This window comes from Ostrea edulis, chromosome 2, assembly GCF_947568905.1.
Source record: "Ostrea edulis chromosome 2, xbOstEdul1.1, whole genome shotgun sequence".
NCBI lineage: Eukaryota > Metazoa > Mollusca > Bivalvia > Ostreida > Ostreidae > Ostrea > Ostrea edulis.
Window position 1 is genome coordinate 86122148 of NC_079165.1, and position 67106 is coordinate 86189253.

The 67106-nt window shown below is 35.8% G+C and overlaps 6 protein-coding genes and 1 pseudogene across 6 annotated transcripts; 3 read left to right on the forward strand and 4 right to left on the reverse strand.

Moving 5' to 3' along the window:
- Positions 1–3493: 3493 nt before the first annotated feature.
- Positions 3494–5087, reverse strand: LOC125678289 (acetylcholine receptor subunit alpha-like). The gene has a single exon (XM_048916614.2). The coding sequence runs from the start codon at positions 4920–4922 to the stop codon at positions 3693–3695; it is 1230 nt and encodes a 409-aa protein (XP_048772571.2). The 5' UTR covers positions 4923–5087; the 3' UTR covers positions 3494–3692.
- A 6158-nt stretch (positions 5088–11245) lies between these two features.
- Positions 11246–12764, reverse strand: LOC125681723 (acetylcholine receptor subunit alpha-like). Its single transcript, XM_048921927.2, has one exon. The coding sequence runs from the start codon at positions 12731–12733 to the stop codon at positions 11504–11506; it is 1230 nt and encodes a 409-aa protein (XP_048777884.2). The 5' UTR covers positions 12734–12764; the 3' UTR covers positions 11246–11503.
- Positions 12765–21966: 9202 nt separating this feature from the next.
- On the forward strand, positions 21967–24659 carry LOC130051942 (uncharacterized). Its single transcript, XM_056155281.1, has 2 exons — positions 21967–22401; positions 22735–24659. Exons 1-2 carry the CDS (start codon positions 21977–21979, stop codon positions 23633–23635), a joined length of 1326 nt encoding a protein of 441 aa, XP_056011256.1. The 5' UTR covers positions 21967–21976; the 3' UTR covers positions 23636–24659.
- Positions 24660–34992: 10333 nt separating this feature from the next.
- Positions 34993–37432, forward strand: LOC130051943 (uncharacterized). Its single transcript, XM_056155282.1, has 2 exons — positions 34993–36590; positions 37151–37432. Exon 1 carries the CDS (start codon positions 35240–35242, stop codon positions 36059–36061), a length of 822 nt encoding a protein of 273 aa, XP_056011257.1. The 5' UTR covers positions 34993–35239; the 3' UTR covers positions 36062–36590; positions 37151–37432.
- A 2555-nt stretch (positions 37433–39987) lies between these two features.
- Positions 39988–41434, forward strand: LOC125681729 (acetylcholine receptor subunit alpha-type acr-16-like; annotated as a pseudogene).
- An 8210-nt stretch (positions 41435–49644) lies between these two features.
- On the reverse strand, positions 49645–51215 carry LOC125681724 (acetylcholine receptor subunit alpha-like). Its single transcript, XM_048921928.2, has one exon. The coding sequence runs from the start codon at positions 51082–51084 to the stop codon at positions 49855–49857; it is 1230 nt and encodes a 409-aa protein (XP_048777885.2). The 5' UTR covers positions 51085–51215; the 3' UTR covers positions 49645–49854.
- A 2557-nt stretch (positions 51216–53772) lies between these two features.
- Positions 53773–55380, reverse strand: LOC125681725 (acetylcholine receptor subunit alpha-like). Its single transcript, XM_048921929.2, has one exon. The coding sequence runs from the start codon at positions 55257–55259 to the stop codon at positions 54030–54032; it is 1230 nt and encodes a 409-aa protein (XP_048777886.2). The 5' UTR covers positions 55260–55380; the 3' UTR covers positions 53773–54029.
- Positions 55381–67106: the final 11726 nt, after the last annotated feature.

A 67106-nucleotide genomic window follows, 5' to 3' on the forward strand; every position in this document is an offset into this window, starting at 1 on the left:
AGTGTTTAGGGAGAGTAAACATACCCTATCGACCGGTCACACTTGCCATGGGCCTCATATTTTGATCAGGTAAACGGAATATGTAATTAAATGTTTGTAAAGAACGGCCTGTCAATTGGTATGGAATACATCAGACAGCATTCGCCATATTGGCATGCTGTAATTGCAAATATACGAAAGCCCAGAAGGCTCTTTCGACATTCAGATTTTGAATGTCGAATGAGCCTTCTGGGATTTCATGCAAATTAGATCGTTATAATAACGACCATAGAATTTAAGAAATGCTGACTTTGAACGAGGCTGTTGATGCCTTACGAACTTATTTGTTAGTTGCCTATCTCGATTATTAAATGCATAACAAGCTCTCGCGCATCCAACCAACTGTGAGACATACCGGTAAATACCATATGAACTTGATTAATGGAATATTGATAAAACATTGGAAGTTAACAATACAAAGCTGTTTGTTTAAAATTTGAGTTGTTAGTGTTCCGTTAATGTCTATGTTCAATAATCCTCCAAATGGACCTCGCATGAAAATATATTGATCTTTCATTTCATGCTAGGACTATATTCACTTAAGAAATAAGATATCATTTTTGAATATTGTTGGGATATGACATGAATTTGGTCACGTGATCAAATCCTATAACGTCCAAAGGGCGTTATAGTAAATTTGATCACGTACCAACTTCATGTCATATTCCAATAACAGTCAAAAATGATATTTTATTTCTTATATTTATATTTTCTATTTTGATTTGTGTTCTTACCGAGCTTCCATGATTATGTAGCAGATGACCAAAATAACGATCGTAGAACACAAAATATAGTTCGTCAGAGTTTTATCGAATAAAAAATTAGGAACAATATCAAAGAGAATATGATATAGATATTTAATTGAAAATGTTAACAAAAGACGAAACATGTGTAAAATAAAGGTAATTTAGAGCCTAAAGTTAACTGAGATGACGACAAGAAGAGTGGAGTAAACTACATCCGTGATGTGATTTGGTCGCGATCAGCGATGGAGAAACTGGTGTCGGTCTAGCTTACTGAGTTGAAAACGCAATTGTTGATCACAGATTTCGACAGAAATTCAAAGGATCCGAGAGAATTTATGGTGGATATGATGGGTCAAGTTAACGTTAAGCTCTTAGTCAGGTTTTTGGAAAGAAACAACGGTATGTTCATCGTTAGGACTCGCGGTTGTAGCCATGCAGGAGACGATTCAAGGCAGTAGGACAGATTTAGACAAAATTCAGGTAGGTTGCGTCTTTTATTTACCTTCAGTGTGTGTAAAAGAAAATAAGAACGATCTGACAGACTTTTTGTTCACTTGAGAGATTTCTGTTGTAGGATTTTAATGAAGACTCGCACCGGTACCCTGACATGAACATGTAAATTTTTCGAGCCTCGAAACCAGCCTCGCTTATGATCATGCCGAGTCATAGCCGTGATGGAAGTTGCCAGGAAACAACAGGTTAACTTATCATCATAAAGTAAATAGGCTTATAACTCTGCCTACATGTTTTCGCTTCCAATATCATAGAACTTTTTTAATTCGCCATGCAGAAGTTGCAGACGGTATTTAAAACTGTATAGAATGAAACAAGATAATGCTATGTTTAATGTTTCTGTTTTATAAATTGATGAAATTCTTGTTTGTTTACAAAATAAAATCTGTATAAATATCCTGCTGTGTTTGTTTCTGTTATGTCATTGCAGTGGCGGATCGAACTGACTTTTGAAGCGGTGATTGTATTCATACGCAAGAACAAACTGATCACGTGACCAAGTTCATGTCACACGAAATTGAACATCGATTTCATTAGTACTGTCATATAAGGAAGTGCATTGGCAAATGTAAATATTAGGAATTGACATCCTCAAAAGGCCATATACATGTATGTGTATTGTCTTCGTTCTTGCACAATACAATTCCAGTTAGAATATCATGAACTCATATCCTAAATTGGATCAAACTAATTGCATGTGCAGATGTTTTAGTCTGAATAGTTTTTTTAAAAAAATGGATCCAAGTTTAAGTTTTATGAATTATATTCAAATCTAAATTGTGGAATGTGAAACCATTATTTCACTACCACAAATATACTCACAAAACTAAATCCTACATGAACAAGAGATAGGTGTCTATAATCCTAATCGAACAAGAGATAGGTGCTTATAATCCTACACGAACAAGAAATAGGTCATAAAATCCTTCACGGACAAGAAATAGGTGCATAGAATCCTACACGAACAGGAAATAAATGCATAAAATCCTACAAGACCAAGATAGTTGCATAAAATCCTACAAGACCAAGATAGGTGCATAAAATCCTACAAGACCAAGATAGGTGCATACAATCCTACAAGAACAAGAGATAGGTGCATAAAATCCAACACGAACAAGAGATAGGTGCATTAACTTCCTGGTCCTACTTAAATCTAGGAAGTGATTGTTCCTTCGCCAAGCGCTAAGCATTTACAAGTGAGAATCACAGTTATCTCTGATATAGGAGTTCAGAGATTGATCACTGTTTGTTATCTTCACTTTTCATGACCTAAACAACAAAAACACAAATAAAAACAAGAGGCCCACAGGCCTTATCGGTCACCTGAATACTAGTGAAAAAGTATCACTATTTCCATGGGCTATGAAATCTAGAAAAACTTTCCTATTCTGAACATCCAAGCTAAATTCTAATGTTCAGCAACAGTATAAAACAAGATGTGTTCTTAAAACTTCACTGCCCTCAAAAGTGCATACACTGCTGAAAGGCTTTAAATAATAGGTGTATTTACGTTAAAACATCAAAATGTGTGAATAATTTGAACTCACCTAAAGTCATAATGCTGGGGTGTGAAATTCACCATTTTTTTGTACATTCTTTTCTGCTATTCCTAAGTATGCATTTAAATTTTATACAGTATCAGCAAACTTACATATAAATACTATATACTAAGTTTGGCTCCACCCTGGGATCAAACCCTTACTCTGGGGGAAATCAAATTTACAATTTTGGTAAAAGACTACCTGCTCTATACATTTAGTTTCAATTTAGTATCAAGAGCACTAAAGAAGATGCTATTTAAGTGTTTTACATATAAACACTATACAACAAGTTTGGCCCCGCCCTGCGGTCAGAACCCCTACTCCGAGGATCATGAAATTTATAATTTTGGTAGTGGCCTTCCTGCTCTTCATCACTATGCATTTAGGTTTTCTTACATGTGTGTGGTTCTTGAGAAGATTTTTTGAAAAGTGGTCAATTTTGGGCAGTTTTTGCCCCGCCTCTAGAGCCCCAGGGGTGCAGGAGTCCTGAAATTTACAATTGATGTTCCCCTTGTCCAAATGATGCTTCATACCAAATTGAAAAGAATTGGACTGGTAGTTATTAAGAAGTTAAAAATGTTCAATTGTTAAAGCACAACGCACGACGGACGACGACGGACGAAAACCAATTGCAATAGGTGACCTGAGTTTACTTGCATATATTATCATATCATATCATGTAAAGCATTGATCACAATTTTCGAGATGAGGAAAGATTTAAGGATACAACAAAAGTGTCTCTGTTGGACAAATCACTTCATATAGAAAAGCAACTTTTAAAAATGATATGTCGAAGTTCCACTCAAATTTTCATGAACCGATTACTGTTATCATCACAAGATATAGTAAATTATCATGAACCGATGACTGCCATCATCACAAGATATAGTAAATTATTAGAAACCAATAAAACAACGAAAAGAATTAAAAACAGTCTGTCGAAAGCTAATCCAACATCGTTCCAAGTGACGGTCCATGCGACGTCACTGCCCGCGTCATCGTTTACACATTCTACTGCAGATTTCTCCGTATCCCCATACTTTTGTATTGACGCTGTAGATATTTTACGTTCACGACACATTATCACGCCGCGGGTGAAACTCTTCAGTCTGGCGGAAATCTCCTTGTCGTCTGCTTTATGGTAGAAATTCATCCCAAATACCACGGCTATCATCATAGCACAACCAAGCAACATGTCGACCAAAAGTTTGTAAGTTAAATACGATACATTCGGTTCTGATGCCTCGGGTAGCTTGTCTTGTATTATTGTGAGGAACACAGCGACAGCCAGTAAAACGGTGATAGAAAATCCCATCCTCTCTCCGGACTCCACGGGCAAAACGAACACTAAAATCTGAAGAAAATTCATGAAACAGATAGGTAGAATTAACCCGGCGATGTAATACTCGGTTCTTCGCTTCATGTTGATTTCCAGTCGAAGTTCCTCAAAATTATACACGTTGACGTGATAATATAGACGAGTGCTTGTGAGAGACCACAATCCATTCTCCTCGTACAACAGCATGTCAAATGTAGAAGATCTTGGCCTAAGAATAATATCTGACGGGCTTAGAGCGGGAACATAAAATTTCAAGGTGCACGTCTGCGAATCAAACGGGTAATAAGTGACGTCAGCATCACAAGTGGCTTCATAAAGGTCAGGAGGTGAACATGAAACTTCTCCTTTAGAGGATACTTTGCAAGACATTCCGTCTAATAGTACCTTTCTAAATTTATCGTATGGATTCATCAAAACCAGAAAAGGTACCCAAATATCAGATATAAAGAGTGTTGTATCGTACAGGTCTCCACCATAGTTGGTAGGGTTCCATGCGAGTCGGGAATCTGTCCATTGAAGACTAAGTGATCCCACAATACCAATTTTACTTAGTCCTTCCGAAAAGTCTTTCAAACTGGTCAGGAAGAATTTGATATCAATTTGCAGGGGGGTCGTTCTGTCGATTCCTGGCCTTACCCTTCGATCGTATCCCGGGGTAAGGTTTGTGTGAAGTTGTGTCTGATCTTGGATGGTATATCCGTCCACACAGCAGAAATAACATAAAACTATCAGCAAGCCTCTCATGTTTGTATTGTGGTATCTTCCAGTTGCTGTGGATATCACAGAAACATCGTGTTTTTTTAAAATAGATTTGTTTATCGTGTATATTTAGATACATCCGACTGGAAGGGAGCTTTAAAGCTTGGCAAAAGTTTCGTTTGACTCGCCTCGGCCAATTTAGAATTTCAACGTATTTTACATTAACATATGATGTCTCTTAAGTAAATGCCCTATATCTTGTTATTGATAGAGGACGTTTTCCACTGTAAATACTGTGTAAATAAGTATTTTAGTAAAATAGTATTTGTCATCCATGGAAATATAAACGAAATGAAAACTGCCTGTCCCTTTCAATTTTCTATCAATATTAAATCTTTTACATGTACAGTATACTTTTGGATACAGTCCGACTCTACAAAGGTTTAGTGACTGGCTCACGTGCGATAATATTTAGATTTATTTAAAAAGAAATCCATTTTCAAACACATCGACTAGATTTAGCGAGCTTTCACTGTTCCGAAGTAGGAAATTCGCTGTCTATTGCCAGTCATGTGAGGGAATCACGGCTTCGCTCTATCCAATATGAATCAAAAGTGACACGCAAAACACAACAAAGGTTAAAGAACCCAGTGTTGAAATGTAACGAGATTTTAATAAGGTTGTCAATAGACATCAGAATGCATAACTGAAATCCAGTGAACGTGAAATATCTGCAATGTGGTCCTGTATAACACCACCTTGTATGATAGGTACTTCAATACTGTATCATAACCGACACCTCTATTTATGATGTAGAATTGGCTGGTATTGGAAATCAATTTACAGAATCAAAAGGTGATTCGACAGAGCCTGATGTTGAGCTATCTAGGACGACATTTAGTTACAGGTAGCTTTAAAGGTACCGATAGATAAGATTTATTTGCTATCAAACTAACATGGTTAATGTATCTATAGCGGCGGTGTACAACTAATTAAGTAATGTAAACTAAATGTAATTTCACTCTACACTAAAGCCTATATACCGAAATTAAATGTCATTCTTGGTTAAAACACTTGGCTATTTTCGGTCAACCTTATTTGTAGAATGTATGTATTGCACGCGCCTACTCTCCACGAGGTCAGAAAGAAAATAATGACGTCGGTAAGTTTTAACATTAAGTACATGAAAAGTAAACATAACAAACAGTGATCAATTTCACAAATCCTATAAAGAATACAAAATATTGAGAGTAGGACAGTCAAGAACCTCTGGACACATCAGAAGTGGGATCAAGTGCCTAGGAGGATTACCGGGTAAGCATCCTCTGTTGACCAGTCACACCCGCCTAGATGCCCCTATCTTGTCAGATCAGGTAAACGGGGTAATATGTAGTAAAAAATCAGTATGTAATGTTTGGCCCAATAATTGGTATGAAGCACGTCAGAAAGCATTCAGCCTAACGACAGTTTGTATTTGTATATCTACAAATTCTATATATTTCACATGTATAGGAATCATGACAAACAGGATGATTTCAGCTTCTCCATCGTCAACTTCCCATATTTATGTAGAATATTCCATTATATCCTGCATATCGTGTTTATATATCTCAACTGATTCGATATGCAAGAGCTTGTTCTGCGTATAGTCAGTTTTTAAATCGACGTAAGCTACTGACAAACAAGTTGATGGTACAAGGGTTTCAGCAGTCTCGATTGAAGTCAGCATTTCGCTAATTCTATGGTCGTTATAACGATCTAGTTCGTCAATACCACCTATCATTGGGTCAATTGCTGTCTGGCGTGTTTCATACCGATTGGTAAGCCGTTTTTGGCACACTGATTTTGACTGCGGTAACTCCGTTTACCTGAACAGTATATAAGGCTCACCGCGGGTGTGACCGGTCGACAGGGGATGCTTATTCCTCCATAACATACTGGTAGTATTGATATCTGTATCAAAATTTAATGTAAACAATTAAACATGTATACATCTTTAATGTAAAAATTCGAACCAAAATTCGAGGGAAAAAAAAACAAAAACTCGAAATCAAAAATACCACGGAATCGTCCACTTCTGCTTCATACTTAGATATTTTTATTGAGAATAGATATCAACGGTAAACTAACAACTCAACTTTATGATAAACGGAATTTCAACTTCTCCATTGTCAACATCCGATATTTATGTACCATGTAATATCCCATTATCACCTGCATATACATTCTCTACCCAGAGTTCCGTGCGCTCCTCGCACTACACCTCTGTCAACGGCTTTTTACAGAAATCTTGTAAAAGTTTCTATTATCTAACATTTATGTTTTGGACTATTATGATATGTTTTTGGTCCAGTTAAATTGATGCTTACTGTAAATTGTTTAAAATCACCGTTTTCTGATCATAAATTTGGAACTACTTCGTAATATGCGTATGAATGTAGGACATACACGTGGTGGCGATTTAAATGGAAACATGGAATCAAAAGTAAGAAAGGCTGTAAAAATACGATAAAACTTGTAAAATATGAGACAAACAGCTAAATGTAAATATGCACTTATTAAAGTGTCAGTGGGTTATGAAAAGAGTCTGGTGTATCACCTGTTGCCAGGATTTTTAAAGGGAAAGGAAACCGAAAATGATTGTTTATATCATGTGATTATATTGTCACGTGATTTCAAGTGTTGACAGAGGTGTATGTGAAGCTTGCGTAACACGCCCTCTGGTGAGAGAATGCTGCATATGGTGTTTATACGAATACCTCTTAACTGATTCGATACACAAAAAATTGCGCTCAAAATCACACGGCCTCTCACCTCTGTCGGCGCGAATCCCGCTCGCGCCGGTAAGTGAGAAAGTTTCCCAGTTTTCTTTCGGAAGGTCGGTTGTCTCTTCCCAGGTACATTGTATCGGCGCTCTCTTTTCCACCAATAAAAACTGGGCGCCACCAGATAACTGAAAAATTGTTGAGTGTGGCGGGAAAACACAAATCAATCAATCAATCGATACACAAAAGCTTGTTCTGTGTATGATCAGTTTTTAAATCGAGGTATTAAGATATATCAACAACGTTTTATCTATTAATAATAATTTTAATTCATATGTCGCTTCGATATATACCTGTGAACTCGATATTAAAGACACCACAGACTCGGCCACGTCTGTTTCATACTAGGAAAGGACAAGGTACGTTTGGGGCCAAATGGCCCCGTGTCCAAATTAAATGATATTCCTCAAAATTCTTTCATATGGTGTATACTTCCATAAAATGTTGATGATGTCTTCGTAAAAAGCTTTACTTATGTATAATACATATGTAGATACAGTATAGTTTACGATAACGTTGTGCCATTTTGACGTTACTTTATGCGACGTCATGAACAAGAAAGCTATGTCATGAACTCAATATGAAAATAATCCATTTTATGTCGCCATATGCTCAAAGTTTTATTAAACAAATGTGCACTATGATTTTTATTTGAAAAGTTTAATTGATTTTTTCCGAAAGTTTTAACCAATTGTAAATGATTCGATGCGGCGGGTGCTGTAATTTGAAGGACGATTAGTGTAATTGTATCTAAGAATTGTAGAGCAACCCATATATATTCATTCAAATTTAACATTGTATTTACATTTGCATCCACTTTGCATTGTTTTAATCTAAATTAAATGAATATTATATATGTACGAAGCGCGTGGTTATTCTTGTGTGTATATGTACACTTTGTTCTTTTTTTCAAGCGCACTAAATGTTTTCAGCGAAGGAACACGCACTAACCAATGCTACATTGGATTGTACATGTATTAAAAAGAACATGAAATTCATTAAGAATATATGTGAAAAGAAATATTATAAAACAAACTTGAGAAGTTGTTTTTTTTTTTTAAAATTCAACACACGACAATCAGACCGAATGTGAACCTTATAGGATGTGATAAGATTTACAAACAATGTGATAAGTTATACACAAGAGTTGACACTGACACCATGAAAAACCTAACATAGAATAATCTTGTCGGTATTATATTCAATGTTTTAGCATATACACTTGCATCTATTTACACTCTTTATTTGAAAAAAAATATACCGGTTCCTGACAATTGTCATTATATAAGAAATCTTTAAATGCATTAGTATTTACGCAAAGGAAAATAGTTTGAATCATAAATCATATTCATTGTCTCAAACCACGTCCGAAGTCCGCATGGGAGAGGATCGGATATTTTTTTATCTTCCCCCTTCTACCTTTTGATACATGCCGATTTAGTCGGAGATATGAAATAACCTTGGTTTCCTTGTCTAATAAATCATTCAACAATTCCTTTTCGGTCAGTTTCTAATGATGAATTAAGCAGAGACTGTCTATTAACAGTACCAAAGTCAATCACTATGACAGTGCATCAGCATATATAATGCCGTCAGTCAAAGATATTTTTATTTTCCAGCAATTGTCAAAATAATGAAAGGTGTAAGATCTAATCAGTTTTTGACACTAAGTTTTTTCACTATACTAGTGAAAAGGACTACTAGAATCTATAATTTACTAGTCCTGCTGATTTGTGACTAATCCGGCAGCTGAAAGTAGACGGCCGAGTCGCGATGCGAAGAGGGGAAGAGTGCGGGAGGGGCTTGTCCCCTCTTAAAGAGGTGGGGGTCCGAGGAAAATTCAAAATCTAGATGCAAATTGTTCATTTGAGACAAATAAATGAAAATTTTATGACCAAATCTAGCCTATTTTTCCTGATTTTCTCGTCAAACCATCATATTTATGCTTGAATATCATGAAGAATACGTCGATGTGTAGCATAGTACCGTACTTTGTCGAATATGATATGCAATTTTTTCAAGGGTTTTTGGTGTGAGAAAGGGGTGCGCATTGTTTACCAAATAGTTTTTTTCCAGGTGAAACTCGGCGGTTAAGTAATGTTTTACTCAAAGAAAAGGGGCATATTGGTTTGCACCTGTCGGTCGGTCGGTAGACCACATATTGTCCGATCAATATCTTGAGAACCATTTACTTGATCGTAATGGTATTTCATATGTGGGTTGGTTATGAAAAGAAGAAGACCTCTATTGTTTTTTAGGTCAAAAGGTTAAAGGTCAAGGGTCAATCTACTCTGGACATTGGAATATACTGTTTGCTCAATATCTTTCTTGAGAACCCTTTGCTTGACAGACATCAAACTTGGTACACTGGTACATCTTCAGGAGAAGACGACCCCTTTTGATGTTCAGGTCACATGGTCAAAGGTCAAGGGTGAAACTGGACATTGGAATATACTGTCTGCTCAATGTCTTGAGAACCCTTTGCTTGACAGATATTAAAATTGGCACACTGGTACATCATCACGGGAAGATGACACCCATTGATTTTGAGGCCGTGTGGTCAAAGGTCAAGGGTCAAACTGCACATAGGAATATACAGTCCGCTCAATATCTTGAGAACCCTTTGCTTGACACATCAAACTTGGTACATTAGTATGAGAAGATGGCTCCTATTCATTTTGAGGTCACATGGTCAAAGGTCAAGAGTCAAACTGACATAGGAATATACTGTACATTCAATAGCGTGAGAACCCTTTGCTTGACAGACATCAAACTTGGTACACTGGAACATATTCAGGAGTTGATGACCCCTATTGATTTTTAGGTCACATGGTCAATCCACTCTTGACATAGGAAGATATTGTCTGCTCAATATTTTGAATTGATTATACTACTCTCAATTAAATGATGTGTGTGTATAACCCTTTTCAATTTTGCACCATGGGGTGCATATGTGTTTTACAAACATCTCTTGTTGAAAATAGATATTAACGGCAAACTAACAACTTGACTTTAAGATAAAAAGGGGATTTCAGCTTCTTCATCGTCAACTTCCCATATTTATGTAGCAATATTCCATTATCTCCTGCATATGGTGTTCATATCTTACAACTGATTCGATATGGAAAATCTTGTTCTGCTTATGATCAGTTTTTAAATCGAGGCAGGCTACTGACAAATAAGTCGATAATGCAGGGATTTCAACAGTCTCATTTAAAGTCAGCATATCGTAAATTATATAGTTGTTATAGCAATCTAGATTGCCAATACAACGTATCAATGGGTCAAATGCTGTTTAACGTGTTTCATACCGATTGTTTGGCCGTTCTTGGCACATTGATTTTGTCTAAGGATAACTCCGTTTACCTGAGCAAGATATAGCGCTCAAGGCGGGTGTCACCGGTTGACAGGGGATGTTTACTTTCTCAGACACCTGATCCCACCTCTGGTACATCCAAGGGTCCATGTTTGCCCAACTCTCTATTTTGTATTGCTTATAAGAGTTATGAGATTGATCACTGCTCCTTATCTTCACATTTCATCTTTAATGTAAGTAAGTAATTTTTATTCAAAATCGAAACTATTTACAATAAACAAGTAACTTGAACTAAAAAGCTCTTTAACCGATTAGATACCATAAAACACATTTTAAAACATTATACATACATGCACAGTAATAGAACTTTGAGGTGATGAGGAATCGAATCGGACACTAACAAGTAAGTACGCTGGACAGTTATTTGTGAGTGTGTTGGGGTATTGATGACACAGAACGATTTTAAATTCTGGTTAATCAAGTCGTCATGAACTCATTATTGCCATAGCTGCAAGGTATATAAAGTTACTAGAAATCAGTAAAACAAGGAAAAGGATTATACACAACTTGTCGAAAGCTAATCCGACATCATTCCAAGTGACGTTACTTGTGACGTCACTGTCTGCGTCATCGTTTACACATTCTACTGCAGATTTCTCCGTATCCCCATACTTTTGTATTGACGCTGTAGATATTTTACGTTTACGACACATCATCACGCTGCGTGTGAAACTCTTCAGTCTGGCGGGAATTTCCTTGTCGTCTGCTTTATGGTAGAAATTCATCCCAAGTACCACGGCTATCACCATAGCACAACCAAGCAACATGTCGACCAAAAGTTTGTAGGTTAAGCACGATACATTCGGTTCTGATGCTTCGGGGAGTTTGTCTTGTATTATTGTGAGGAACACAGCAATAGCCAGTAAAACGGTGATAGAAAATCCCATCCTCTCTCCGGACTCCATGGGCAAGGAGAACACTAAAATCTGAAGAAAATTCATTAAAGCAATTGGTAAAAGTAATCCGGCGATGTAATACGCGGTCCTTCGCTTCATGTTGATTTCCAATCGAAGTTCCTCAAAATTATGGACGTTGATATGGTAATATAGTCGAGTGCTTTTGATAGACCACAATCCATTTTCCTCATACAACAACATGTCAAATGTAGAAGAATTTGGTCTCAGAATAATATCTGATGGGTTTAGAGCGGGAACGTAAAATTTTAATGTGCACGTCTGCGAATCAAACGGATAATAAGTGACGTCAGCATCACAAGTGGCTTCATAAAGATCAGGTGGTAGGCACGAGACTCTTCCGTTATCATATACTCTGCAAGACATTCCATCTAAAAGCACTTTCCGAACTTTATCGAATGGATTCATCAAAACCAGGAAAGGTGTCCAAATATCAGATATAAAAAGCGATGTTTCGTACAGGTCTCCACCATAGTTGGTAGGGTTCCATTGGAGTAGGGAATCTGTCCATTCAAGACTAAGTGATCCCACAATACCAATTTTACGTTGTCCTTCTGAGAATTCCTTCAAACTCGTCAGGAAGAATTTGATATCAATTTGCAGGGGGGTCGTTCTGTCGATTCCTGGCCTTACCCTTCGGTCGTATCCCGAGGTAAGGTTTGTGTGAAGTTGTGTCTGATCTTGGATGGTATATGCATATACACACCAGAAAAAACATAAAACGACCAATAAGCCCCTCATTTTGAAGTCGGCACTATCTACCGATACAGGTGGATAATTTTACTGAAATTATGGTCGCAGTTTGGTAAATTGAAACCTTCGATAAATGTCAGATGATCGGTTCTTCTTGTCCATTTAAAGATTTCAACATTTCAGTATTTGGCGTCTCTTGTTATGAGTGACGTTCTCGCCTTAAGGTAGTACTCTACATCGTCATAATAGCTGACTTCCTTTAAAAATATGGATGAAAAAATCGATATCAGCAATATTTGACTTTTCCTTTTCCATTGAAATGCCTAGCCGAGTAGCTCAGTAGGTTAGAATACCGACTGCTGAACTGTAGGTCGCAGTGGTTTTAAAAAAAATTTCATGTTACCTTCTACTAAAACTGTATTTTTTGACAAAATAAAGTAAATTTGAAAATATTCAAATTCAAAATATTGTTGTACATATCCTCCACTTTTCATCTACATCAAATTTCTCTGGTGTAGCGTACATCCTGAATGTTGATACAAAACGTTTTACAATTCAGTGAAGTAGGTGTTCATATAAAGTACCTTTTTATGTCCGTGCCTGTCGTGTAATAATAATTAGTTGGTTTCTGATTTGAAGTTGCAGAGTTTGAAAATATCGCTTCGGGCTGGATTGTTCATACAACAGAAACAGTTTTCGGTATAACAATTCAACCCTTTGTAATTACTAAAATTAAATGGTTGGGAGAAAGCTCCACATTTACAAAAAATAACAAATAACGGGTTGTTGTTTTTTCATACAACATGACCATCCACCATATAATCAATTTCGTGGTTTGTAATTGCTAAAGCCAAGCTACACCTGAGGAAAAATAACAAATATGCTTATTTTCTTTGTATGGTGCTTGATTATCCATATGAGGTTTTTTTCCACTCATTGACGGATCTCACCAGTTGAAGTGCTGAAACTTTTTTTTACTTATTCACAGAGCCGAATACAGGAAGAACCCTTTCTTACTTTTGAGATTTCCTTGTTCATATCCCCTTTAACCTCCCTGTGTGGGGTGCTAATATTTCATAATGATTGTTGATAAATATCGTTAATTAGTGGCGATCCAAATTTTCGAGTGAACACTAGAGAGCAGTATTATGTTATGCGCAACCAGACCGCCAGTATCAAGATATTTATGCTTCTTTAAGTGTCCCCTTATTCATAATATTACATTTTCAAAGATCTACTCAAGCCGGTCTATTAACTACCAATCCCATTCCCATCAATATGACCCCTCCCCCAAAGATTTATCTGTCTCTATTAATATCCTATGTCAAGTCTTTCACGAGATACTTTCGCAAGAATCCCTATCGCCAATGATTTGATTAAATTACGTGGGAACACAGCCGGGTTCGTTTAAAATTAAAGTTCAATCAGTGTGGATGTTTTCACGGCGGTCCCTGGGTAGGAAATCCGCTGCTTATTGTCAATTTTGTGTCCTTTGTATTCAATGCATAAATAAAATTTACGTGACTTCCAAAAGAGATATGAGAGTTAAAGAACCCAATATTGAAATTAAACAAGTTTTAAATTAAGCTGTCAATAGACATGTCAACGCAGACCTCATGATAATTTGGTATTGGCATTGTGGCGCTATTAATGGGATACAATGTATAGTAACATATCCTCTCTCTCTCTCTCTCTCTCTCTCTCTCTCTCTCTCTCTCTCTCTCAATACCCGCGTCAGATTTAAAAGGGACATTAGCTGTGAAAATGATGACGACCATTTTTGTCAAAATACATGTATCTCAATGGCATAGAAATATATTTTAAAGACTATTAAAACATTTTTGTTATGCAATCCTTTGTCTTTTTAGGCTTTTATATAGACGAAAGTCCACTTGTAGTGAAAAGGTTACCTGTAGGTGTCCAATAAGTTAACAATTGCTGTCCATTATTTTTGAAGAATGGAAAGATACTGTCCGTTCTTAAAAATAATGGACAGTAATTGTCAACGTATTGGACAGTGCCAGGTAAACCCAATAACTTGTTAGACGTCTACAGGTAGGCTGAAAATAAGAGAAAGACATTACATTTGTCAAAGAGATACAAATTTAATTTGAAATTCCCAACAAGTAAGAATCAACACAGATATCGGAAAAATCACTGAAACATTTAAAAGCGATATTTCCCTTTATTAAAATTATATGCTTCAACTCGTAAGATTCACAATTTTTTTTAAATTTGAAAGACATATTTCCATACTGTATTTGAATTCTGCTGGATTCAGAGGTACATTCCGAAACTTCTTCACAACGTTTTTTTTTATGTTTTCTTTATTAGCATATCCTAATTCTGAATGATTATTTTCGCTTTCATGAATAATTTCATTTCATGAGATAGGCGTATTGGGTTCTTTTGGCTGGAGTTAATTATTTCCTCATCCAAATATTCGAAAACACAATGCTTTTCAGATCAAAATTTGGCTCCATAACTTTCTCACCCTCCATATCCAGAATATAACACATATTTGTAATACTTTCACTGAAATCCTTAAATTTTGATCGTGCAATGAAAATGCTCTCCCCATCAGAGGAAGACATGTTGATATGGCTCAGTACTATAGATAGAGTGAATATAAACCTGCAGTAGAAGACTACTTACCTGACACTGTCCAATAAGTGAACAAAAGAAACAGAATTCTACGCAAGACTGGTTATATTGTCAGACTATTCAAAATAGCTTTATTCATAATTATCATTGCCAGTGGGTTTACCTGGGTCTGTTCATTCTTAGAACAAAAGATGTAATGTTTTAAGTAGGATATAAACCTGAAACTGTCCATTCTGTGAGAGAAAGAACTGATCTCGGCCCCACGGGCCTCGATCAGTTCTTTCTCTCACAGAATGGACAGTTTTTGGCTTATATCCTTTACATAAAGACATTTATTTGGTACAAAATCAAGAGAAACCTAATAAAACTACGTTAAATAATTGCTTTTAATATAAAGAAATATGTAAGGATGAATTATTGTCTTGCAAGACAATATAAATTTAAGTTTACTTAAGAATTTTTATAGTAATCAATAAGTATCCTCCTTGAATGGCATAGTCTGAGATATTGTATGGTTAAGCATGATGATGGTTATTTTGTCCCGTGTCTGAGGACAGGCAGAGATTGACCAATCAGATTCTAACAATTAAAATTCCGGCCTCTTCTCCCACCTACAGCTTTGGAGGACGGACGTTTTTTCAAGTTTGTGAGTTATTGGTTAGCAAGTACTGTATTTGGTGAGTAAAATTATTTTATCATGTCTTCAATGGGCAAAACTTCGGTTGTCATTCTAGGTCACTCAATTGTACGTCGTTTTCACGAATTTTTTAAGCATGGTGACGATATCAGATATCAGATATTCTGAAAATCTTGGTCTTGAAAGAACGCATTCCGTTTTGTACAGGGGTGTAGGTGGAAGGAAAGTTCACGATATACTATCTAAGGATATAGAGAAAGTCGTTGAATTAGGTCCCGAGATAGTTGTTTTGATGATTGGGGAGAGCGATATTGTTCCTAGTACAGATCCTGCATTGTTGGCTGCAAAAATTGAAGCGGTGGTGTCGGTGATGCATCGCCGTTATAAGGTTGGGAAGATAATTGTCTGCAAATTATTGCCAAGATTTAAGGTTAATTTTGGATACAATGAAATAGCAGACAGTGTGAATGTAATACTGAGAGCCGCATTGCCATCACTAGGTTATTGTGTGTTTTGGGAACACGGGAATTATTTCATTTCTCCCTGTGAAGGAGATTGTAGTCGGAAATTCGTTTGTGACGGAGTTCACTTGAATAAACAAGGGAATGTTCATTTATTTAGGAGTGTAAGGGGAGCGTTAATTTCAGAGGGAAAATAGGTTTTCTAGAAAATGGAGTAAGATTTCAGATTTATTCTTTTGTTGCATATAGCATTTAGGTATGGTTAGTAACATGTATATGTGTTCATTGTGGTACTAAAAAAAAAAAAAAAAAAAAAAAAAAAATCTCGTACCAGTAAATTTGTAAGGTATTATTTAGAAATGTTAAAGTTACCAGAATTTTGTGATCCTTACAGTACTTAAGGCAAGACCTAAGTACAAGTTTCAGGCAGTCATTGTACTTGCCATTTTGTACCCGCTTGGGTTTTCGTTTTCGTTTCAACTTTTACCATGTTTTTCCTGGCGATTTTTCCATCGATTTTATTTGATTTATCTAGGAATGTATATTAATGAGTTCCAGATTTATCCTTTTTGTGAAGAATAATCGTTGGGAAAATTTCTGCCATTTATTTCTTACGGTATTAGTTGATTACTAAAATTCGGTGAGTTTTTACAGTACTTAAGGCAAGACCTAAGTACAAGTTTCAGGCAGTCATTGTACTTGCCATTTTGTACCCGCTTGGGTTTTTTCATTTTAGTTTCAACTTTTACCCTGGCGATTTTCCATCGATTATATTTGATTTATCTAGGAATGTATCACAATGCGTTCGAGATTTATCCTTTCTGTAAAGAATAATCGTTGAGAAAATGCCTGCCAATTTATTTGTACGGTATTAGTTGATTACTAAAATCTGTGTGTTTTTACAGTACTTAAGGCAAGACCTAAGTACAAGTTTCAGGCAGTCATTGTACTTGCCAATTTGTACCCGTTTGGGTTTTTCGCTTTAGTTTCAACTTTTACCCTGGAGATTTTTTCATAGGTTTTTATTTGATTTCTCTAGGGATAGAAGTAGAATATTCTCAGGTTTATCACGAAGTACAATGTAGTGACGGTCTACACTCAAGGGCAGATATTTACATGTCCACGTGGAAGTGACGTTTGCGTCACGCGTCCACTGGTACCAGTGAGAGAATGACTTTGAACGTAATTAGTTCATATTAACTTTGTGATTTGGTTCTATCCACGTGCAGGCACACCCGTTTTTGATTGATCAATGATTCAATGTTTTTTCGTTTTCTATCATCACTTAAATTTATCGTTAAAATATGCCTATTAAACTCATTGTTCCAAATTGTTGCTTCAGAAAGAAATTGTTACATTTTAGGTTTATTGCTTATGGTAATTGTAGAGTTTAATAGTTCGATACCGAATTGTAAATTCCTTCTATTCATGGTATTATCTATATTTGAGGTATGAAGTATTATGATGAATGTGTTGACGATCTTTCTACAAGAATTCGATTCTCAGATTATTGTATGATCACCACGACCAGTTTATTGCATAGTCGAAGAACAATTAACAATACATAGTCGTCTTTATGCAAGGCATTAAAGCCTACTAGGTGATTTGGCACGGCAATAGGTGAAACGACTTCAAATGTGGTGATTTATTACTGATGTGAGCGCTTCGTTTTATGTAGCTAGTAGTCCTTACGGAGTGGCATCTGTTCAAGAGAAGCTGATTAATTGCTTTTGCATTCGCACAATGGGGGGTGCGATTTGCTTGCATTAAGGGAAAATTTTGGTTTAGTTTGAAAACAATATTGGTTCTTCCTTTATTGTGATATTTCCGGGATAACTTTTGTTATCAGCTGTAATCGGTACAGGGTGTCTGTAACTAGTGTAAGTACAGAATCAGGCGATTAGCCACCATTAGGAGAAAAGATTCAGTTTCTATCACTTTAGTTTATTGCTTTTCAATAACATTACCATTTGTAGTTATGCATACTTAATTGTGTGTATAATGTATTTTCAAAATATTGGCATGTGATGTACACACGCAAAAGTCATGGTATTACTTGCATCTTCTAGGCATTCATATTTAACTTAACACAGATTATGTTAAATATAAGGATATATTCTTCTGTCTCAATTTACAATTCTGTAGGTATATTTACTAGCATTATGCCAGGAAAAAGAAGCAAACCCCAGCAATCCAAAACAAACCAGGCGAAACGACCTCGACGTGGCCAAAACAAAAGAGGAGAACGAAAACTTTCTACTGATGCTGTGACAGGGGATGTCAGCACTTCACCAACCACTATTCCTCCTGAAACTTTGGCAGCATTGACCCAAGCCATAACAAAGGGCACCGTGTAATTCATGGACTGGAGTTATGGAGTGGAGTTTGGAGTCAAATTTTGGAGTCTGAGATTTTTTAAAAATATGAATGGAAAAAGACGTTCAAGAATTTGCATTAGTTTGAAAGTCTTCAATATTTTTGTATGATTGTTGGCTGCTTCACATCTGATTAGTAATTCACAGGAACAATGACCCAGTTAAAATTTATGTTTTTGACACTTATGTAAGTAGTCAGAACTTGGGAAAATTAAACCAGAAGTGAATAGATAGACATGATACTGACGAAATAACTACGGTTCTTTCAAAATATATGTGACCTAGTGTTGGGTTAACTTAGTTTTCCGCAGAACAACATGAGTCACCAATATATTGAATGCATAGCAAAGTATATTATTTAAGTAAATGTATATGTGAATTGATAATCTTTTTAAAGTGCCATGTTAAGAAACCAAGTTGATAGTTGCATATTTAAAGTAAACGAGAGAAAAATCATTGAATAATCTTCCTCAATATGGATTATATGGAAATGCATATAAACCATGGAAGTAGCTATTTGAACGAATTTGCAAAAATCAAACAACCTTGTAGCATTTTATTAACCTACATTGTACAGCTGTGTGGTCAAAAAACCTATAAAAGTTTTAGCAGACATAACAAAGATGTGACAGATGATAAAATTTAGTTTAGGGGTTTTATCACCTTCCAATTATGTGTTGAAAGCAATGGTGGTCATTATTTATGTAACAGTTAAATTTGATTAAAACATAGAATAAACTGTCACTGTTTTAGGTAACATACTAATTGAAAATGAAAGCTCTGTTAGATTACATTAGCTCATAGAATTGTTTTCCAATTAAGTGAAAGGTCAGAATACTTCACACCCAGTTTCAGAGATGCTGATTAAACTGTGAACAATGACCGTTTAATTTTGGTCTATGTGACCTAATGTCGGGATAACTTGGTTCTCTAAAATCCAAATCATCTGGGGCCACAGAGGGGTAAATGATATTAGCACATGCAATAAAAATGTGCCATTTTTAAGAATTAAAACCTAAACGAACCTCAAAAAGAGAGTATATATATGAAAAATTAATTGATAAAGAGTACTTGTTAACATTCAAGATTACTGTGTGCTTGCTAGCTAAATCCTTGAGGTGTTTCTCTTTCTTCAAAAATGTCCAAGAAGATAATTCTGAAGAAAACATATGCTGAGGCTGTTAAAGGTAAGAACATATGATATAATATCTAACCAATTGGTATAAATTGTCCATTTTATTTCAACTAGATCCTTTTTAACTGGACATCAAAATCTTATTGTCGAACTTGTTATAAGTAACACAAACTTTGCTTAACGTTTTGGATAATTTTAAAATTCAAAGTTGTCTAAATATTTGCTGAATAAAGCTTAATTAATTGCAATTGAATAGGTGATGAAAAGTCAGACAGTGAATAAGGTGTTCCAGGTGAAAGTGTTATTAAGCCACAAATGACTGGATTTCCTTACCACAAATTACCACTTGAAAAGACCAGCCAACCATGCCAAAAAGAAGGGCAACTTAGACTCAGGAAGACAAAAAATTCCCCAAAGGAAATTGTCAGACAGGTAAAACCAGTTGTATGGACAATTTCCTCCGACTCGGATAGTTCACCTACTCCAAAGAAGAGAGGAAGAAAAATGTCTGCAGTTGTATCACCTTTTAAAGGAGCCATTGATCATTCACCCTCAACTTCTCTACTGCTTCCATTATTCCCAATCAAGAAAGGAAAAGAGGGAACTCAACAAAAAGATTTTCTACCTTCCCCCATTATCATAAGTGATATGAGTGAAGATGAGAAAAATTCAACTGTGCCATCACCTGTGCGAAGGCAACTCTTCAAAAGAAAATATAGCAGGTCAGATTCAAGTGACAGTTTGCCTGATATTGACAGTGCCGTTTACATTCCAGAGAAACATTCAAAATGTCAAGAAGAATTTGTAGAATGTTATGAAAATGATCCACTTTTACCAATTTATAAGTCACCGAACCATGGAATACCTACTAAAGAGGCTGTTGAAATTCTGATTCAAAAATTAAGACCGAACCAACTAACTAGAACAATTCCAACAGATATTAACAGAAATGCTGTATTTGTATACAGCATTAATTCCATTGGGCATTGGAAAAATGCCCTTTGTGATGGAATGGGTTGTTGGATTCAGAATGGGAAAACCACAAATCATGTGAAAATTGGAAATGATGGAACTATTGAAATATCAAATCAACATCAAAATTCAGAGAAATTGAGAGTCATAAGAAGGAAGTATACGAACAAATCTTACTCAAAACTTCATAGAATTGTTATTCAATTACAAGAGTCAGACACTGATTTAATATTGGATCAAATGCTTGTCCAGTATTATTTTGATGGAAAGGAAGTTTCCGTAACAGTTGCAGCCCATGGAAACAGCAATGAACCACCAACCTCTAAATATTAAAGAACATTTGAGAGCACCAAGAGTCGTATCAAAGAGCTCTGTCAGTTCAACAAACCAAAGGATATTTTCCATACTCTTATAGAAGATGAAGGGGGCCTGAACGAAATAAAATGTGGGTCACAAATAGCTCGAGATAGGAAGCAAATACGTAATTTTAATAGAAAGAGTCTATCTACACCAGATCCTGTCATTGAATGTTTGGATTTAGCGAAAAGACAGGAGAAAACCGAGGATAGATTTTTAAGAGAGGTGAGAGCTTCACCTGAATTTACAATGTTTATGTCAACCGATCGACAATTGACAGAAATAGAAAAATTTTGTACCAATGAGACCAATTTGTCAATTCTTGGAATCGATACAACTTTTAATATTGGTGAATATTATGTGTCAATTACCACCTACAGACACCTGATGTTGACAAACTCTTTCGGGGTAGAACCAGTTATGATAGGACCAATGCTATTACACCAAAGAAAGACATTTGATAGCTACTTCAAGTTGTCTTCATCTTTATTACAAAACTCTCCAAATCTGAAAAATCTACAAGTTTTTGGAACAGACGGTGACGTAAATTTGTCAAATGCATTTGAGGTTTGCTTTCCATCTAGCATACATTTACTTTGCGATATCCACATGGTTGACAACATAAAAATAAAATTAAATAAACTAAATATCAAAGGACATTTAGCAAGACAGTACATACAAGATATTTTTGACCACATGCAGAAGGACACTAAGATAAAAGGACTGGTTGATTATCTAAATGAAACTGAAATGAGTAATGTACTCGAACAATTAAAGGAAGAATGGATTTCACGTCACGAAAATGGGAAAGACTTTTTACAATATTTTCTGGAACATAAACTTGAACTTATAAGAAATTGTATGAGCGCAGAAGTAAGAACAAGATGTGGACTCGGTTTTCCTCCAAAACCATATACACAAAATGGGAATGAATGCATCAACTCTGTCATAAAAGCCGATATTTTTAGTAAGAATAAAGGAAAAGAAAAGAAACTAGATCCTTATGACTTTGTCAAACTGGCAGAGAAGTGTGTTAGGCGACAAGAAAATGAAATCAAACTTGCTCTGATAGGCAAAGGGGAATATAAATTAAAAGCGGAATACAGACACCTGCAAACAGATGAGACTTTGTATTGGAAGAAGTCAGCACAGCAAAGAGAAGCACTATTTAAACGGTATGCAGTATGAATCACTTATCTATATATCATTTTATATTTAAATAATTTATTATTAATCCAAATGAATTTTATTTACTCCAATAACTGACGGTTATATCAAAATAATTCTATTTTGTTAAACAGGGAATATCAATTCTCTATATTTTGTTAAATGAAATACATGTATGAATTTAGATTGATGTAGAAAATATGGATTTCTATTTGTGGTCTTAAACGGCCCTTACTCTGAAAATAAAAAAAATACAATATATATTCTTAAACAACACATTCCCTGTACGTTTTCATCTATCTCCTACACCATGTCATGTGAAATTCATTAAATTTTTATAGTTTCCAAAATGAACCTCTTAAAGAAGAAGATAAAGAGAGAGATAACACCCCAAGCTGGTTTTCTCAATCCGAGTCCATGAGCTGCATACCAGGCCTTCCCTCTCGGGTCTCTGAAGATATTATACAGGAAGCTGATAGGTTAATTACAACAAAACACAGTATTGTTCCTTTGCCTGGTGATACAGAGGGGAAGATCTACCTTGCTGCTAACAAAGAAAAATCATCGGATCCTTTTAAGTTAAAATTCTATCCGAATTCTGCATCAGTGTCTTGTGAAAAGAGGTGTTCTCGATGGAGTGCATTCCAAGTCTGTGAACACACTATTAGTGTAGCCCAATATCTAGGTGTATTAAAAGAATATTTAACAAAACTTTCCAAAACAAGAGCACGAAAAGGAGTTAGTTGTAATTTATATCAGTTAGCCAGTACAAATATGCCAGCATGTCGTGGTAGAAAAGCAAATGCTGCGACCCAAAAAAGGAAAGGAAAAATTAGCAAAACTTCTAAGAACACTCTATTCTATGCAGATTCCAATGAATCGGATATTGATAAAACAAATAGAATTTCACATTGTCAGCCATTTCACTTGACCTTCCTTGCAGGATTGATAAGAGTGTGTTATGGATGTGGCCAAGATTTTAAACAGGCAAACAGGCAACCTCCACATGACCTTATTTTAAAACGGTTTGACCACAGAATCTATACTAGCCCCCGGACAAAACTGAAAAGGAAATCATTTAATTTGCAAAATACATATTTCCATCTGAATGCAGAATGTGCAAGAAAAATATGTCCTGAATTTGAAATGAAAGATGTTATAATACATGATGAAATAAAATGTCAATTAACTTCAGATCATTTGAAGCTACTAAATGAAAATGGTATTTACCTTGGTAATTAAATAATTACTGCATGTGATGAGATGCAATGAGAAAAAGAATTAAGAGATGAGCTCTTCAACTACTCATAAAACAAACTGCTGTTATTATTATTTTTTTTAATGTTTTTTGTTTTGTTTTTTGTATATTTTATATGTTTATTTACAACTATGTATAAACTTATTGTTATTATTATTGCTTTTTTAATTTGAATTATATTGCATAGAGATTAGAATTACTATGCGCAAATAAAAAAGTAATTTAAAAACTGATTTTCATGTTTTAATTTATGATCATAGGAGGGTATAAAGACATGTTGATGCTACAACATGTACAACCCCTGTCATTTTTATCAAAAACTTGTTTTGGAGAAAACTGCATTTTTTAAACGAAGGAAAAATAGATGTGAAAAGGAAAAACTGTTTTTATGAGTGAAATTAATACCAATGACCCTGTTTTAAGGACCAGCTATGCAGGGATTTGATGCAGCCACTGCTTGTCCCACATATTCAGTTTATCTGAGAATCTGTCAGGAGTTATTTATACAAGAGCAGGCAGTGTTTCACGATTATAACAGACCCATTCATTCACATCAGCATGTTATCATGAAAGTACAATAATTTTAGGAAATCCTTTTTTGAGGAAAAAGAGTAACTTGGAGTTGACCAGTTCACCTGTTTAAAAGAGAATTAACTTATAAATATAACATCAGTCCTGTGATTTAGGTAATAGATATTTTGTGATCTTCACCGGACTTGTTCAAACAATCACCATCTTAATTAAATGAATATTTGTAATTATCTCAACTCTAACGACATAAGCGTTTACAATGTCTTTCATAATTATAGATTTGCTTATGGATAGCTCTGGTTGATGTTACAGGGTAATTTAATCATTTGTGAATGATGCCATTATCCAAATTGATAAAAAAAACTGCACACCACTAGTTTACTTCAATAATATTTTTTTAACTACAGAATTATAGACCATAACGTTCAAAGGTACACACAACTGTCACCTCCAATTGCAGCATTCATTTGATGTAATGTTAAAGCCACTGTTCATAGTGACAATGGTACATAAGTATTTCAGTTTAAGAGAAATACACAAATATATTTATGATTATTTTAAGCATTTATCTTTACTTTATAAAACATATCTCATTGCAGTATTTATTAAATCTAGAAATAGTTTTTTATATATATATATAAAAGGTTTATAATATTTATACTTAAAATGATTTAAATAATTTGAAATAAAAAAAAATCTTCAAAAATCGTATGGTTACATATTTTCTCAGATGCCATTTTGCAAATTTATAAGTGCTGTTTTACAAATATTTAAGTGCCTTTTTGAATATTTCGGAAGAGCCGTTTTCACCATTTAGTATAAAATTCTAACACCCGGTGTTCTTAATACATTCGAGGTGTTTTTCGGAGCTTGTCGTAAAGGCCCGAGAAGTTGTGATTGCATGCTGAATATCAAAGTCCTAGCTGTTGTGTTGGTCGTAAGTTAGAGGTTAAACTGTTTTTATTTGATAAAGATCAAAGATAAAGTTCAATGTTACGAGATCAGTAAGAGTTTTTTTAGGACAAGAAATAGTTATGCTAAAGATCAAAGCCTTATCTCTCACGGTTCAAAAGACATAATGTATAATGATAGTGTGAAATATTCTTGAAAACTAGATCAAATATTATGTCATGAGGTCTGCAATCCTGGTGTTTTTCATAATGTCTTGGCTAAATATTAAACTAGTACCTCTTACAGTTCAATAGATATAAGGTGTCACCTAGTGGCAGAGGGACAGACAGACAATGGAAGGGTGTTCCATTAGTGCCCATGCTTTAGATGACACAAAATAGATTCCATTGAACACTACTTCTATTAACAAACAAAACCACAAAAGAAATTAATTTAAGTTTTTGCTTGAAAGCAAAAATTAAACTAAAGAAAAGAGAAAAAACAGACTCCAAAATTTGACTCCAAACTCCACTCCAAACTCCACTCCATAACTCCAGTCCATGAATTACACGGTGCCATAACAAAGTCGGTTACAGAGAAAGTGTTAGCAGAGATAAAACCATTGCTACAACAGCAGGGGAGTATCTCTGTTCATAATGAAGGGTCAGATTGTCAAATGATAAGTAGGTCAGGGAATGCAAACATTTCTGGTTTGGTATCAAGTGCTGTGGTTGAACACAGTTCACAGATTGTTGGTACTGAATGCCCATCTTTAGCAAATGCAGGTAAGAAGGCAGGATTTGTAAGCTTTTCTGTACCAATAGAGGCAAAGGTTTCAGACAAAATCAAATCAAAAATTTGGTCAAAACAGTATGTTGATATGGCTCTGTTGTTAAAAAAGGAAAAGGGAAAAAGTAAATATTCTATCAAAGTTGAAGAACAAGATCAGTCAGGTAAGGTGGTGATTCACAATATGAGGTCCGAAGATGATGACGATGTAAGGGATGGCTCCTTATCCCTGAATGACTGGGTAACGGCATGGAATAGGTATGCAGCAATATATTGCATTAAGTATACATCTGCACAACCAAAACTTGCAAAACATATGGAATCTGTTAGGCAGATTGCAGAAGACAAGGGGGATTGGAGAAAATATGATAAGGAGTTCAGGGAACTCATAGAACAAGGTGAGGTAGAATGGGGTGACGTCCATATGGAGATATATGTTAATGCTCGCCTCAAGCAATCTGAGAAAAAGTTGAGCAAAATTGCAACAGAGCGTTCAACATTGGGTAAGTATGAGGAAATTCCTCATGGAGCATGCTTTGCCTTTCACAAAGCTGGGAGATATTGTACCCTAGGTGCTTCTTGCAAATTTCAGCACAGATGTTTTAATTGTGGTGGCATCCATCCAATTTATTCATGTAAAAATCTGCTTCAACGGCCATTTCGTTTCTTGGACAGAGCTAGAACCCAAAAATCATTTCAAAGTAATGGAAAACAAACTTACACAGGTAATTATAAATCCACAAAGGCAACCTATTCCACAAAAGGGTCCAACGCCAATAAATCCCAGTAGGTTAGAGTATTGGTTAGTGGGGTATGACAACATAGAAACTGAATTTTTAGTTAATGGTTTTAGATATGGTTTTAGTATTGGTTATACAGGGAAAATTGAAAATATCGTTTCTAAAAACTTGAAATCAGCAAATGACTTACCAGATGTTATCAGCAAGAAGTTAGAGAAAGAGATATGTTTGGGTAGAATTATGGGTCCTTTCACAGAAAAGCCATTGCCAGTTTTACATTGTTCCCCCTTAGGTCTAGTTAACAAGAAAACAGAGGGTGAGTACCGTATGATTCATCATCTGTCATATCCAGAAGGTAAATCGGTCAATGATGGCATCCCAGAAGAGGAGTCATTTGTTCAATACTCTTCTGTTGAGGATGCTATTCAGTACATTAAAAAGTGTGGGAAAGGATCATATTGTTGCAAAACAGATATTTCTAATGCATTTAGGATTATCAATTTACATGCATCCCAGTTTAAATATTTTGGTTTTACATGGCAAGGTAATTGGTATTTTGACACATGTCTTCAGATGGGTTGCAGTTCTTCTTGTCGCATATTTGAAAGGTTTAGTACGGCGGTTCAGTGGATAGCACAAGAAAAATTAGGTATAAAATTTATGACTCATGTATTAGATGATTTTCTAATTGTTGATAAATCTGCCACAGAATGCCGCAAGAAACTTGAGACATTCTTAACAGTTTGTGCTGACATAGGTATACCTATGGCTAAGGATAAAACATTCGGTCCAGACAAGATAATGACTTTTCTGGGTTATGAATTAGACACTGAGATGATGGAGGCACGGCTACCTATTGATAAAGTTAGAAAATGTGAGGATGCAATTGAGGAGATTTTGCCTTGCAAAAAGATTACTTTGAAGGATATGCAATCAGTGATTGGTCTTCTTAATTTTGCTTGTAATGTGGTCTTGCCATGAAGAGCATTTCTAAGGCGACTTATCAATACCACTGTTGGCATTATAAAATCATATTATCACATTAGATTAAACAAAGAGGTAAAAGCAGATTTACATACTTGGTTGGCCTTTTTGGATCAATTCAACGGTAGGTCAGTTTTCTTACCGGATAGGTGGGTAGATTCCAACGAATTGAAATTGTATACAGATGCTTCAGGATCTATTGGATATGGGGCAGTGTTAGGAGGACATTGGTTCTATAGTACTTGGGATGTTAATTGGAAAAAATGTAATATTACTCTCTTGGAATTTTATCCAATAGTTTTAGCTCTTAAAGTGTGGAGTCATATTTTGAAAAACAAATGTATTTACTTTTACACAGATAATTATGCTCTTGTGCATATCATTAACAAACAATCATCGAAAGATAAATGTATAATGTATCTGGTGAGAGAGTTAGTGCTCATTTGTTTGCAGTCTAACATTTTGTTTCAAGCTAGGCATCTTAGTACCAAAGAAAATATTCTATGTGACTGTTTGTCTCGTTTGAAGGTTCAGCAGTTCCATCAGTTGGCTCCTTGGATGGACAAAGAACCGATGTTGATTCCTCAGCTGCCAGCCTTACCTCCTTAGAACCAGTCTTGAGGAATCTGTTGAATTCAACATTGGCACCAGCTTCCACTCAGGCATATAAAAGGGCATGGGCTACTTTCAGAAATTTTGCAAACAAATTTCATATAAGTAATGATCTTCCATTGTCTCAGGATACTTTGGCATTGTTTATCTCTTATTTATTTGCTGAAGGTTATGCAGCCTCTTCTATTGTGTCATTTATTTCATCAATAGCATATATACATAGAATCAATAACTTGCCCGACAATACGTCATGCTTCCTTGTTCAAAAACTGTTAAGTTCTTGTCGCAAATCAAGACCTTCAATGGATATTCGTTTACCAATAACAATTGCAGTGCTACATAAAATCTGTGGGGCATTAGAAAATACAGTGTCAAATATTTATAAGAAAGTACTATTTCAAGCAATGTTTTTATTGGCTTTCCATGGGTTCCTCAGAATAGGAGAAATAACATCAAGTTGCACTGCTAATCATATCTTGCAAATGTCACAGGTTACTTTTCTAAAAAGTAAAATTTTGATTCACTTTCAAAATTATAAACATTCTGGTGGTAAAGTCTTTACACTTACAATCAATTTGTGCAACTCTTTTAAATATTGTCCAGTCGGGGCATTAGATTACTACTTAAAAATGAGAGGGAGGCGTGAAGGGCCCCTTTTTTGCTACCCCCCAAATATCCCTGTCTCAAGGCACGAATTCTCAAACATATTAAAAGAGAGTCTCATGTTTTGTAATTTGGATGTTAATAGATTCAAAGGACATTCTTTTCGAATTGGAATGGCCTCTTACTGTGCATCACGGGGGATGAGTGATAGTCAGATTAGATTCCTGGGCAGATGGAAATCAGATGCATTTAAATCTTACATAAGACATGTGACACCATGTTGATATATGTCTGGGTTGAAGTGGAGCTAAAAGGCAGATCTCAGTGTTCTTTACATGTGCAGGACCTTGACTTCCAAGTGTGTTTCAGGATCATTACCTAACGGGGACATATGCTTAAGTCATTTGTTAATACTTAGGCTGGTAAATGTTCAAGCTACACACATATATGACGGTGGTGAAATGACAGTGAGAAATGTTACATGCGATGTACTGTTTGTATGGGGCATATGTTTATCCCTTATCAAGAACATTTATGCCTGAGTCATTTGTTAATACTCAGGATCACATACAAACCAAATCCTCAAATGACGGTAATACTTTGATTTTGTTGTAACGAGGGCATATGTTTATCTCTCAAAGAGCAATTTTATCATTATTATTATTGAGTTGTAATAGATACATGTATATTTTCCTACATGTCTCATGGACAAGTTGTGTTTCTGTTGTAGTATGGGACATATGTTTATTCCCATATTGCAATGTCCAAATTATGTAATTGTTACCCACTACTGATAATTTTATGGTTTGATGTGTGTTGCCACAGTTTTCCTTCATGGGTCTGAACTTTCCCTGTTTCGGTCAAGTCAGTGGCGTTTTCAGACCCATTTTCATAATTTTTCGGTTAAGTCTAAGTTTTAATTACTGAAAATTTGGATTATCTCCCTTTACAAAATTGGTTTATTTTTCATATTTACATTTTGTGTCTGTTAAAATTATATGACATTGTTAATAATACTTTTGAGAATTTCAAACAAATTATTAAACGTCACAAAGGTGGCAACACACGACAAACTGTTCTTTAGGCTTTTTATTCATTAGAGGAGGATAAGATATGGTTATTTTATTGATGAGAGGATATTGGAAAGAAAGAAGCAAATTAATGGGTTACTGGGCAATAAAAAGACTTATTGCATTAATATAAATAAATTTAAGTTTACTTAAGAATTCTTATAGTAATCAATAAGTATCCTCCTTGAATGGCATAGTCTGAGATATTGTATGGTTAAGCATGATGATGGTTATTTTGTCCCGTGTCTGAGGACAGGCAGAGATTGACCAATCAGATTCTAACAATTAAAATTCCGGCCATGCGGTGCGTCACTCTGCCTCTTCTCCCACCTACAGCTTTGGAGGACGGACGTTTTTTCAAGTTTGTGAGTTACCTCCTTCCGCCCCTCCTCCGCCATTGACATTTCGAAACCACGTCACAAAACTTAAGGCGATCCGACAGAGCCTGATGACGTGGAGTGTAGGTATTCCGCTGTGAAGGACAATTTGTTTGATACAAAGTAGTAAAGCGATGTATTTCTTTTGAGAGAAAGTGAACTTTACTCGGGTAATGAAGATACACTGCGCAGAATTATGTAGATGTCTGTACAGATATCTCATTTCTCATTATACAGAAAAAATTATCTAACCCCCAAACAATCTGATTAGATCCGCTACCCTAATATCATGTCGCTGCACAAATGTTGTAATATAATATTATTTCAGGGGATCAAAGGTCTGATTTTCATCAGACTGACCCTGTAAACAAAATTATTTGATATCTTCAACTTGTCCCATACTTGGAATAAACGTATTTTTACAGCTCATCACTTTATAAATCAAAATTAGAAAGACAAATATTTCTTTTAAAATGACTTTGTGATGCAGATTGATACATTTTGATATTTTCTCAAGATTTCTATCCCATTCTGAAACAAACTGTTTGATAATTATTTCATTCACCTGTGAGTCGAAGCTTTTCATAAGTGTGAAAATCTCAGTTCGTCCATACTTACGGCAGTCCAGAAAAGTTAAAACATATCTCATAATTTTAAACCGAAGATGTTCCAAAGATCTGTCATAAAATCACATACTAAAAACATGTACGTTTAAAAATTTCACAAGATCAAAAGGAATAATTATTAAGATTAGATATCTATCAGTTTGTTTGTTTTTTTTAAAATAAAATACATTTGCACATATTGGAATTTTGAGATTATACGAACTTTTTAAATATCTTTTCAACATCGAAAAACTTTTCATAACGGCATGCTTCACATACAGACAGCGATATTGGGCTAATACAACAGTCAAACAAATCAAACTGACGATCTACGGATAAATCTAAATATTCAAAATCTTCACTTGAAACTCATCCTGTATATGTTTAACTCTGAGTCATTAAAGACTGAATAATAAATTTCTGTGATATTCTCTATCACATATCATTTTTATTTTGACAAAACACATTTCCACAAAAATAAATAAAAATGATTTCTAAAGTAGGAGTTATCGATCTTAACTCATAAAATCTTTACATAAAGACTTGTTAAAAGCTGCATGGCCAGTAAAATGTAATTGTCTCTCATAAAGTTGCACAATATAATGAATATATTATCAACATATTTAGAAAACTTCTCAACAAATTTGTTCTTGGGTAAAACAATACAGAAATTCTACTTGTACACATAGGTAAGCGGGGTACGAGTCGAGATGGAAATCGACAAAACGTGTTTTTATTTTTCAAGCTGTTGAAATTATTTAAACAACATTTAGATAAACCGAGTTTTACGAATTGAAAGGCTTACACAATAATGTTTCATTACGGTTTTTTTAAGGATTATAAATATTTCACTCAACATTTAGAAAATTAAGACTTGACCATAAGTTTATATACGTCCTTTACCCGTGTAATTGATTGCAACAAATGCACGTAATCAGCGAAAAGTGGATATGTTTTCAGGTGAAAGGTCCAGATTTTGCACTCACCCTAAAAAACTCCAAAATAACATAAAACCAAATAATGAAGAAAAAAGATACTAATATTTCTTCCAACTCATTCGAGTCCTGTCGAGATCCGGGTTAGAATAGGCCCTCAGTACCCCTTACTTGTCGTAAGAGGCGACCAAATTGAGAAGTCATTCCGATGAGACCGGAAAAAACCCACCACGAGACCTTATGTCACAACTGGTGTGGTACGATAAAGACCACTCCCTGCTAAAAGGCCGTAAACGCCGAGCATAGACCTAAATTTTGCAGCCCTTTACCGGCAATGGTTACGTCTCCATATGAGTGAAATATTTCCGAGAGGGGCGTTAAACAATATTCAATCAATTCTATAGAAAGTTCGGGATTATTAATGTTACCCTTTCACACAACTGATTCGATACGTGAGAGCACATTCTGTATATGACAAAATTAAATCGAGACAGGTTACTGACAAATAAGTTGCTATCAAGTCTAATGCTGTCTCATGTGTGTCTGTCATAGCAATTGTTAGACAGTTCTATACAAACTAATTTGGACTACGGATTACTCCGTTTTTCTGATCAAGGTACAGGACTCACAACGGACCGGATGTGACCAATCAACAGGGGATACCTACTCCCCCTGGGTACCTTATGCAACCTCTGGTGTTTCCAAGGATCCGTGTTAGCCCTACTCTTAATTTTGTATTCTCCATAAGATTTGTAATATTTATCACTGTTCCTTGTCTTCGTTTTTGCATCCCCGTGAACTCGAAATAAAAGACACCACAGCGTTTCCCCATATAGCTTGATATTTTGATCTATTATTGAGCATAGGTGTCACTAAGTATTCAACGTCATGACAAACGGGATGGCTTCAGCTTCTCCATCGTCAACGTCACATATTTATGTAGCAATACTCCGACATCACCTGTGTATGATGCTTTTATCTCTCAGCTGATTCGATACACAATATCGTGTTCTGTGTCTGATCAAGTCTTAAATCAATTTATACCTAGCCTCATAAAGATAATGGATCATGGTCAACAGTGGATGATTAAACCTCCTAGACACCCCCTTCCACCTCTAATTTTTCGAGGAGCCCGTGTTCATGCAGGGGTAACAAATTTAAGAATTTCGATGAAGTGTTCGTTGCTTATTATTTGTTGATGTCCAAGAGTAAAGCAATGTTTCGAAAATTACATTAATTTTAATGGTTTTGGCCCAACCCCTTAGGCTCTAGGGAGGCAGGATCCATTAAGTACACGGAATTTGCTTTCCTTCATTCATAAATGATATATTATAGGATTAAACATTCTTTTTGAAGAATTTCTCGATGTGTAAACTCCGGACATTTTACTCACAAACTGAATAAATGTCCGGAGTTTACACATCGAGAAATTCTTCAAAAAGAATGTTTGATTCTTATAATTCCAATTCATTCACTTTATTAAAAATTGCAAAAATTTGAATAGTTTCCCCGCACTATGTTATTTGTTTTCAGGCGTGTATAAATACATCGCGTTTTCGGATTTATTGATGTATAAACTCTTGTTCAGCTTTATTTTTGTCCAATCAAAACAATTGTAATAAATAACATTGGAATTACACTAAATTAAGTTTAAATTGATTTAGCCATTCCAGAGAATACTAAGCAAATTGAAAATGTTCAAAAGTTTACCACCGACACCTGACGACGGACAAAAACAGATAGCAATATGTCACGACTCGGATGACCTAAAACACAATCTTCAAATTCGAAACAGAAGAATTCGAGATGCACAGACATATGAGCCGTTCCAAGCAACCCCCTCCCTTATGACGTTCACATAAATTTTACATCACAATGCATTTACGCGACGTCATTTTTCACGGAAGAAAATCCTCACAGACTACATGTGACGGCGAGTGAAAGTGGAATGTTACGATAAAATGGACGAGCTTGAGGTAATGTTATCTACTGTGTTCCTTTACGGGAAAATATGTATGCAAAAATGAAAAACGGAAAATACAGTACATTTAAACAACGTAAAACATCAACACAATCGGCGTGCGTTAATCTCGTTAAGTATGCCGCCCGATGTTCTCCATACATTATAACAACCTGTCGTATAAAACCTTTAAGGCTTATATTCGAAATTTCCATTTTTTGTTTCTTCTTGTATAATATTGATAACATTTAGAATAATAACATGAGGTAAACTATAGTTTCTCACTGTATCAACAAGATGCAGACTAATCATTACTTTACAGCACTCCTATAGCAGTGTGTTGTTCTGTACTCAAATCTCAAATACCCGGGTTTTCATCCTGAAATTGTTGTAATTTCTGTTTCTCCAAGTAGAATATCCCATGTTTCCAATTCTAGTTAAATAATCCATGAGGTTGTTACAGATGTACTATGTATTTACTGTGAAAAGCGCATGCAAATTTAAATCCGTTCAGATCGGAAAGTTTGTTGTCATCTGACGCCGGAGAAAAAAATGTATGGCGCGCTGTAGGAGAACAAAATACGTAAAGCATAGTTTAGATTGGGATATTTTTTTTTACATCCTACTAGCCTCATTGCTGAAATAAGCTCTATTTTAGAATGTATTTTGATATTGAATTTAAATGATATTAATTTTGTTTTTTGTGCATGTAAATAATGATGGAAAAAAAATTGTGCGTGTTTTATTTATTCCATTGTCAACCAAAACATTTTTCAACATTCAAGCTTTATTATTACAATTTTCTTTTCGTATAGTTATACAATATTTCACAGAGTGCAACCTTGAACAGATCTATTAGACAATTCCTTTCTAGAAAAGAATAAAAATTGTTAATTATAAACACCCACATGATTTATCTTACTGTTTAATAGCAGTGCCACATACAGTTGGGAACTTTTTTGGATTTCAATTTGATATACTGGTTAAAGTTGTGCACAAAAGTAGAATACTTTTTTAAAAACTTCAAATCAATTAAAAGTGATTGTAAGGTTCTTTGATCCCCAGCCAGCTAAACTTAAAAAATATGAGCATACTTTCCCCTAGTGTTGTCTGTTCGTCATACTTTAAATATATATATTAAATGAAAACCAAAAGCAATTCTACTATGGTATCCAAACTTTTTATTAAGTTATAGCAGTATTGCAACTAAGTTCTAATTTAAAAAATATAGAAAAGTAAGGAAATGTAGTTTAAATAAAATGGGCCGGATTCACCGTTTTACGAATGAGCTAAATACGCTGCAGATAATTACCCAGTACTAAGAACACTATTATAATTCTACTCATAATTTTATATAAACGCCGAATTTTATTATGAAGAAAGAGTTTCCGAATTTAGAGATATCAAACCTTGCTGATGTTTTGGAATTGTTAATGAAATATATTTAGTATATATGTATTTTTGTTTTTAAATTGAATCGTAACAAATGAAATGTGTGATCATGATAGAATAAAGCTTGACGTTCTTCCCTTTACTTCATCGTTTCAGGAATTGAACAGGTTACTAGAGGAGCACTTTGGAACAAATCATGTCGCACCCCTCAATTTAGATGAAGAAAACCCAGATTCAACTGACAGTGACTTAGATACCAGTAATGACATACCAGTAGCTCAAGAGGTCTCTAGTCTACCAGAAAAGGATATCGAGAAGCTGACATCAGGATGTGCTTGCGCCAAAAAATGTGTTGAAAGGTTAGACAGAAAGACTGTAGTAGAACATATCCAGAATGTAAGAGAACTTTCCAAGTGTGAAAAGGATATCTATATCATGGGAGCTCTCAAGGTTAACGGATCTACAGCAACAAAGAGTCAAAAGGAAATCAAGAGACATCGATTTTGTTATTGTTTCAATGGATCTGAAATTTGTGTCGCTGCTTTTCGAATCATTTATGATATTGGTGAGGACATGCTGAAGAACATTGCGAAACATGTTTTGAACAATGGCATCACACCCCGCATTCATGGAAATACTGGAAAAAGAGCCCCAAATGCTTTTGATTTTGAAGAATATAAACGAGTAAAAACCTTTATTACTACTTATGCAGATGACTACGGGCTTCCACAACCTGCTGCACCACGAGGGAGAGATGAGGATCCACCTACATACCAGCTGCCAGCTTCACACTTAAAGAAACATGTTTATGAGCTATACAAAGCAGCACCACATGATACATTTGTGGGTTTATCAGTTTTTTACGATATTTGGAAAAAACTTTGTCCCTCACATCAAAATCAGCATACTTTGTCAAAATAGATCACGTTCCGTTACAGCATCGATTTCTAATAAATCACACCCCTCGTCATCTTCGGAATATTGTCGTTATCGCGTTATCGAATGAGCTGTAGAGAAAAATATACAGAAAACAAATACACGCATATTTAGACTTTAGGAGAAGGTAAAATACTACAAATTTAGACAAATAAGAAAATCCTGGTTTTTTTCTATAAATGCTTGTCCGAGTATCTGTCTGTCACTTGCATGTAAATGGAAAATACTTTTAGTTGGTTGTTTGTTTTACGTCCAGTCGAGAATATTTTACTCATATCAAGAGTCATCAGCTGTATGTGAAGTACCACAATTTTTGAAATTGACATTGCGGTCAGGGCCGCAGCAGTGAGGATTTGTTAATGTGCCAACGCCTGCCATGACCGGTAGAACAAGCTTGTGTGTATTGAATCTGTTAAGATACATAAACACCATATGCAGGCGATAATGGAAAATTGCTACATAAATATGGGAGGTTGACGACGGAGAAGCTGAAATAATCCCGCTTGTCATATAGGTGAGTTATTAGTTTGCCGTTAACTTCCATGTTCAATAAATTACCTAAGTTCGAAGCAGATGTGGAAGACGGTGTGGTGTATTTAATTTCGAGTTCACTGGGGCATATATAATCGACATATGAATGAAATTGATTATTGTTAATAAGATTTAACCACTTGAGGTTAAATCCATTTATCAAAGGGAAACGTATATTGATTTGCTGTTCGTTCATGATTCTATACATTCTGAGATTATTTGATTTTGTATCTACTTGTTTTCCCTCGTTCTGCTACATTGACGATAACAAGTCGTTACCGGGGTTTTTAGTGCTGCCCGTAACTGTCAGGCTGTTAGCTCCTATGACGTCATATTGTGCTTTCGTCACATTCATCTGGAAAAAATTTACCCTCCCTCCCATATCCCCTCTTTCTCGGGGGGGGGGGGGGGGGGGGGGGTCTGACACTTTAATAGTCGTGTACATAATTTTGTAGACTGGTCGATGATTATCATTCTGTTTGATTACATGTATTTCTTTCCTACAGGTACTGCTGTTTCGTTTACTTTTGATTTATATTACAGGTCAAGTCAAACCGGAATGTTTTCATCAATGACTCCAAATCGTCATGGCTGCTGACAACGTTTCCATATGTTGACAGCATTTTGGCTTACCAGTAGTGCTTCTATCTTAACTTTACACGAATTAACATTTTCAATTTTCTATTATGGATTAGGTGAGCAAGCAATCTGAGCATCTGCTCCCAGGGTTAAAATATTTTGCTTGTTTTTAGGGATGCTCTCTAAGGCAAGAATTGATGCCTAGCTCCCACATTTATAAGCAGCCATGGCCAATCATCGCCAATAAACTTACAAAATATAAGTTGCGTAGTCATCATTGCATTGGGTGATTCCCCATATTTATTTTCTGCATTTCATCTTTGATAATAGATAAAACCTCGTCGATATACGTGCATATGTTTCTAAATGTTGAGTTGAAGTCCACACCAAGATATTTTTTCTTTTCACGTGGAAACTTTTGAATAAATTTTGCCTTATAACAATATGAAAACAGGTCAGTAACAAAAGAACACAATTCGTGCCCATTGGAATTCCAAAGGACTGTTGGAAAACCCAAGACTACGAAGACATCGTCAATACAAAATAGAGAGTCGAGCAAACACACAGATATACCAGAGGTGGGATCAGGTGTCCAGGAGGAGTAAGAATCCCCTGTCGACCGGTCACACCCGCCGTGAGCCCTATATCTTGATCAGATAAACAGAGTTATCCGTTGTCAAAATTAGTGTGTCAAGAACGGCCTAACAATCGGCATGAAACACGTCAGACAGCATTTGACCCAATAATAGGTTGTATTAGCAATCTAGATCGTTAAAACGACCATAGAATTTGCGAAATGCTGATTTTAAACGAGACTGTTGGAACCCCTGCACCATCAACTTGCTTGTCAGTAGCCTACTTCGATTTAAAAACTGACCATACGTAGAACAAGCTCTTGCCTAACGAATCAGTTGAGAGATGCAAACAGCATATGCAGGTGATACTGGAATATTGCTACATAAATAAGGGAAAATACTATGATATGATCATTTTTGATAATCTTTGACGTTGACCTTTTATGTAAAGGTCAAATAATAGAATCTTGGGTTAGACCTTTGATATTTGGTGTACTATGATAAGCCAATCTAATTATATCGTGGAGGAGCGGATATACAAGTCTAATTTTAATTAGATTGTATGATAAGCTTGAGCGTTTCGCGTGCCATTTTATGACATTTGGCCTTGACCTTTTATGTGAAGGTCAAATAATTTTTTTCATCCATTTTTGTTGTCCGGATCTTAACGTTTTTGTCTTTTGACATTAGGGACTGCCTTTGATGTTTGGTATGTGGGTACACCATGACAAGAAAGTGTGTCATGTGCCATTTTTTATTACCCTTGACCTTGATCTTTTATGTAAAGGTCAAAAATAGAATTTTTGAAGAATGCTTTTGTCCGGATCATAATTGTTTTTGTACATTTGACAGGCCTTTGATATTGGTATGATTGCAAGTTTAATTTACTATCATATAATCACAACATTGTTGCTTGTTTGAAGCTCATATTTATATAGGCGAATGTTATGTACCGCAAGTCTTAATTATACACTTTAAAGACGATCCCTAAAAATGTTTTTAAAAACCATGGAAATTGGAAGGGGGACATCAATTATAGTGTGCTTGAACAGTTCTTTCTAGTTTTGACTAACTTTCTCTTGTTCATATTTACCTTTAGCGCTTGCTATAATTTTATTTTATGGCCTGAATTTCCAAACTTGTTTTTACTACTTAAAGTAATAGTGATGGCACTATTCGCTCAGTTTTAAAATTACCCATTTAAAGGATGAAAGTGAAAATAGACGAAAATAAAACTGGTGCTCCATATACTCTAAAGACGTCCCTCAGAATCAAAAGGGTAGGCTTATGCATACATTGCACGCTGCCCGGGACTATATTAAAGTAAGTATACTTCGAAAGTTGTATATTCCCCCAAATTAGTCAAGTACGTTTTAAGTATTAGATAATATCTATCTTCAATGTTAATGAACTATATCAATCAGTACACAATATTTGCATGTTGTTGTCAATGCAATTTATGGTGAAAAAAAATATTTATTAACAGTGGCATGTAAAGTTGGTAAATATGTATTAAAACGAGCCGATAAAAAGTTTACTTTGAAATTTTCAATATCTTTTTTTTTTTTTTTATATCGAATGACCTAATTTGTGACTTAATGAAGGCGATGACGTGATATTTAGGGTCCTTTGATAAAATCGAAGTCTGTAGAAATCTAATTATCACCACTAACGAAGTTCATCAGGGATAAATACTTTATAAATCAATTAAAGCTCAGCTTCATTTATTCTCTTCTCAATATCAGATACCATTAATATCCACTGTACGGAACATTTGATGTGAGAATAAGAAATAGCCCGGGTCAATAACACATTGTCAAGCTATCTTTCCCTTTGAATATAATTTCTGAAGTATTTGCCAATGTTTAGGACAAATATTGAACCCAAGAAACAAAGATTTTAAAGACAAAGAATAATAATCATTGTGTTGCACACAACTGGTCAACTACATTGACGTTATCAAAGGAAAATAGAAGAAAGCTAATTAGCTCAATACGTCAGTTTTGATGAGAAGCTTCTTCGCTGGGACAATTGGTAATGAACACGATACAGAAAATCAAGTTTTGCAAATTCTAACATTCTTAGGAAAAATCTTGAATTACCTACAATGAAACCAAACAAAATTGATTCTTTCTACTTGACAAAAATTATGACAATTGTTTAATCTTTTTGACATGCAAAATAAAGAACAGACAAACACAAGGGTAGTTTAAAAGTAATCCCTTTCTCGTCCTTTAAGAGGATAAGTACCTAAAGTATTCATTCATTTCTAAATCACATAGAAAGCGAACACAAGGCACCTACCCTCTGTGGAAGATTTCAAAACCCCATTTAGTCTGAGTTCGAGGATGAATAGTCTGGTAGTTTTTCTTCTGTGCTGTGTACCTGTGGCTCTGTGTTACAGCATAGCTCAGGAAACCCAGCTTCACACGGATTTATTTACGGGCTATCAGAAGGCAATACGCCCCGGGGCAGACCGAACGAAAGCGTTGTCCATCACAGTGGACTTTTGGTTAATTAGCTTAAAGGAATTTAGTGAAGAAGATAGCAAACTTGCCGTTATTGGAGCTTTTAAGTTCTCATGGGAGGATAATCGCTTGATATGGGATAAAAGATTGTATAGCGGTGATCTGCAGGATACATCGGTTCTACAGGAGACTATTTGGGTTTCACTAACATCATCAATCTGAACTGTTTTGACAACATGAATCCATTGGACTCTAACTCAATGAGTGTCAGAGTTTATGGCAGTGGTCTTGTCTTGTGGCTTCCTCCTCTTCTCGTTGAGAGTACTTGTGAGGCCGACGTGACGTATTATCCGTTTGGTTCTCAAACCTGCGTCATCCGGTACTAACCACCGGATCTGAATCTCTCCCCCCGGGTCCTCTGAGGTTGACCTCATGCAATATGAGCAGAATAATCTTTGGGACATTACACGCCCCAGCCTTTCCACTATGGTTAACTCCTATGGTTTTCAAGAACTCCATATACAGCTCCAAATGAAAAGACGTTCCAGTTACTACATCGCCGGCCTTATTTTGCCGATTTGTCTGATGAGTTTTCTGCAGGTCATGGTCTACATCCTCCCTGAAGAATCTGGAGAACGAATCGGTTTCTCCATCACCGTGCTGTTGGTTGTATCAGTTTTCCTTACTATTATCCAGGAAAATCTCCCAGAAGCTTCTGAACCAAGCGTCTCTCTTTTAGCATATAAACTCTTAGGTGACGTCCTTACAGGAGCTTTAATTACAACATCAGCTATATTTGGTTCCGTTGTAACCGAAAAATCACCACCAGAGGACGCTGTGAATGACTCCGATGATGACGTCATTTCCTGGAGTGATGTAGGAAAGTGTTATGATAAATGCTGTATTTCCTTCTTTACGTTATGTCTTGCTATGAATAACATTGTCCTCATGATAATAATCAGTATACGTTAAAACGATTCGACACGTGAGAAATTATATCTAAATGATTTGATTGAAAATTTAAACACATGAGAAAAGGCGATAAACGAAAAATAATAAGGCTCATTCAATTCATAGCGTACTTTACATTCCAATAGACAAAGAGAGGATAGCGTACTTTATATTCCAATAGACAGAGAGGATACCTTACTTTATATTCCAATAGACAGAGAGAGGATATCGTACGGTCACTACTTTAAATTCCAATAAACAGGGAGGATAGCGTACTTTATATTCCAATAGACAGAGAGGACATCTTACTTTATATTCCAATAGACAGAGAGGATAAATGACTTGAGAGAGAGAGAGAGAGAGAGAGAGAGAGAGAGAGAGATGATAGCTGACTTTATATTCCAATAGACAGAGAGAGGATAACTGACTTTATATTCCAATATACAGAGAGGATATTTTGCTTTATATTTCAATAGACAGAGATAATAGGTTTATATTCCAATAGACAGAGAGAGGATAGTTTAATTTATATTCCAATAGACAGAGAGAGAATATCGTACTTTATATTCCAATAGACAGAGAGAGAATTGCTTAGTTTATATACCAATAGACAGAGAGAGAGAATTGATTACTTTATATTCCAATAGTCAGAGAGAATAGAGTACTTTATGTTCCAATAGTCAGAGAGAGAATAACGTACTTTTGATTACGATAGGCAGAGAGGATATGGTACTTTATATTCCAATAGACATAGAGGATATCTTACTTTATATTCCAATAGACAGAGAGGATATCTTACTTTATATTTCAATAGACAGAGAGGATAGCTTTATATTCCAATAGACATAGAGAGAGGATAGTTTACTTTATATTCCAATAGACAGAGAGAGAGAGAGAGGATAACTGACTTTATATTCCAATAGACAGATAGAGGATAGCGCACTTTATATTCCAATAGACAGAGAGGATATCTTACTTTATATTCCAATAGACAGAGAGGATATCTTACTTTATATTTCAATAGACAGAGAGGATAGCTTTATATTCCAATAGACAGAGAGAGGGGGTAGTTTACTTTATATTCCAATAGACAGAGAGAGAGAGAGAGGATAGCTGATTTTATATTCCAATAGACAAAGAGGGGATAACTGACTTTATATTCCAATAGTCAGAGAGAGAGAAGATAGTTGACTTTATATTCCAATAGACAGAGAGAGAGAGGATAGCTGACTTTATATTCCAATAGACAGAGAGGATAGCTGACTTTATATCCAATAGACAGAGAGAGGATAGCTGACTTTATATCCAATAGACAGAGAGTTGATAGCTGACTTTATATTCCAATAGTCTGAGAGGATAGCTTACTTTATATCCAATAGGCAGAGAGAGGATATCGTACTTTATATTCCAATAGTCAGAGAGGATAGCTGACTTTATATTTCAATAGACAAAGAGGATAGTTTTACATTCCAATAGACAGAGAGAGAGAGAGAGAAAGAGAAAGAGAGAGAGAGAGAGAGAGAGAGAGAGAGAGAGAGAATAACTGACTTTATATTCCAATAGACAGAGAGAGGATAGCTGACTTTATATTCCAATAGACAGAGAGAGGATAACTGACTTTATATTCCAATAGTCAGAGAGAATAGAGTACTTTATGTTCCAGTAGACAGAGAGAATAGCGTACTTTATGTTCCAATAGTCAGAGAGAGAATAGCCTACTTCATATTCCAATAGACAGAGAGAGGATAGCGTACTTTATATTCCAATAGTCAGAGAGGATAGCGTACTTTATATTCCAATAGACAGAGAGAATAGCTTACTTTATGCCCCAATAATCAGAGAGAGAATAGCCTACTTTATATTCCAATAAACAGAGAGAGGATAGCGTACTTTATATTCCAATAGTCAGAGAGGATAGCGTACTTTATATTCCAATAGACAGAGAGAAGATATCGTACTTTATATCCAATAGACAAAGAGAGAATAACTGACATTATATTCCAATAGACAGAGATAATAACTTATTGTATATTCCAATCGACAAACAGAATAGCTTACTTTATATTCCAATAGACAGAGATAGGATGGCATACTTTATATTCCAATAGACAGAGAGGATACGTTACTTTACAGTCCAATAGACAGAGAGAGAATAGCTTACTTTATATTCCAATAGACAGAGAGAGAATAGCGTACTTTATAATCCAATAGTCAGAGAGGATATCATACTTTATATTCCAAAGGACAGAGAGAGGATAGCTGACTTTATATTCCAATAGACAGAGATGATAGCTGACTTTACATTCCAATAGACAGAGAGGATACCTTACCTTATATTCCAATAGACAGAGCGAGAGAGAGAGAATAGCGTACTTTATATTCCAATAGACAGAGAGAATAGCTTACTTTATATTCCAATAGTTAGAGAGAGAATAGCGTACTTTATATTCAAAAAGACAGAGAGATGATATCGTACTTTATATTCCAATAGACAGAGATATAATTGTTGACTTCACATTCCAATAGACAAAGAGGATATCGTACTTTATATTCCAATAGAGAGAGGGGGGATAGCGTACTCTATATCCAATAGAGAAAGAGAAAAAATAGCGTATTTTTTATTCCAATAGACAGAGAGAATAGCTAACTTTATATTCCAATAGTCAGAGAGAGAATAGCGTACTTTATATTCCAAGAGACAGAGTGAGGATAGCTTACTTTATATTCCAATAGAAGGAAAGGATAGCGTACTTTATATTCCAATAGACAGAGAGACGATATCGTACTTTATACTCCAATAGACAGAGAGGATAGCTGACTTTATATTCCAATAGACACAGAGATAATAACGTACTTTATATTCGAATAGACAGAGGATACCTTACTTTATATTCCAATAGACAGAGGATACCTTACTTTATATTCCAATAGACAGAGATGATAGCTCACTTTACTTTCCAATAGACAGATAGGATATCGTACTTTATATTCCAATAGAGAGAGAGAGAAAGAGAATATCGTACTTTATATTCCAATAGTCAGAGAGAATAGCGTACTTTATATTCAAATAGAGAGATGATATCGTACTTTATATTCCAATAGACAGAGAGAGAATAACGTACTTTATATTCCAATAGAGAGAGGGGATACCTTAATTTATAATTCAATAGACAGAGAGGATAGCTGACTTTACATTCCAATAGACAGAGAGGATATCGTACTTTATATTCCAATAGACAGAGGGAGAGAAAAGCGTACGTTATATTCCAATAGACAGAGAAAGAATAGCGTACTTTATATTCCAATAGACAGAGAGAAGATAGCGTACGTTATATTCCAATAGACAGAGAGAAGATAGCGTACTTTATATTCCAATAGACAGAGAGAGAGAGAATAGAGTATTTTATATTCCAATAGACAGAGAGAAGATAGCGTACGTTATATTCCAATAGACAGAGAGAAGATAGCGTACGTTATATTCCAATAGACAGAGAGAAGATAGCGTACGTTATATTCCAATAGACAGAGAGAAGATAGCGTACTTAATATTCCAATAGACAGAGAAAATAGCTTACTTTATATTCCAATAGACAGGGAGGATAGCTGACTTTATATTCCAATAGACAGAGAGAGAATAGCTGACTTTATATTCCAGTTGACAGAGAGGATAGCTGACTTTACATTGCAATAGACAGAGAGAGGATATCTTACTTTATATTCCAATAGAGAGAGAGAGAGAGAGAGAGAGAGAGAGAGAGAGAGAGAGAGAGAGAGAGAGAATATCGTACTTTATATTCCAATAGACAGAGATAATAGCTTACTTTATATCCCAATATTCAAGTAGATAGAGAGATGATATCGTACTTTATATTCCAATAGACAGAGAGAGAATAGCGTACTTTGTATTTTCCTGACTCATTTGTAATAAACAGAGAGAATAGCTTTATATTCCAAAAGACAGAGAGAGTAACTTACTTTATATTCCAATAGACAGAGAGAGTAGCTTACTTTATGTTCCAATAGACAGAGAGAGGATAGCGTACTTTATATTCCAATAGTCAGAGAGGATAGCTTGTTTTGTGATGCATATTTTATTCAGAGGTGTGAAATCACAGGAAAAAAAAAATTACGAATGAGATTTGTATAAAATTAAACTCATTTCCAGCGCACTGAATAGAAAATGGAAAGTTCACTTGCATTTTATCTCCGTCAACATGTCAATTGATGATACATAAACACGAGAATTAGCTATTAAAATGCATGTTTGTTGACCCTCAAACTAATTATGTCAGTATGCTTATTCTGCCATAGACAAGATGAAGTCTGCAGATAGCTACCCTCCTTTTAATGTTGAACAGGTGCAAGTGAAAGTGAAAGTGGTAAAAGGCTACAAACAAAACAAAACAATCATAAGTTCACAATCATGACACACATCAATATACAATGTATATAACATGCCAATACATGCATGGTATCCTCCAAATGAAATATAAAGTCATCTGATATCTAATTAATTCAGTATCAAATATTGAGATGAATGACACACATAGCAGAAGGTAACTTATGCTGATACAACTATGACACTAATGGTGAACCGTAGAATGTAGGAATTGAATAAATCAGTAATATTTACAAGAATCAAGTATGTATTGCAACAATACCATCAATTACTTATGACTTAAAGATAATTAAGCTGACTCTTGACTAAACACATGTTGCATGCGTATGATTGACACAACTCAATTCGATCTGCAATAATGTGCAAATGTAAACAATAGATCATAATTGAAAATACAAATATATCAGCACGATAAGTACAAATGATTTACAAATAAATGTAAATACTTACACCGTGGCGAACCAAAAAGAAAAGATGAATACACAGAATGCTCTAAACATTGCTGGCGCGAAGAAAAAACGTGCGTTAACTCAAAATACAAAAGAGTTCCATCCTCTCTTATATAATTAACTCGTACATATGTAATTCGTATAGAAAGAGAATGTTTCGCAAGTGGATTCAAACATATGACAGGACAATGCTAGTCAGTTATAAAAATAAACAATGATATGACCCTCAATAAATAATGATATGCCCCTCAAATTAATTATGTCGAGATGTTAATCATTATATAATCAATTGTATATTGTATCAATATGCTAATCAATGATGCCAACACCTTACTTCGGTATATCAATATGTTTGTCAATTGCCAAAACAATAGCCGATGGTTTAAAACTGCTAGGTGTATCAACATGTTGGTCAACCTTGACAACATGCTAATCAACTATATCATCACGCTAGTCAGTTATATCATCATACTGGACTTTTGCGAGAAGGGCTGATTTTTTACAGTCAACGGCTGACTTTGACACAACCATAATATTCGGAAACCTTTTCATGACATATCTGTACATACATGAATAAGTGATGAACCGATGCATTGTACAGAAATGTTAGTTGTCCAAAGAGTACCGAGTTGTCCCGGTTCATCTCCATACTCGTACTGTTTCTGGAACAGTAAAGTCTATGTGACCTAATTTCGCCATAGATTCCTCCTGCACCCCCGCTCCCGTGGGGATCCGGGTTAGAATAGGTCCTCAGTACCCCTTGCTTGTCGTAGAAGGCGACTAAATAGGGAGGTCCTTCGGATGATACCGCAAAAACAGCAGGTGTGGCATGATAAAGATCCCTCCTGCTGAAATCCCATAAGCGCCGAGCATAGGCCTAAATTTTGAAGTCCTTCACCGGCAGTGGTGACGTCTCTATATGAGTGAAATATTCTCGAGAGGGACGTTCAACAATATTCAAATAAATCCTGCAACCTCGGAGCCTTAAGGATGGAGCAAAAATTGATCAAAGTTAAAGCATCTTCCTTATAACCTCACAGGGCTCACGGCGGGTGTGACCGGTCGATAGGGGATGCTTACTCCTCCTAGGCACCTGTAATTACGAATTGTCGGTACGCTTAGCATGCACTGTGTTGTGATTAAATAAACCTGTATAACGACTTCATACATTTTTATGATAAAAGAAAACGCAAAGCTCGTGCATAATAAACTTACATGTACATTTAATTTATCATGTTGCGATGACTTTTGTAAAGTTTGAACATGAATCAATTTATCTGTGCGAGTTAGGATTTTACACCTGTAATGTATGTATGCATGCAAAAATGAAATGAATTGTTTTTATTTTTTGATAATTGTCAGATAAATGAAAGAAGTTCAGGCGGTTTAAAACCTAACAGGCGTACTATAATAATATTGTAACGTACAGTGATCTGAACACGCTCACCGTTGCTTAGAGAAATACTACAATATCACTAGAAACGCTACATGTGGCTCTCTAGCGAAGTAGTAGAAATTCCTTACAAACTGTTCGCTACACTTCCTACGCTCAGGAAAGCTTCGTTCCAAAGCTTAGCATGGATCTTCTCCGATTGTTTGGCACCTCTTCGGCAAAGACATCCGCCCTTCACGATGATAACCACCGTTGTCCCCGGACGAAACCCCGTCCGTACATGAACACAAAGTCCCAGAAATACTCTATCGGAAGTAGGTCTCCCACCACACATCAGTCACTACCCTGCCATGATTTTGTAACGTGCAGTGGTTTGAACACGCTCGCCTTTGCTTTTGCGTGATCAAGAGAAATCACCAAAAAAAAAAAAAAAAAAGCCAGCTGAAGAGCGAGGCAGTAGAAGTTCCCTGTATAAATGCTAACAAGTCGATATTACATATATTTAACGATATTGTGCTTCCATACCATACGCAGGTTTACGTTGATTGTGAAAGTCAGCCCTTCTCGCAAAAGTCCACTAGTCAATTATATCATCATGTGAGTCAATTATACCATATTAGTCAATTATATCATCATGTGAGTCAATTATATCATCAAGTGAGTCAATTATATCATCATGTGAGTCAATTATATCATCAAGTGAGTCAATTATATCATCAAGTGAGTCAATTATATCATCATGTGAGTCAATTATATCATCATGTGAGTCAATTATATCATACTAGTCAATTATAGTCTTTTGATTCAGTACAATAAAAATGTGAAGATTACGAACAGTGACCAATCTAAAAAAAACTATCATGAAGAATAACTAAGTAATAATAGAGCAAACACGGACCCCTGGACACACCAGAGGTGGGATCAAGTGTTTAGGGAGAGTAAACATACCCTATCGACCGGTCACACTTGCCATGAGCCCCATATTTTGATCAGGTAAACGGAATAATATGTAATTAAAATCAGTTTGTAAAACACGGCCTGGCAATTGGTATGGAATACGTCTGACAGCCTTCGCCATAATGGCATGTTGTAACTGAAATTTACGAAAGCCCAGAAGGCCCTTTCGACATTCAGATTTTGAATCTCGAATGGGCTTTCGTGCAAATTAGATCGTTATAATAACGACCATATAATTTAAGAAATGCTGACTTTGAAAGAGACTGTTGATGCCTTACGAACTTATTTGTTAGTTGCCTATCTCGATTATTAAATACATAACAAGCTCTCGCGCATCCAACCAACTGTGAGACATACCGGTAAATACCATATGAAGTTGATGAATGGAATATTGCTAAAAACATTGGAAGTTGACAATAAAAAGCTGTTTGTTTAAAATTTGAGTTGTTAGTGTTCCGTTAATGTCCATGTTCAATAAACCTCCAAATGGACCTCGCATGAAAATATAGTGATCTTTCATTTCATGCTAGGACTATATTCACTAGGGATTGACATTCTCAAAAGGCTATATACATGTATGTGTATTGTCTTCGTTCTTGCACAATATCATTCCAGTTAGAATATCATGAACTCATATCCTAAATTGGATCAAACTAATTGCATGTGCAGATGTTTTAGTCTGAAGAGTTTTTCAAAAATGGGATCCAAGTTTAAGTTTTATGAATTCTATTCAAATCTAAATTGTGGAATGTAAAACCATTATTTCCCTAACACAAATATACCCACAAAACTACATCCTACACGAACAACAGATAGGTGCCTATAATCCTACACGAACAACAGATAGGTGCATAAAATCCTTCACGGACAAGAGGTAGGTGCATAGAATCCTACACGAACAGGATATAGGTGCCTAAAATCCTACAAGAGCAAGATAGGTGCATAAAATCTTTCACGAACAAGAGATAGCTGCATTAACTTTTGATTTTAACCTGCTTCTACATAAACCTAGGAAGTGATTGTTCCTTCGTCAAGCGCTCAGCATTTAGAAGTGAGAATCACAGGTATTTCGGATATGACCTTAACAACGGTGGGGGTGCCCCGTGTCCCGGCAAGCGCTGGCACGTTAAAGAGCCCACGCTGCTACCACCAGACCTTGATACTAAATTTCTGGTACTTCACCTACATCAGGTGTCGTCTCAATATGAGTGAAAAAATTATTGCCAGACGTAGAGCAAAAAAAAAAAAAATTAAAAAAAAAAAAAAAAAAAAAAATAATACAACAAACAAACCTACTTAGTTTTCATCAATTCATTTGAATGCTAATTTGCATATATTACCATATAAATGTAAAGCATTGATCACAATTTTTGAGATGAGAAAAGATTTAAGGATACATAAAAAATGTCTCTGTTGGACAAATAACTTCATATAGAAAAGCAGCTTTTAAAAATGGTCGAAGTTCCACTCAAATTATCATGAACCGATGACTGCCATCATCACAAGATATAGTAAATTATTTGAAACCAATAAAACAAGGAAAAAAAATAAAAACAATCTGTCGAAAGCTAACCCGACATCGTTCCAAGTGACAGTCCATGTGACGTCACTGCCCGCGTCATCGTTTACACATTCTACTGCAGATTTCCCCGTATCCCCATACTTTTCTATTGAAACTGTAGATATTTTACGTTTACGACACATCATCACGCCGCGTGTAAAACTCTTCAATCTGGCGGGAATCTCCTTGTCGTCTGTTTTATGGTAGAAATTCATCCCAAATACCACGGCTATCATCATAGCACAACCAAGTAACATGTCGACCAAAAGTTTGTAAGTTAAATACGATACATTCGGTTCTGATGCCTCGGGTAGCTTGTCTTGTATTATTGTGAGAAAAACAGCGACAGCCAGTAAAACGGTGATAGAAAATCCCATTCTCTCTCCGGACTCCACGGGCAAGGCGAACACTAAAATCTGAAGAAAGTTCATGAAACAGATAGGTAGAATTAACCCGGCGATGTAATACGCGGTCCTTCGCTTCATGTTGATTTCCAGTTGAAGTTCCTCAAAATGATACACGTTGACGTGATAATATAGACGAGTGCTTGTGATAGACCACAATCCATTCTCCTCGTACAACAACATGTCAAATGTAGAAGATTTTGGCCTAAGAATAATATCTGACGGGTTTAGAGCGGGAACATAAAATTTCAATGTGCACGTCTGCGAATCAAACGGGTAATAAGTAACGTCAGCATCACAAGTGGCTTCATAAAGGTCAGGAGATGAACATGAAACTTCTCCTTTAGAGGATACTTCGCAAGACATTCCATCTAATAGTACCTTTCTAAATTTATCGTATGGATTCATCAAAACCAGAAAAGGTACCCAAATATCAGATATAAAGAGTGTTGTATCGTACAGGTCTCCACCATAGTTGGTAGGGTTCCATGCGAGTCGGGAATCTGTCCATTCAAGACTAAGTGATCCCACAATACCAATTTTACTTAGTCCTTCCGAGAATTCCTTCAAACTCGTCAGATAGAATTTGATATCGATTTGCAGGGGGGTCGTTCTGTCGATTCCTGGCCTTACCCTTCGGTCGTACCCCGTGGTAAGGTTTGTGTGAAGCTGTGTCTGATCCTGTATGGTATATCCGTTCACACAGCAGAAATAACATAAAACGACCAACAAGCCTCTCATGTTTGTATTGTGGTATCTTCCAGTTGCTGTGGATATCTCAGAAACATCATGTTTTTTAAATAGATTTGTTTATCGTGTATATTTAGATACATCCGACTGGAAGGGAGCTTTAAAGCATGACAAAAGTTTCGTTTGACTCTCCTCGGCCAATTTAGAATTTCGATGTATTTTACATTAACATATGATGTCTCTTAAGTAAATGCCCTATATCTTGTTATTGATAGAGGACGTTTTCCACTGTAAATACTGAGTATTTTAGTAAAATAGTATTTGTCATCCATGGGAATATAAACAAAATAAAAACTGCCTGTCCCTTTCAATTTTCTATCAGTGTTAAATCTTTTACATGTACAGTATTCTTTTGGAAACAGTCCGACTCTACAAAGATTTAGTGACTGATTCACGCGGGAAAATATTTATTTATTTAAAAAGAAATCCATTTTCAAACACAGCGACTATATTAAACGAGCTTTCACTGTTCCGAAGTAGGAAATCCGCTGTCCATTGCCAGTCATGTGAGGAAATCACGGCTTCGTTTTATCCAATATGAATCAAAAGTGATACGCAAAACACAACAAAGGTTAAAGAACCCAGTGTTGAAATGTAACGAGATTTTAATAAGGTTATCAATAGACATCAGAATGCATAACTGAAATCCAGTGATCGTGAAATATCTGCAAGGTAGTCCTGTATAACACCACCTTGTATGATAGGTAATTCAATACTGTATCATAACCGACACCTCTATTTATGATGTTGAGTTGGCTGGTATTGGAAATCAATTTACAGAATTACAAGGTGATTCGACAAAGCCCGACGTTGAGCTGTCTAGGACGATATTTAGTTACAGGTATCTTTAAAGGTACCAATAAACAAAATTTAATTGCTATCAAACTAACATGGTTAATGTATCTATAGCAGCGGTGTATAACTAATTAAGTAATGTAAACTAAATCTAATTTCACTCTACACTAAAGGCTATACACCGAAATTAAATTTCATTCTTGATTAAACCTCTTGGCTATTTTCGGTTAACCTTATTTGTAGAATGTATGTATTGCACGCGCCTACTCTCCACGAGGTCAGAACGAAAACAATGACGTCGGTAAGTTTTACAATGGAGTACATGAAAAGTAAACATAACGAACAGTGATCAATTTCACAAATCCTATAAAGAATACAAAATATTGAGAGTAGGACAGTCAAGAACCCCTGGACACATCAGAAGTAGGATCAAGTGCCCAGGAGGATTAAACATCCTCTGTTGACCAGTCACACCCGCCGTGATGCTCCTATCTTGTCAGATCAGGTAAACGGGGCAATATGTAGTCAAAAATCATTATGTAATGTTTGGCCCAATAATTGGTATGAAACACGTCAGAAAGCATTCAACCTAACGACAGTTTGTATTTGTATATCCACAAATTCTATATATTTCACATGTATAGGAACTAAATTCAAGTTTGGTAATGTACGAAACAATCAATATTATGCAAGAAGTTGTGGAAACATAGCAGACAGTATCCTAACGAGAAAGTCACGTGCTCATCTGTCAGCTCTTTCCGGAAAGAAAGGGTGTCAAAACACGCGTGGCATTTTCAGAATAGTTTCTTTGTATGCAAATTTAACTAAGGTTTACGTTTCATTTTATTTCATTAAATAACATACTGGTAGTAGTGATATATGTATAAAAATTTAACGCAAACAATTAAAAATGTATATATCTTTAATGTAAAAATTCGAACTTTAAAAATTCGAGAAAAAAGCTCGAAATTAAAGATACCACGGAGTCGTTCACTTCTGCTTCATACTTAGATATTTTATTGAAAATATATATTAACGGCAAACTAACAACTCAACTGTATGATAAACGGGATTTCAACTTCTCCATTGTCAACATCCGATATGTATTATGTAATATCCCATTATCACCTGCATATGGTGTTTATATGAGTACCTCTAAACTGATTCGATACGCAAGAGCTTGTTCTGCATATGATAAGTTTTTAAATCAAGGCATTAAGATATATCGACAACGTTTTATCTATTGATAATAATTTTCATTCATATGTCGATTCGATATATACATGTGAACTCGATATTAAAGAAACCAGAGTCGCCCACGGCAGTTTCATATTAAGGAATTTTATTGAAAATAGATATTAACGGCAAACTAGCAACTCGACTTTATGATAAAAGGTGGGATTTCAGCTTCTTCATCGTCAACTTCTCATATTTATGTAGCAATATTCCATTATCTCCTGCATATGGTATTCATATCTCTCAACTGATTCGATACGCAAAATCTTCTTCGGCTTATGATAAGTTTTTTTTAAATCGGGACAGGCTACCGACAAATAAGTTGATAATGCAGGGATTTCAACAGTCATTCAAAGTCAGGATTTCGTAAATTATATGGTCGTTATAAGAATCTAGATTGTCATACAACGTATCAATGGGTCAAATGCTGTCTGACGTGTTTCATACCGATTGTTTGGCCGTTCTTGGCACACTGATTTTGTCTAAGGATAACTCCGTTTACCTAATCAAGCTCACGACGGGTGTGACAGGGAACCATTACTTCTCTCAGACATATGATCCCACCTCTAGTATATCCAGGGATCCGTGTTTGCCCAACTCTCTATTTTGTATTGCTTATAAGAGTTATGAGATTGATCAATGTAAAAATGCAAGGAAGTAATTTTTATTCAAAATCGGAACTATTTACAATAAACAAATAACTTGAGCTAAAAAGCTCTTTAACCGATTATATACCATAAAACATATTACAAATTGTATATATACATGCACAGTCATAAAACTTTCAGGTGATAAGGATTCGATTCGATTCTGAAACTAACAAATAAGTACGCTGGACAGTTATTTGTGAGTGTGTTGGAGTATTGATGACATCGAACGATTTTAGATTATGGTTAGTCAAGTCGTCATGAACTCATTATTCCCATAGTTGCAAGGTATATAAAGTTACTAGAAATCAGTAAAACAAGGAAAAGTATTATACACAACTTGTCGAAAGCTAATCCGACATCGTTCCAAGTGACGTTACTTGTGACGTCACTGTTTGCATAATCGTTAACACATTCTACTGGAGTTTTCTCCGTATCTCCATACTTTTCTATTGACGCTGTAGATATTTTACGTTTACGACACATCATCACGCCGCGTGTAAAACTCTTCAGTCCGGCGGGAATTTCCTTGTCGTCTGTTTTATGGTAGAAATTCATCCCAAATACCACGGCTATCACCATAGCACAACCAAGCAACATGTCAACCAAAAGTTTGTAGGTTAAGCACGATACATTCGGTTCTGATGCCTCGGGTAGCTTGTCTTGTATTATTGTGAGGAAAACAGCGACAGCCAGTAAAACGGTGATAGAAAATCCCATCCTCTCTCCGGACTCCACAGGTAAGGCAAACACTAAAATCTGAAGAAAATTCATTAAAGCAATTGGTAAAAGTAATCCAGTGATGTAATATGCGGTCCTTCGCTTCATGTTGATTTCCAATCGAAGTTCCTCGAAATTGTACAGGTTAACATGGTAATATAGACGGGTGCTTTTGATAGACCACAATCCATTCTCCTCGTACAACAACGTGTCAAATGTAGAGGAATTTGGTCTCAGAATAATATCTGATGGGCTTAGAGCGGGAACGTAAAATTTTAATGTGCACGTCTGCGAATCAAACGGGTAATAAGTGACGTCAGCATCACAAGTGGCTTCATAAAGATCAGGTGGTAGGCAGTTGACTTTTCCGTAATCATATACTTTGCAAGACATTCCATTTAAAAGCACTTTGCGAACTTTATCGAATGGATTCATCAATACCAGAAAAGGTACCCAAATATCAGATATAAAGAGTGTTGTATCGTACAGGTCTCCACCATAGTTGGTAGGGTTCCATGCGAGTCGGGAATCTGTCCATTCAAGACTAAGTGATCCCACAATACCAATTTTACTTAGTCCTTCCGAGAATTCCTTCAAACTCGTCAGATAGAATTTGATATCGATTTGCAGGGGGGTCGTTCTGTCGATTCCTGGCCTTACCCTTCGGTCATACCCCGTGGTGAGGTTTGTGTGAAGCTGTGTCTGGTCTTGGATGGTATATCCGTCCACACACCAGAAAAAACATAAAACGACCAACAAGCCCCTCATTTTGAAGTCTGCACTATCTACCGATAGAGGTTTATAATTTTACTACAGGGTTTTAATCCACAATGGGGCAATTTGGTAAATTGAAACTCTCGATTAATGTCAGATGTTCGGTTCTTCTTGTCCATTTAAAGATTTCGACATATCAGTATTTAGTGTCCCTTGTTATGAGTGCATTCCTCGTCTTAATGTTGATACAAAAAGTTTTACAATTCAGTGAAGTAGGTGTTCATTTAAAGTACCTTTTTATGTACGTGCCTGCCGTGTAATAATAATTAGTTTGTTTCTTATTTGAAGTTGCAGAGAACAGAAACAGTTTTCGGTATAACAATTCAACCCTTTGTAATTACTAAAATTAAATGGTTGGGAGCAAACTACACATTTTCAAAAAATAACAAATAACGGGTTGTTTTTTCAAATAACACGGCCATTCGCCATATAATCAATTTCGTGGTTTTTAATTGCTAAAGCCAAGCTACCCCTGAAGATAAATAACAAATATGCTTATTTTCTTTGTATGGTGCTTGATTTTCTATATGATGCTTTTCCACTCATTGACGGATCTCACCAGTTAAAGTGCTGAAACTTTTTTTTTTTTTTTTTACTTATTCACGATTATCCTCACATATACACATTGTAGAAAACAATATTTAAAGAAATATTATTATAAACACCCCTCCACTTTCAAGCTTATCCAACTATTATCAACTTAAATATTACGGAATTATGTAAACTTGGTAAATACCTATATAAATGTTCATCTCTTAGATCTCAATTATTATAAGATTATACTCAGTACCTATCCTGTCCATCAGTATGATATATTATGTTTTGTTACTAATTCATTGTATAAGTTGTTGTATATACTTTATACCTATGAACGGTATGGTTCTTGGTCAATAAACAATACAATACGGAGCCCAATACAGGGAGAACACTTTCTTACTTTTGAGATTTCCTTGCTCATATCCCCTTTAACCTCCCTGTGTGGGGTGCTAATATTTCATAAGGATTGTTGATAGATATCGTAAATTTGTGTTGAACCAAATTTTCGAGTGAGCCAACCAAACACTAGAGAACAGTATCATGTTATGCGCAACTAGACCGCCAGTATCAAGATACAAGGACTGTTCGATATGTAATGTATATCTCAAAAGCATTCGACTCAAATACTGAAATGAATATTACATCCCTTCAAAGTATTCTCCACTGTCTGAAATACATAATTTCAATCTCTGAATCCATTTCTGAAATGCGTCACGGTATGCTGATTTAGGTAGACCTCTGAGGCACTGACTGATGGCTGAGCCAAAGGCTTGTCGGGATTTGTAACGACGACCAGATAAGAACATTTTAAGTTTTGGAAAAAGGAAAAAGTCGCATGGGGCAAGATCTGTAGAGTATGGTGGGCGTGGCAAGACGGTATAACCTTCCCCGACTTCAAAAATTGTTTCACAAGCTCAGATGTATGTGATGGAGCAATATCATAAAGTAGACGAACATGCCTAAATCCTGACACAGGGCGTCTTTTATGATAATATTTCTTGAGCTTTTTTAGTATAACATCTCGGTATTACCGACATGTAACACTTTTACCCTTCGGCACCGGAATTTGTACGGCTATACCATCACATGAGAAGAATATGCAATAAAGAACCTTCTTTGTGCTTATGGTTCTTTTGGTAACTACAGGTCTTCTAGCATGTTTAGTTAGCTATATTTTGTTTCCAATTGTTTTACTGGTTCAAAATAGTGAACCCATGTTTCATCACCAGTAACAATTTGGGAAACATTTTGAGCACTTGCTTAGCGGTTTGTACTCGTACCCGTTTTTTTGGTCATCTGTCAATATATGCGTTATCCATCTGGCAGAAATCTTTCGTACTTTCAAAATACGCTTAAAAATGAAACGTATCCGCGATAGCGATATGCCAACAGCTTTGGCAATGTCACGAATCGTGTATCTACCATCACTTTCAATTATTTCCCTGACTTTTGAGACATTTGCCTTGTATGTTACAGTCACAGGTCGGCCAGATTTTGCTGCATCTTTGACAGACTCTGTGCCAGTCGGAAATTTCTTTCTCCACCTACGAACTGTCTCATAAGATACATGTACATTATCAGACCCATAAACTTCCACCAATTCAGTAAAAATCTGCATTACCGAATGATTGAGTTTTGTGCGAACTTTTATATAAGCTCTAATTCCTTTAATATTTTCAACCCATTTCCCAACCATTTTACGACAGTGGTCAATGTCTGGCTCTATTGAAATGACTATAAGTTTAAACCTATGTGGAACTGAAGGCTCGTGTTAATACTGTCGGAAATGTATTGAATAGAGCTATTCAAGAATATCATCATCTACGAAATCATGCAAAGCGTTATCATGCTATGGTACAATACACATTACATATCGAACAGCCCTCGTATTTATGTTTCTTTAAGTGTTCCCTTATTCATAAGTTTACAGTTTCAAAGATCTACTCATGCAGGTCTATTACCTACCCATCCCATCCCCATCAATATGACTCCCCCCATATAAAAAGATTTGTCTGTCTCTATTAATTTCCTCTCTTAATCAAGTACTTTCGGAAGAATCTCTATCGCCAATGATTTGATTAAATTACGTGGGAACACAGCCGGGTTCCTTTAAAATCAAAGTTCAATCAGTGTGAATGTTTTCACGGCGGTCCCTGGGTAGGAAATCCACTGCTTATTTTCAATTTTGTATCCTTTGTATTCAGTGCATAAATAGAATTTACGTGACTCCCAAAAGAGATATGAGAGTTAAAGAACCCAATGTTGAAATTAAACAAGTTTTAAATAAAGCTGTCAATAGACATCCGAGTACACAACGTCTATGAGATTGACGCAGACCCCGTGATAATTCGGTATTGGCATTGAGGCGCTACCAATGGGATATAGTAACATACCCCCCTCTCTCTCTCTCTCTTTTCAACTACAACAATACCCGCGTCAGATTTAAAAGAGACATTAGCTGTGAAAATGATGACAACCATTTTTTCTTCAAAATACATCTATCTCAATGGCATAGAAATATATTTTAAAGACTAATAAAGACATTTATTTTGTACAAAATCAAGAGAAACCTAATAAAACTACGTTAGATAAGGGCTTTTAGTGTAAAGAAATATATAAGGAAGGATTATTGTCTCGCCAGACAATAATTATTTAATCACCAAAATTACACATTCATGCAAGGTGAAGATAACGAACAGTTCATGTGTCTGCTTTGAGGTTAAGAAGTGTTTGAAATCATTAAATACAGATGTTATTTTTGAAATATATAATATAGAGCAATTTTTTTTGCCAATATCACAAGAAATGCCCCTTTAAGTAGTCTGAATATATTCAATGTATGTATTGGGAATTTATACATGAAACGGAACTAAATGTTATTTGATGTTACACATAATAAAACGCCTCGTTTGACCATTATATTTGTGTATTTTTATTTGGACATTTAAATAAACCATTAAAAACCTCAATTTTGTTTTCGACAGTTTCAATCTTTTACCATGTATAAGTTGTATTACAGCTGTACAAGTTATTTCGAAATTCCTAAAACTTAAATTAATCAATACATGTGAATAAAGCTGATGTCTACAGATTTCAGCTTAATGGGTAGATTACTTATTTTAACCACCTCTGACCTGGAAAAAATACTCAAAGCATATTGGCGGAACTGTCATGGCTTTTTATTTGAAACAACATTCACCGTTAACATGCCACTCGCATGTTCATACTCTGTGCGCCGATCTTACCACCTGTAAGCTTTTGGCAGCATAGCATTCACAAATATTCAACAAACCATATCAGAGCTGGGGGACCTGGAGACAACAGTATCCCTCAGCAAATGGTTTTCTGTCAAAATTGCGTCAACACGTTAGAAACATTGACAAAGGCAAGTCTATAGATTTCTTCACCAGTCTCCAACTGTCACGACGATTTCTGAAATTGAAAGAAAACTCACAGCAGAAAACTGAGTTCATCAAATTAAACTATAGAATTGGACCTTCAAACCAACCATAATATTTAAGGGAGGGGTGGGAGAGGAATTCGTCTGCACTTGCCCGAGGATGAAAATGAAAAGGCCGAGAGCGTATGTTCGCGTTAGGACTATTTATGGACTAAGTCTGGTGTCAAGAAAGGACAGCAAAATTCCGGAAAAATTGAATTGCACTTCAGAATATTCAAGCATGTCAAATTCGTCATTCTCAATAATTGAATTTATCTTAAAGGGATAAATTTGATTATCGAAAATAATATTTGATACACGTATTGCAAGCTATTGAATATCATATGATACAAGAAATGCACCGGAGAGAAGCTTTCTTGACATTTTGAAACCAATTTATAAAAGGAAAACATTTTTACCTTGTATGACAAGTGATTGAATATCATAATTTGATAGAAATACTCTACCGGATAAATTCTTCATTGACATTTTGAAACCACTTCACAAAACTTAAGGCGATCCGACAGAGCCTGATGACGCGGAGTGTAGGTATTCCGCTGTGAAGGACAATTTGTTTGATACAAAGTAGTAAAGAGATGTATTTCTTTTGAGAGAAAGTGAACTTTACTCAGGTAATGAAGATACACTGCGCAGAATTATGTAGATGTCTGTACAGATGTCTCTTTTCTCATTATACAGAAAAAATTATCTAACCCCCAAACAATCTGATTAGATCCGCTACCCCAATATCATGTCGCTGCACAAATGTTGTGACATAATATTATTGGAGTGGATCAAAGATCTGACTTTGATCAGATTGACCATGTAAACATAATTATTTTGATATCTTCAACTTGTCCCATATTTGGAATAAACGCATTTTACAGCTCATCACTTTATCAATCAAAATTAGAAAGACGAATATTTCTTTTAAAATGACTTGAGTGATGCAGATTAATACATTTTGATATTTTCTCAAGATTTCTATCCCATTCTGAAACAAACTGTTTGATAGTTATTTCATTCACCTGTGAGTCGAAGCTTTCATAAGTGTGAACATCTCAGTTCGTCCATACTAACGGCAGTCCAGAAAAGTTAAAACATAATCTCATAATTTTAAACCGAAGATGTTCCAAAAATCTGTCATAAAATCAAATACAAATAACATGTACGTTTAAAAAATTCACAAGATCAAAAGAATAATTATTAACATTAGATATATATCAGGTTTTTAAAAAAAAATAAAATACATTTGCACATATTGGAATTTTGAGATTATACGAACTTTTTAAATATGTTTTCAACATCGAAAAACTTTTCATAACGGCATGCTTCACATACTGACAGCGATATTGGACTAATACAACAGTCAAACAAATCAGACTGACGATCTACGGATAAATATAAATATTCAAAATCTTCACTTGAAATTCATCCTGTATATGTTTAACTCTGTGTCATTAAAAACTGAATAATAAATTTCTGTGATATTCCCTATCACATATCATTTTTATTTTGACAAAACACATTTCCACAAAAATAAATAAAAAATGATTTCTAAAGTAGGAGTTATCGATCTTAACTCATGAATCTGGAAGAACCCTATCTTTACATAAAGACCTGTTAAAAACTGCATGATCAGTAAAATGTAATTTTCTCTCATGAAGTTGCACAAGATATTATCAACATATTTAGAAAATTTCTCAACAAATCTATTCTTGGGTAACACAATTCAGATAGAAATTCTACTTGTACATGTAGGTAAGCGCGGTATGAGTCGAGATAGAAAACGTATTTGTCTTTATTTTTCGAGCTGTTAAAATTATTTGAACAACATTTAGATAAACTAACATTTTCGAATTGAAAGACTTATACATTCATGTTTCATTACGTTTTTTAAAAAGGTTTATAACTATTTCATTCAATATAGAAAATTAAGACTTGACCTTAAGTTTATATACGTCCTTTACACGTGTTATTACATGTACATGCAACAAATGCACGTATACACTTAAAATGGATATGTTTTAAGGTGAAAGGTCCATATTTGCACACGCCCTTAACAAAAACAAAATTGAGGACAGTGGGGATCCGGGTTAGAATAGGCCCTCGGTACCCCTTACTTGTCGTAAGAGGCGACTAAATTGAGCGGTCATTCCGATGAGACCGCAAAAACCGAGACCCTGTGTCACAGCAGGTGTGGCACGATAAAGACCCTTCCCTGCTTAAAGGCCGTTAGAGCCGAGCATAGGCCTAAATTTTGCAGCCCTTTACCGGTAATGGTGACGTCTCCATATGAGTGAACAATTCTCGAGAGGGGCGTTAAACAATAATCAACTTATTCGATACGTGAGAGCACATTCTGCAAATGACAAAATTTTTAAATCGAGACAGGTTACTGGCAAATAAGTTGATGTTACTGGGTTTCAACAGTCTCGTTTAAAGTCAACATTTCATCAATTCAATGGTCGTTATAACGATCTAATACATTCTGCTATCAAGTCTAATGCTGTCTCATATGTGTCTGTCATACCAATGGTTAGACAGTTCTATACATACTGATTTGGACTACGGATTACTCCGTTTTTCTGATCAAGGTACAGGGTTCACAACGGGCTGGATGTGATCAATCAACAGGGGATACCTACTCCCCCTGGGTACCTAATGCAACCTCTGGTGTTTCTAAGGATCTGTGTTAGCCCTACTCTTAATTTTGTATTCTCTATAAGATTTGTAATATTTATCACTGTTCCTTATCTTCGCTTTTGCATCCCCGTGAACTCGAAATAAAAGACACCACAGCGTTTCCCCATATCTCCTTGATATTTTGATCTATTATTGAGCATAGGCGTCACTGGCAAACTAAGTATTCAACGTCACGACAAACGGGATGGCTTCAGCTTCTCCATCGTCAACGTCACATATTTACATCACCTGTGTATGGTGCTTTTATCTCTCAACTGATTCGATACACAATATCTGTGTCTGATGAAGTCTTTTTAAAAATCAATTTATACCTAGCCTCATCAAGATAATGGATCGTGGTCAACAGTGGATGATTTAACCTCCTAGACACCCCCTTCCACCTCTAATTTTTCCAGGAGTCCGTGTTCGCCCAGGGGTAACAAATTTAACAATTTTGATGAAGTGTTCGTTGCTTATTATAATCATGCTAATAGTTCGATTTGTTGATGCCCAAGAGTACAGCAATGTTTCGAAAATGACATTAATTTTAATGGTTTTGGCCCCCACCCCTCAGGCCCTAGGGAGGCAGGATCCATTAAGTACGCGATTTTTGTTTTCCTTCATTCATAAATGCTATTTACTAAATTAATTTTAAAATGAATTAGCCATTCCAGAGAATAAGCAAATTGAAAATGTTCAAAAGTTTACCACCGACACAAGACGACGGACAACAACAGATAGCAATATGTTACGACTCGGATGACCTAAACACAATCTTCAAATTCAATAAAAAAAATCCCGTGAGGATCCGGGTTAGAATAGGTCCTAGGTACTCCTTGCTTGTCGTAAGAGGCGACTATATGGGGCGGTCCTTCAGATGAGACCACAAAAACCGAGGTCCCGTGTCACAGCAGGTGTGGCACGATAAAGATCCCTCTCTGCTCAAAGGTTATAAGCGCCGAGCATAGGCCTAAATTTTGCAGCCCTTCACCCTTCACTTTTCCATATGAGTGAAAGACTCACGAGCGGGGCATTAAACAATATTCAATCAATCAATCAATCAAATTCAAAAAGAATTCGAAATACACAGACATATGATTTACTTGAGAAATGTCACTGGGATTTACAAGACTTTTGTGAAATGTTTTTGTTACTGTTTTTAAATTATGGGACTCCTACATGTATATTGTTCATTCAATAATGGATGAAGGCTTCTTCTAAGCCCTGTTTCCATGGATACACGTATGTAGCAGAGAAATACGCAGAATCCGGAATCACCGAAATCTTTTTGTCTTTCTTCCTTTCTATCATCGCATTATCATACTCTTTTCACACGAATCAAATTTTTGGTCATGTGATACTTCCACAACGACGTTCCCTTAAAATCGAGGAATCTGGCCAGTATCTACAAATGTTTCAGGTCCTCACAGTTTAGGACTGGAAGCGTAGGTTTAATTTTCATATCTCTCTAACACCTCTTGCAAATTGTCATTTGAAACTTATTTTAATATCAAGTACATTTAAATATTACATGTACGTATCATGTATACACAGCATGCAAAGGTGACAGAAATCTTTTAAATCTAAACCCACTGTTATCGTGGATGAAGTTTTCTATTCAATAACAAGTAAAAGAAGATTTAAATTGGAATCCCGTGCCTGATCGATCCCCAATCACAGTACATGAATACATAGAATGTATATTTGAATTATAACATTTACGTCTATTTTTGTATACACAGAACGATTCGCTTTGTGTATGAACAATTGGAATCTCAATCATATTTCGTCTTTTTTTAAGTCCAAAATAATTCACGAACACAATTATATCTTGGTTTAGAGTGGATTCTCTATACAGTCGTTTGGCGGTTTCGAAATAATGTCGGATATCAGTGGCGGATTTAGAGGGGGGCGCCTCCCCCTTAAATTTTCAAATTTAAGGTAAATCGCGGTATCTTGTTTCGGAAAATGTACTAAACGATAAAAGAAGCAATAATTTCTTCCACTCCCGGAGAAATAAATGACAAAATCTTTTGATTTCTTGAAATACTTTATTGGGAGAACTTAATTTTTTCCAAAAATCCCTTAAAATTTGGGTCATTTTATTAATTTCACCTTATTAAAATGATAGAAAATAGTACAAATGACTAAATAGGAGAAATATTTCAAGCCCATAAAATCTGTAAAACCCAGGAGCTTCCGGGGGCTTCGCCCCCTGGACCCACTGCCTCATAAAGTTGCGCCCCCCGTAACCACAATTCCTGGATCCGCCCCTGGATATCTAAATTCTTATCTAAGATGTACTAAGTATTAAAGTATTCATGCTCGGAACCTTGGCGCCGCGTGGAGCATCAAACGTTTAACGTCGGTAATGAGCTTTACCAAGTTCAGCCCCTTTCACACATTCACGGATGAGACGCCGGATTGTCGATCCGTGATGGTCCGTGACAATCCGCCATCACCGTGTACAAACCGTGTATGCATTCTGCGTCTTCCGGGACAATCCGGCTTGTCCAAGCCAAACCGTGAAAAAAATTAAACATGTTGAATTTTTACCCCGGATCATCCCGAAAGAAAATCCTCATATTGATCCGTGTAGGTACCGTGTACCACCGTGTATCAACCGAGAAGTCCGTGTATCAACCGAGAAGTACGTGTAGCCACCGAAGTAACCATGTAAAGTCCGGGGTCATCCGTGTACGAAACTTTTCTGCTGAGGAACATGGATGTCTACGGTTTGTACACGGATTGTTCCCGGTAACTACACGGACAGACACGATAAACACATGTGATAATCCGTGTTTCTCCATGAAACAACCGTGGATGGACCGGCAGAAACCGTGATCTTCCGTACGCTCCGTGATCATGCCGGCACCGACCGGGAATTTTTCCCGGGACATACATGTACGGGTAGCTACCGTGCTTATCCGTAGAGAAACCGGCGTTTTCCGTGTCTGCATCGTGATAAGACCGTGTTGACACCGGCATTACGTCGGATCACTAGAATTTTGCATCTGGTGTCGACCGGCTCCTGATCCGTGAATGTGTGAAAGGGGCTTTCCCGGTGTTGTAGCATAGCCTTTCCCCCCGCATAGACTTTTCCCCCGGAAAAACGGGCCCAGGATAGATCTTCGCCTAAAGGGGGAAAAAGCGCCCTAGCATATAATTTCCCCCTATGTACAAAGTCAGTATAGAATTTCCCCTTGGGCGGAAAAACCGCCCTGGTATAGAATTCCCCCCCCCCCCCCCCCCCCCCCCCCCCCCCCCCCCATTGTTTCCGGATTTCATCGACCGGAATCTTTTTCTTTTCATGTAGAAGCTTTTGAATAAATATAGAATGAAGCAAACCCATGCAACTGAAGATAATAATCAATGAAATTTGTTATTATTGCTATAAAGAGGTACATGTTATATAAAAAAGTTACAAAAAGAAACAAATATGCGTTGTGAAATTGTTATAGTTTAATGAAATAGATATGCGCTCATTAATATTACGATATTCATAAAATAAAGGATTTTGTTGTTGTTGAGTTTTTGAAGTTGGGTTTACACGCTGAAAACGTTGAATTGCGTATAGTAAATACAATATCCTTCCCAAAAACTTTAACGATGGTCAATATCATAAGGAATTTTCGTAAAAAGTCGACTAAAAGATATACAATTAAAATATCTAAAAAGTAAATTAGATGCACTGTATAAATAAAAGTAACCGTTTATTTAAATTCGAAATTTTAAATTAAAAAGACATTAACTTTTCTTCCCAACTTCACTATTTCAGATGTTAGATACTGGTAGATAACAGCAAAGACTTGAGATGTATGAATGAATTTTGATATACCATTACACGATTTGAATAATTTCCTTTTAAAAAAAAAAACCTGATGTTGATTGTGATACACAAGACCCTGCTCAAAATAAAAATAATAAGAATTCCTGGGTCTAGATAAGCAAGAGAATTCTAGTAATAGAACTGGAAACGGATACATATCTAATATGTAAGAAGGGGGAAAGGCGTACTGTCATTTAGGGGGAAATTCTATACTGGGGCGGTTTTTCCTAGGGGGGAAAATTGGGTTAATTCTTCCTAGGGGGAAATTCTATGCCAGGCCCATCTTTTGGGGAGGGGGGGGGGTGTCTATCCCGGGCCCGTTTTTCCGAGTGGGGGGGATTCTATGCTTCAACACCGGCATACGTTGGGCACTTCACATATATAGCTAGTAAAGTTTCTACAGAGTTGACAATTCTCGAATGAGCCGTAGAGAAAAATATACAGAAAATAAACACACGCATATGTAGACTTTAGAAGAAGTGAAATACCACAAATTTACACAAGTAAGAAATTCCTGGGTTTTTTTCTTTTCTTTCTATAAATGCTTGTCCGAGCATCTGTCTGTCACTTACATGTAAATGGAAAATACTTTTGGTTTTTAGTTGTTTGTTTGTTTTACGTCCAATCGAGAATATTTTACTCATATCAAGAGTCATCAGCTGTATGTGAAGTACCACAATTTTTGAAATTGGCATTGCGGTCAGGGCCGAAGCAGTGAGGATTTGTTAATGTGCCAACGCCTGCCATGACCGGTAGAACAAGCTTGTGTGTATTGAATCTGTTAAGAGACAGAAACACAATATGCAGGCGATAATGGAAAATTGCTACATAAATATGGGAAGTTGAGGACGGAGAAGCCGACGTAATCCCGCATGTCATATAAGTGAGATATTATTTTGCCGTTAACTTCCATGTTCAATAAATTATCTAAGTTCGAAGCAGATGTGGAAGACTGTGTGGTGTATTTAATTTCGAGTTCACTGGGACATATATAATCGATATATGAATGAAATTGGTTATTCTTAATAGATAAAACGTCGTCGATATACGTGCATATGTATCTAATTGTTGAGTTGAAGTCCACACCAAGATATTTTTTCTTCTCATGTGGAAGCTTTTCAATAAATTTTGCCTTATAAGAATATGAAAAAAGGTCAGTAACAAAAGAACACAATTCGTGCCCATTGGAATTCCAAGAGACTGAAAACCAAAGACTACGAAGACATTGTCAATACAAAATAGAGAATCGAGCAAACACATGGACCCCTGGACATACCAAAGGTGGAATCAGGTGTCCAGGAGGAGTAAACATCCTCTGTCGACCGGTCACACCCGCCGTAAGTCCTATATC

What these genes read in the sequence shown, in the direction of transcription:
- LOC130051942 (XM_056155281.1), top strand. Translation starts at nt 21,977, where the DNA reads ATGAGTAATGTACTCGAACAATTAAAGGAAGAATGGATTTCACGTCAC. An exon ending in AGAGAAGCACTATTTAAACG is followed by an intron (nt 22,402 to 22,734) that starts GTATGCAGTATG and finishes AAATTTTTATAG; the next exon opens with TTTCCAAAATGAACCTCTTA.
- LOC125681724 (XM_048921928.2), bottom strand. Translation starts at nt 51,084, where the DNA reads ATGAGAGGCTTGTTGGTCGTTTTATGTTATTTCTGCTGTGTGAACGGA.
- LOC125681723 (XM_048921927.2), bottom strand. Translation starts at nt 12,733, where the DNA reads ATGAGGGGCTTATTGGTCGTTTTATGTTTTTTCTGGTGTGTATATGCA.
- LOC125681725 (XM_048921929.2), bottom strand. Translation starts at nt 55,259, where the DNA reads ATGAGGGGCTTGTTGGTCGTTTTATGTTTTTTCTGGTGTGTGGACGGA.
- LOC125678289 (XM_048916614.2), bottom strand. Translation starts at nt 4,922, where the DNA reads ATGAGAGGCTTGCTGATAGTTTTATGTTATTTCTGCTGTGTGGACGGA.
- LOC130051943 (XM_056155282.1), top strand. Translation starts at nt 35,240, where the DNA reads ATGTGTGATCATGATAGAATAAAGCTTGACGTTCTTCCCTTTACTTCA.